General features: G+C 40.9%; 1 protein-coding gene across 1 annotated transcript; it reads right to left on the reverse strand.

Moving 5' to 3' along the window:
* Positions 1 to 14,952: 14,952 nt before the first annotated feature.
* Positions 14,953 to 40,718, reverse strand: LOC147625721 (uncharacterized). Its single transcript, XM_086817240.1, has 4 exons — positions 40,540 to 40,718; positions 39,905 to 40,167; positions 16,921 to 18,286; positions 14,953 to 16,821 (listed from the first exon to the last, which is right to left on the reverse strand). Exons 2-4 carry the CDS (start codon positions 40,137 to 40,139, stop codon positions 15,975 to 15,977), a joined length of 2,448 nt encoding a protein of 815 aa, XP_086673366.1. The 5' UTR covers positions 40,140 to 40,167; positions 40,540 to 40,718; the 3' UTR covers positions 14,953 to 15,974.
* Positions 40,719 to 72,089: the final 31,371 nt, after the last annotated feature.

The following is a 72,089-nucleotide window of genomic DNA, read 5'->3' on the forward strand; positions in this document are numbered from 1 at the left end:
TCCATAGGAAAATGGACAAAATAGTGAGCAAGAACAAAGTATTATGCATGGTTATCTCAAAAACAATAGAAGCTTCTAGGATTGACTAGAAACAAATAACTTGCATCAACATTATATGGGCGTATTGAACTACCTACAAAACTTCAATAGGGAATGACACCTTACAACTTGGTCTTTGGACTTGATGTAATTCTAGTCCCTCACATAACCCATTATCCTAGTAATAACATCATAAGACTCAAGTTGCTTTAGGGGATTCATCACCACACAAGTATGACGATCTTGATTTGTAAGTCTCTGAGTATTCCCATTGGCATGATCATTCCATCATCCATTTTAACATAATCAGATGTGTTCTTTCCAAAGGAGGTTTTCCCCATTGTTCCCAACAATTCTTGGTAGCAGTTTTGTTACACCTACACCACCATGCAGGATTATGGTGGCTTCCCAACCTTTGCTAACAACATGAAATGTGAAATTTGTGTTATCTTTCTCATAGTAATCTCCCATATTGTTCTTCAATGATGCTTGGTACTTGGACATGATTAGGTTCCTTCTTTTCTTGCTCTCAAGCCTCCTTCCAACACCTAGTCTTTATCTATCTTAGAAACCAAACCTATATAGTATGCATCCATTAAGAAATCAAGGTTCATTGGCATATAAGTAAGAAAGAAGAGGGAAGAGGAGAGCTCACAAGTAAACTATTATAAGGGAATGATTATGTGTTACTTATTGTCAAAAATGATATATCCAAATGACTAGTTTTTACACTAGGTTAAAAGGGCTTGGCTTATATTACTAGTCTTAAGCAACTATGTATATGGAGTGTGTAGAATTTTTCTATTTGACACTAAGCACATGGTAAGGCAGCTTTATATGTTTTAGTGCCGACAATAGGTTGGACAAGTGAAACCATGTTAACTAACAGAGTGTATCACTAGTCTTAAGTAACTATGTACACGGAGTGCGTAGACTTTTCCTATTTGACATTAAGCACATATGGTACTACACACATGGTAAGCCAGCTTTACATGTTTCAACATTGTCTTACGAAAGATATGTGCATGTTGGCTTTGATTTTACGAGAGGTTGGGGGTTCTTGTTGGAGAGGCCAGGGGTTCTTTTTGTCGAAGAGGGTTGGTGTAAAAAGGGAGATTTCTCTCTCTCTCTCTCTCTCTCTCTCTCTCTCTCTCTCTCTCTCTCTCTCTCTCTCTCTCCCCTTCTTCTCTTTCTACCCTTCTTCTCTTTCTACCTTCTCTCTCTTTCTACCCTCCTTCTCTTTCTACCCATCAAGAATCTTCAAACTAGCTTGACTTTTGAATATTTTTCTTATGTCACGGGACTTTTAAAGTTGTCCCACCCTCATTAGAGCCCTAAACATGGACACTTGATGTAGCAGCTAGAAAGATTTCCTGATAACCTCACTATAAGTAGAGGCATGATCAACACGGTGACAAATAGCAGTTGTTGCCCTCATCATATCTAAGACGACAACTAAGGCATTCTTATCATTTAAGCATATAAGTTCACACTCTCCACCAAACCTAAGAACCAAAGTGCTTATGTCTCCAGGTCTTGGGAGCTCAAACAATTCCATAATAAGCCTAGGATCTAGATCTAGGGATGCATTGAATGTTGGAGCTTGAGTTTGCCTTGGAAGTGGAAGTGGTGACCTTGCAAACAAACTCTGCATGGGTGGATCCCTAGAGCTTGAATTCACATGAACAGTCCAAAAACGTTTAGGTTCTATGCCAACTACATTTATAGAGTCAGATTCCATCTTTTAACTATTTGTTTGAGCACTTCTTGCTTTTCCTTTGGCAAAAAACACATGTACATGAATTGATGCATCAAGATCTCAAGTCTTTCTATGAGTACAAGTATGAATCTTGTAACCTAACTAAACTTGAGTCTAAGCTTTATCAATGTTAATCTTTCATCATTATAAGTGTACTTAGGTTGCATCCACCTTAGTTTCGTGTTTTACATTATCACATTTGTTTACAACTTCCATAGCCCACAGGTACTCATGTTTTTCAACATGGGGTCAGAGCATTCTCTCTCCTTATGAGCTTCTCCATTGCAAGCTTAGCCATTAATTTTATCATAGATTAGCCAAATATCAACTTCATTAGAGGAACTCGTGCTTTTGCATTATCACATTTGTTTACAACTTCCATAGCCCATAAGTACTCATGCTTTTCAACATGGTATCAAAGCATTCTCTCTCCTCATGAGCTTCTCCATTGCAAGCTTAACCATTACTTTTAGCATACATTAGCCAAATCTTCATTTCATTAACACTAATCACTTCATCAGCTCAATTAACTCCAAGCTCGTCCACACTTCCCTCAAGTGGCTCAAATTTGTTGAGCTTGGCATTGCATATCCCCTCGACCGTTTCTCCCAAGCCCTTTTAGAGGCATCTTAAGCACCACAAGTCATTCCTTCATTAGCTCAATTGATTCCAATCTTAACCACATGGCATTGCCTATCCTCTCCACCATTTGCCAAGCCCTTTTAGAGGCATCTTAAGCACCTCAAGGCGTTTTGCCTCCTTGGTGGAATCGGTGAAATACTTTGCCATTAGCTCACATAGTGTGTAGAAATGTAGCCACCTGGTTTTTCGAGCCATTCATCACCTATAGTTAAAATTGACCTAATCCCTCTTAGTATCATCTTGTCCATGCCCTAAGGACTCTACATATCAAATTGAATGCCATTTTATCAACCGCTTGTAGCATAATAGATTAAAAAACCAGTCGCTTGATTTTGAGCAATTATGCGTATTTTTTAAAGATTTGAGTTGAAGTTTTTGCTTGGGATCTTGCTACTCATCAAGGGAACTAAGGCCATCCAAAAATCCCCATCAATCTCTATAAGAGTGAGCTTAATTTTTCCTCCACATCATTACATTACTAATCATAATTAAGTTTACTTAATCTCTATCATTAAATTAGTAAAAGTTAGGTTAATTGGGTCTCAAAATTAAAAAGTTTGGGTCTACTTTTAGCTTATGGAACATTCATGTGCATTCTAAATCACTTATATCCTCCATCATTGCATAATCTTGCACTTTGCATTGTTTCACTAGTTTTTTAGTTAAGCTAACATATCAAGCTTAATCACTCAATAATTCAGTTATTCTTATCACAAATCCATTGTTCTTATCAGCATACATCATCATATTCATTTGTATTTGCTTCATTCACTTGGATTGGGTTCTTATTGATTGTTGACATTACAAATCACGCAAAGCCTCCCTGCATTATAAGCGACTGGACATTGCCTAAAGTGTACATTTGGGTAAGACCTTTGCAAATAGTGTCACGAATAATAAACCAAGTTAAGAGGTTCACTAGGGAAGAGTTCCACACTTGGTCTACTCAAATGAAGTACCTTTTAATGCATAAACATCTATGGAAGATCATTAAAGAAAATACACCTGCTAATCCTAATGATGAGTGGATAGAAAAGGATGAGCAAACACTTTCACTTATGAGATTATACCTAGGGCCTCACCTTATCCATCACATAGGACTCAAAGGAACATGCTAAAGATGCATGGGAAGAGTTAAACTTGGTGTTTGGAGCTAAACCAAAAAAATCAAGAAATTGAACTCAAAAATGAGTTTTATTGAACTTTAGTGAGTCACTAGCACAATTTATTAGTAAGATGAAAAGCATAATAACACAACTAGATGGCGTAGATGCCAAGACAGGAGATAAAGATGCATTATCCATTCCCTTAAAAAGCATAATGACACGACTAGATGGCATAGATGCCGAGATAGGAGATAAAGATGCATTAGTCATTCTCTTAAAAAACATAATAACATAACTAGATGGCATAGATGCCGAGATAGGAGATAAAGATGCATTAGTCATTCTCTTAAAAAACATAATAACTAAATGGCATAGATGCCAAGATAAGAGATAAAGATACATTAGCCATTCTCTTAAAAAGCATACCAAAAGAGTACAATTCATTGGTGACTACACTAAAATTTTTGCCAGAACCAACCTTTGGAGGATATGTCTCCTCTCTTCTTGAAAAACAAAAGGAGGTAAAGCAAGGAAGCATAATGCTTCCTTGAAGAATGTGTCTCTCTCTTCTTGAAAAACAAAAGGAGCTAAAGCAAGGAAGAACAATGCTTCCACAGAGGAAGGATGGGACATTACCAAAGTGAATGTAGACTTAAGCACAAGACAAAGTGTGACCATTGCAACCAAGAAGCTAGGACATAAAGAAGAGGAGTGTAGATTCAAGAACCAAGAAGCTAACTACATGGAGTATTTATCAAACAAAGAGGAGATTCGTAATAACAAATGATAGAATCGTCTAAGAGAAACATCAACAAACTTCACTAGCCAAGCCTATCTTTCAGGCTACATGTTGTAAAAGGGGTCACCATATGAGTATACACCCATGTCATCTCATTTTATCCACCACACCTTACCACCTTAAGTATCTATGTTGGCACTAAGGGGGTGTTATGACATGATGTAGCACTTCACATCCAACCACCTTTTAGTAGCCTACAAATATGGCACCAAGGGCGGGAGTTGAGAAATATGGTTCCATGGAGCACAAGGAAGGTAAGGAGTGAGTGTTAGTCTAGCAAACAACCACATGAGCAAGTATGAAATATCCCACATGAGCTAATGAAGCCAAGTTATACTCACCTCATATAAAAGGAGTCATTTTCAAATAATCAAATCAAACAAGCTCTCCAGTCTTTCTATGAGTATAAGTCTCAAACTTGTAATCTAACTAAAATTGAGTCTAATCTTTATAAGTGTTAATCTTTCGTCATTATGAGTGTACTTAGGTCTAAGCTTTATTAGTGTTAATCTTTCATCAAGTAGTATATACATACCAAGTGAGTCACTCTAACCTCCAAAAACCTGCTTGAAGCTCAAACTATCCACCTTAACTTAGTACTCATGTTTTTAAACATTTTTATCAACTTGAATTATGAAAAAATACCTGATATTTTTCATTGCTCATATTTTAAGTATTCATTGATTATATATTTTAGTTAAAAAACCAACACCTAGCATACATTTTAGAAACTAAAACCGGAAAGGTTGAGTTGTCCTTATTTAAATTGGTTGAAAAAAATGTATTTATCAAGCATTGTAGGCACCCACCATCTTGGAATGGAATACTTAAGCTATTGCTTAAGTATTTATCAAGCATTGTAGGCACCCACCATCTTGGAATGGAATACTTAAGCTATTGCTTAAGAAAGTGCAACATAAGCCTATGTTAATTGCCTCCACAAATGGCTTTGAAAATTCTTGGCACCTATACAACATGGACATGGTTAATGTTTGGCCTCAACAGCTTTGAAAATTCCAACACCTGCAATGTGGACTTGGTCAATGATTGACCTCAATGGTGGACTCGAATATAGGCTAGTCAATGTTTGACCTCGAGCACCTAGGGTGTTGGAAGATCACCATACGTGGGTTGTGTCAAGAAATAAACATTTTTATAACTGCTAAAAAAAGGATGTCGAGCGCATTACAAGCCTTCTACACACATGTAAACAATTAAAAATATGCCTCAATCATATGTACGTTGGGACTAATGAATGGGATTCATTTTATAAATTTCTCTTACCTCTCCATGGCTTCCCATTCTTGTCTTGTATCCATTCACTTTCATCATAGCCATCTAAAATATGGTTAACTTGTGGAGCGTTATGTTGTGGTGCAGTGCTTGTTCTCATGAAAGCTATCATCACAAGTTTCATGTCTGTAAAGAACCTCAAAATAAATGAAAATCACTACACATGCCAACCATACATTGCACGTATTTTTAGATGCCGCCAACCTCAAAGACATTTAAACTTACATGTGTACCGCATATTGTTCTAACCTCATTCTTGCACCTTATGGTCTGCGTGAATTGCAGCTGCCAATCCCTTTCCTTAGCAACGTTGGACAACTAAATTGCACTATATATAGTGCCTATACTAATTAGTGTCCCACTATCACACAAGACTCTGCTCATCCCTTGGAGTATTAAAATTCTAATCTTTCATCCCAGCCCTCATTCCATACACATCACCTCCAATGGGCCGTCTTGCAACGACCAAGTCGCATGCCACTGGCTACCTCTCTCCTCCCACAAGATACCTTGTTTCTAATTGGCGGAGTGACCTCAGTGCTCCTATGATACTAGGGTTCCACTATCCTCCAGTAATTTAGTGACTATGTCTATTGGATCGGCCACCACAAGCAAGACTTTGCTTAGGGCTATCAACTCTGTTCACATCATGGCTCTTTTAATTATCTCATGATTTATACAAAATCTTTCTTGTGCACCTCATATGTTGTATAAGACAAATTAACCATTACACACTACCTTTTGATTTCAGTTTCACTACCAATTTGAATTGCCCACTAGGACCACCGGCTACTCTCCTACCCTGTTAAACACAAAAATATATTACCATTCATGATACTTCTCGTAAATGGTCAATGTTACGTTTTCACTTGCTTTTGACCTAGGAATAGGGGGCTTGTCATCATCATTGCTCTCGCTAAGCTCCTCTATTCTGCTCAACATAACATTTTACATTAAACCACATTATTCTAGAGTTGTGAATCCAACAGCATCAATAAACTATACCTTATGTTTTTTGCTTCGTATTGCATGTTTTCGTTCTTCATCCATGTGAGCACTTGTAATATTCGACCACACACAACACTCCATTACTTCTACTTAGTGCTACTTGTATGGTGGAGGATTATTTGTAGTTACAATGTGCATAAAGAACACTCACTGAACTACGGTGAAGGGTGTCAGGTCTGCGGTAAGAAGAAGGATGACCTCCTAATTCATTGGAACGGAGTGATGAATCATCATTGTCACGTATAATAGTTTGCTCTTCTAGAGGACTTCTCAAATTTCTTCCTTGTGTAATAAAACCAATGGTTGTGTATTTTTACATTGAGTGGGTCTAACATCATTCATCCTTTTTTAAAACACGCTTACTTACTTTGGTAGCTTGGTTGACTATCCTCTTATTTTCTTGTAGTACAAATTCTAATTGCTCTTCTATAGGATAATTTCCACGAAGGAAGTCCACCAAGGACAAGTACAAAAAACATCCTCCTTCCAAAATTCATTGGCTTGTAAATTTGTGTACATTGTGTCATTGGAGGAGCTATCCATCCAAGACTTAATGATTGGGAGCATCGCCTTGATTTCTCGAGCTGAAGGGCATGCTCTTAGCCACCTACGACAACACAGAGTTTACTAATTGTTGGATGTGTATAGTGCATGCTCTCCCATACTAGAAGTCGGAAGCTTGGTCAATGAGAAAGTACCTAAATAAACATCTCTTGGATGCTTGTTTCAATCCGGGAGGCTTGTCAATTGTGAAGGGCTTCACTCTCTCAATTAGCTCATTGAATGTGCTATTGAAGTACGTTCTTTTCGTTTCAAGTATGGTGACAGAGAATGTGTCAGGTAATTTCATTTTGTAGGTCGTCTCTATATTTGGAATTGTGGAGGTGCTTTGTTCTAAAATCTGGCTCCACAGAACCTCTCTTTTCAAGAACCTCTTGAAATCATGCATGTCTGTAAATGTTAATCAAAATGGAAAAAGTTAGTACCACTTTTGGGCTGGCATGATTACCAAGATCGTCATCACTACTTTGGCAATTACACTTACCACGAGGCACATGATGCACGATCCTCATGTCCTTGTCTACAGCCTTCATTAGGTACATTATATGACACTTATCTGCCGGCCCTAGTGTCAAAGATACAATAGAGTACACCCTCTCTTTTGTCAAGCCTTTCAGCTTATCACCCTAATTCACATGCACTACTAGTAAACTACATAAACAATACATGTTACATGCTGCTTTTTGGTCATACAAGCCTGGTAAATAAATAAGGAGAAGATACAAACCTGAAGAAATCTTTGCTATTAATTGGATCTGCCATTGTGGCAAGCCTCCTAGTTATTTTCTGACACCTTGCATCAAATTCGTAAACCTCCTTTTATCCACTTGCTTTGAAAGGTGTTGGGATCCAAATAATCCTTTTGCTAGAGTCTCACATAGCCTAGCCTGGTAGTCATCTTACAGGTATAATGTTTCATGGCATTACATTTATATCTCGATTATAATTGATTTAAAAGCCATCAATACGCGAAGACTTTGCTCACCTAGAAAACAATTTGTGAGAGAACCAGTAAGGGACACCTGTACCAGGGTTGCTGACACCACGAAACTCTTTCTCTATATGTTTCTCCATCCACTTCCTGTTCATTGGTGAAGCCCGACAAAGCAACGCGTCTTTGTTAGCACATGCGAGTGCACGGATCATGCATATCTTATTTGTCACCGTGGAACACACATATCCATTCTCATTAATGCTGCAAGCTTCAATGCTATGTTTTAGTAATGAAGTTACATACATTTTATTTTATCGAGATATAGCTTAGACAACTCACTTGTTAAGTCAAGTGATTATCGACCACACCTCTCCTTAATCATGTGTGGAAACATCCAATAGGGTAGCCTTGACAAACGGATGTCTTGAATTGTCGTGTAAATGCTACATTGAAACTCTTTCAACAATATGCAAAGCTATACTTTACGCATGTTGCCAAGCAATTATAATAACACTATACCTCTTTTGATTTCTTCCATCCAAGCGTGTAATCGAAGGTTACCATCCTAGACATAAAACACTTTTTGAGATAATAACTTCTACTATGTCCCTTTGATTTGATCCTCAAAATCTTGATTTTTTCTCTTCCATATCTCATCCCACAAACCTTTGTCACTTTCCATTATTTCACGTGTCGGAAGTGAAGGAGTTGCGATAGAACATATGAATGTTCCTTTTGTGTGCATGTAACCATGGTTGAAAAACTCAACATAGTGTCGTGTACCATGAGTTAAGTTGACGGATGAATGGATTCGCTACCAAATGGCAAAGTGGAATCAATAGTGTAGGCGTGCTTTTTTTAATCTAAAAAGACGATAAGATTAAATACTCTTTGACTAGAGACTTTCCCATTCATATATTCATGGGAAGAGAGCATGCCTTACCGTCAGTCTATCCAAGACCTCTTGTAGCATGTCGACATGCAGTTCATTACCATAGTTGATAACAAAAGCATCTTGCTGCTTATCCTCGTCCTAATCATCCTCACTCACTTCTGTTTGACTGGCACCTTGCTGGATTTTGGTTTGCCTTCCCCCCCCCACTTGTCTTGCTTTCGCTTTTCCTCTGCCTTTTGGCTTATTATAAACTTCTCTGTGTAATCACTGTCATTGTCATCTTCATTCTTTTATCTACCTCACTTTCTAGATGGCACTCGCATTTTCACCATGTAATCCTCATCACTATCTTGCTATGCAACAAATGTACAATGGCCATTGCTAAACTAAACCAATGAAGACACATGTAAAGTTTCCAGGCATTGTGAGGAAGAGCTATTGTCAAGGTGTGCATCAACATGTAGTCCAAAAAGGAACATAAGAGTCACCATTGATAGGACTAGGGGCATTATCTGATCTATCATCCTCTGGACCTTGCAAAATTCAAATGAATATCGTGAAATGACTTGTCATGGATGCAGTGGTGAGAACACCAAGTACAATGGAAAATCAAATCGGACCAATATAGCTTGGAAGTCTGTTAGAAGAAATGAAACATCTCATCCAAGTACACATGTAAAGGCTTCTAGAATCTATATACTTCAAACTTTTTTCCATCTAATGTTAGAAGTTCTTTCCTCAAACTTAGGTTCAAGAGAATGGTTAAGGCTTTAAAGCATGGTGGTCGCCCAAGTGGTGCAAAGTCAAGCATACTAGAGATGAAAAAATAATGTGTGTATGAAATCTTCACGGGAGTAAATTCCCATAACAAGGGACAAAAGACGACAAGCGTTGATATGTATTTAATATTTTAACTATTGGACCATCATCGGGTGTCGACCTTGTGAGTATATGTAAAATATTTCTGCATCATGGAAATTGTGTAAGTTCTATCACAAAGTATACTTGGGGTCTTAAACATCTTCCACCATTGTGTTCCTCCTGTTAGCCTGCGTACATGGTCAGAGCATACCCTCGCCTGCAAGTTATCTCGCTAGTGAGGGTTTCAAGTGGACCATCTCTCTTTATAATGTGCAATGACAGACCTAGCCAATGCACTACTTCAGAGTGCAAAAAGGCATGCATTTCAACAAGGGAAGCACTTAGGATCTGGTCCAAGTATCGCAAAGTTATTAGAGAGGAGTGCTAACATAAGTGGATTATCACCGAGCCCGACCTTAATAAGTAGGTTGGTGGGAGAAACAGTTAGAGGAACTCCTGTGTTCCACGTTTCCAATGTCATGGGCGAAAATAAGACAATGCACCATAAGTAGCATCCACAAACCATAATAAATAAGGATGGAAATAGGTCCCATATGCCAGAATATGTTACAGAAAATAAACCGTGAAAGGCAAAAGGAAAAAAAACTTGACTTTTCCCCAAAATAGCTACTAAACAGAGGTGTGTAAGAGAGGAGGAGGAGGCGCAAAGAGAGGAGGAGGAGGGAATGTGAAGAGTGTGGGATGTAGGGTAACTTCTCATATTCAATTGATTATCAAAGTTAACAAGAGATTAAGACCCACATTCACTTATATACTAGGCCACCCTTTCAACACTACACTAAAAAGTGTCCATGGGCATGACCAATCCTAGTCCTAACCATTGGCTCCTTTCACATCCCCTTCATTACATGCTTTCTTAGAGCTTTCCTTAAGCCATTGAGCAAGTTTGATTAATTGGTGCATTTTTGAGCAACAAATTAGATTCTTCTCTCTAAACTTAGGCTAATCTTTCTAATCTAGGCTAATCCTAAGATAATGTAAATGTTGCTTTCTTTCATTGGTATCAGAGCTTAGTTTTGGAACCATTTTAATCTTCATTTCAAGAAAATTTGATGGACTCATGAGATTCTTGATTTTCTTGAATTCTCTTGGGTTTCATGATTTTCTTGGTCATGTTTGCAAGAAATTACATAGATTTGGTGGTGATGATAACCAATTCTTGCATATTTTTTAGTTTTAGAAACATTTGAATAAAATTTGGGTTACTTTTGGCAATTGGATCTAGATTTGAGGCAGCGGATCAAAAGTTTGGGAGAGGCAGACAAAAATAAAATAAAAAATCCAAAAATTTGATGCCTTTGCTTGCTTGGATATGAAAGTGCAACCATCCCATGCCATGGATAGTTGAAAGGAGGTAATGGAGTAAAACATGGTCCGAAACGGTGCCAAATCCACTGTTCTCCCCTTCCATGGCCTGTGTGTCTTTGCCGCCTACAGGAAACAAGTTGCCCCTCGAAACCCTAATCACCACCGGACGCAAGCCAAATCTATTATCGTAAAGTTAACGAGCTATGGCAGTCCGTTTTTCCCTCGAATAGCTATTGGAATTGTCTCGTCATCCTTCAATTAGTTGTCGTCGACCTCTTCAATGATCTTCAAACCAGGTGAATATGCTTATGGTGTTTAATCTTAAACCCTACGCATCACTCATCACCACCATTAATATGTTCTTAAGCTTACCATAATGCACATTAATCATCAAGTTGTGCTTTCAAGCCCTAATCATGAGGTTTAGCTCATTACATCTCCATTAATCTTGCTATGATGGTGTGAAAAATCCTAATCACGATTGTTATGATCATCAAGTCCTTTGATGAGTGTTCAACAAAGGGTAATTTCTGATATTCAAGTGATTATCAGAGTTAACAAGAGATCAGGGCCCATACTCACTTATATACTAGGCCACCCTTTCACACTACACTTAAAAGTACCCATGGGGATGCCCAACCCTAGTCCTAACCCATGGCTCCTTTCACATCCTCTTCATTCATTGACCTTGGGCCTAAATTGACTTAAGTCCCTTTGACTTTGTTACAATCTAGAAGAGTGCCTCTACTACGATGGGTGATGCAGCAAACTCTGCCAGGATAATATCATGTGGTACCGATGATTTGTTGCTTATCATTCATGAGAGCATCATAACCGGAGGCCTCTCTATTTTTTCCATTTGGTTGCTATAAGATCGGGTGCCCAAAAGAATGCTATCTTGATCCGCTGCTCTTGGAAATGGGCTTGGAAGCACCGTCTCTCCATCATTCTAGCCTATGTAGCATGGCTCATCGAGAAGACTAGTCTTGTAAAAGTTACTCCCAAGTACACATATGAGTGTGCACTCTCCACTAGGCTGCCCATGTAGGTGAAAATTAGTTAAGATGTGAAAAGAAGGGATGTGTTAAAGACCATAAACTTGGTTTTCCCAAGGTTTATGGTGAGATCTTGCTATATACAAAAGACATGTAATGTGTCAAGATGCCTTTAAAAATCCGCTAGAGAAGCTGTAAATAAGCAAAATTTCATCAGCATAAAGTAGTACGGGAACAAGGATGTCTGTTCCCGAGGATGGGCACGAAGCCGGCTTTTTTTAACAACCAATCTCTCTCATGTCTTCTCTCTCTTTTCCCTACTCCTAGCCCAGACTGGCCCCTCCACTTCTATTTCTTTTCCTCTCTCTTATGCTCTTTCTCTCTCTCTCATAACCTCTCTCTCCCTCTCTCTTCCTCTCTCTCATGCCCTCTCTCTCTCTCTCTATATATATATATATATATATATATATATATATCTTTATCTCGCATCTTTTGAGATGAAGACTTGTCCTTAGTCTTGTCCTTCTTCTTGGACAAATAATCCTTAGATAGATGTCCCCTCTTTCCACATGAGAAGCAATGACTCCGACCTTTCTTTTGAATTAAAGTAAGGGCTTGATGTGAACTGTTAAGAGACACCTTGATCTTACTTTGAGAAGCGAGGAACGGACTCTTCTTCCAAGAGAAGGGAGCTAAGGTCATCAAAATCAAATTGAGTGGTTGTGACCTGGAACCTCAAAGCTCGAGAAACCACATCATACTCAGGGAGAAGCCTAGTGAGGATAAGTGCAACCAACTGAGCAGAGGACAAAGCAGCACCCATCAGTAAAGTGGTCATGGATAACTTTGGCCTTCATGAGAAACAACTTCATAGAACTATGAGCAAGAAATAACAAACCTTAGAGTTGCCCTTGTAAAGTAACTACCTTCATCGACAAATCTTGAGCAAAGAGATCCTCCAATTTGGACCATACTTGATGAGCACTGGTAAGAGTTTGCATGGCTGTGCTTGATGGTATTCTCCATTCATGTAAGTTTGTACCGAAACCTCTTAAGTGGAGATAGTTTGTAACAAAGTGAAAGGGACTTAAGTCAGTTTGGGCCCAAGGCCAAGGGATGAAGGGGATGTGAAAGGAACCAACAATTAAAACTAGGGTTGGATATGCCAATGGACACTTTTAAGTATAGTGTGAAAGGGTGGCCTAGTATATAAGTGAATATGGACCCTACTCTCTTTGTTAACTATAATAATCACTTGAATATGAGAAATTACCCTTTCTTCTCTTTAAACCTAAGATAATCTTCCTAATCCAAGCTAATCCCCTAAGATAATGTAGATGTTGCTTTCTTCACAGACAATCATAATATCAATGCCATGGCCCTTGGAGACCCCCAAGGCTCACCCTACAATCCTCCCAATAGCTGAGTCATGGCATAACCGAGTATGCACCTCGTTCACAAGGCATGGACTAAAGATAGATCGCCTCCCGCCACTCCAATATGACTTAGACTCCCCATTCATCACGCGATCACAAGATGATTGGAACCAGGTGATCAGATATACTATACACACAAGACACCTGGACACAACACATGAGATGCTCTCACACAAGCTGCACTATTACACGGATACTTTCATGAGGCTTACAAAGGCTTACAAAGGGCCAAATGCATTGACGCAAATAAATTATCCAGCCTAACAAGACCTTACCTTACCATCGGATTTGCACAAGAAGCTAGAGCTCCTTGGAAGGAGGCAAGATGGCGATGAATTATGATTGGTCTAAACCTTCAACCTTGTTCAACACAGCGAATGAAGGCTGCAGTGGCGCTTTGCGATCAACAACATTAAAAAGACAAAGCAAAGGGCCGTGCGACTTGAAGGACATATACATGGCGGATTACAATGGACCAGTTTGCAGGTGTCATTGCACCGCTTGAGAAAAGAGAGAGAGTGAGCCATGCATATACCTAGTGACAAGAGGATACGCACTATATGCCAGAAGGAAGTTGCGTCAGGGGAGCACTTCATTTGCAAGTGCACTGTATATTATGAGATCCGAGGGAGGTTCCACTCTCTTTGGAGAGGGTTTGGACCCTTATCCAAGATCATGATAGTGCATAGGGCTCTTCCTACTAGAACTTCATCGCCACATAGACATCCACCCCGGCCCCAAGTGAACATCACTCAGTTCTTCCAGCCACGAAAGGACGCCACACCAGCCATGGATAACATGCCCACAGCCTCATCGAGCCACACTTTCTGGAGTGCCCGACCACCCACCAAACCCCACTCTGGTGGGACTCTAGATTGGGCCACTACACTACAACGAGCCCGGCGTCCAAGATCCCTGGACCTCGCCAGCAACATAGACATCAACCCCAACTCGAGAAGATCTTGAGGCGCAAAGCTTCTACGGGCTACCCCCATGCTTGCTATACTTGATGACCCCCTCCTACCGACGGCCAAGGGGGCCGGGGGTAGCTCCATAGGCTGTTGATGATGATGATCGCATTTTGTATCATATGGCTCAGATTTGACATTCCATCTCATAGATCTAGGCTTTGTTTTCTTTGTACCATGTTGAGCTTACATGGTCACTATTGTATCACTTTTGACCTCATACACTCATTGGGTCTTTTGGAGACGTTTAATCTCTCTCTCTCTCTCTCTCTCTCTCTCTCTCTCTCTCTCTCGCTCACTCGCTCGCATGCATTCATGCACGCACGCACGCAAACACGCACAATTATCCATCAAAAGAACATTATACAATATCCATGTCATATTAAACTACAAATCACCATAAGATAATTCGTCCACCTTATATCTGTGCTACAAAAAAGATAGTCAACTACTTACTATCATGCTTATAATGGATGAAAATGTCGCTTTTACAGCTACTATTTGATGAGTCTGACGTGGAGAAAAAGATGCCACAACGCCCTTCACCCTGAGTCTGTTCCACATGTCACACTAGCAGATTTTTGCATTCTCTGTAGACCAAGTATGGTTGTGATTTCCATCTTCATTGAGAGAACCTTTCTTATAGAATAAGGAAAATAGTGTGAAACTGCACAATCCCACTCACTAGTTTGGCACCCACAACACTTCTGCAATCCCCGAAGTTCGTGAATAAAAACAACATAACACTTCTACTGCACATACTGACAGACGCAGCTTCGCGGCCTTCACAACCATTTGTTGCGTCACCTGTTAACTGACATCCAGCACTCCTGTATATAGAAGCGATCCACTTCCTCTACAGTACATCTTTACTGACACGCCACTTGAGTCCAGTGTCATATCCCCCTTGATTGACCATTCCATTAATGAAACATAAGATAATGGCAAAAAATACATTTGCCCAATCTACCCTACCAAGTTAAAAAAGAGTACTTATCCAGATTCCATAGGCTTGACTGATGTGTAGCTCTTGTATGTGCGACCCTTTGCAGAGTCTGAATCTTCAACAGCCCTAGGCACCTTAAATATGCGTTCGCAAAGTAGTGTCTCCCTACTGGAAGACTCGGAAAGGCATTTGATGAAAAAAGACTTCAAAGCTGAACACTCTGATAGGCATTATAAATACTGAAACTGTAATGGTGCGAGAGTTTTTTACCCTTTGAATGATGCCTCAAAGGTTTCACATAGATGTGGAGACACCTGCCACCCACTATAGGTAAGAATCCCATTATTCTTAGCACCTTCGTGGACCCTTATCTCCAGCTAAATTTACATGAAATAATATCAATTTAGTGAGTTGGGACAGCCATAGATCCTGCAATCTTACTGGCACCACCTATTTTGTGACTGGCAGGATAAGCAACCCATATGCCCACTGGCGTTTTAACAATCTGGATTACATCAGGAAACTGCTTCAAAATGCCTTGAAGCTTATTAAAGTCCAAACCCTCCTTATCCAAGTCCTTCCCGCTGGCTTGGAGGAAGTCCTGGTGGATTTTGGTGATGTCATACCCATCCTGCACTACAGTCATCAGATAACTCAACCATGATTTTAGATCCCGGACAACCTGTATCTGCCTTACAGCTTTCACGTCATTTTCCTGCTTAGGCACTTTTTTCTCAACCCGATCATTACACACAACTGAATTGTTGTTAGACCCCACCACGTTCCCATCCTGCTTGATGAGACGAAGAAGCATGAGGCCAGTTTTAGTTGGCTGTACATAAGCTACATCTGAAAGCTCTCCCATTAGCTCTTGGAGACTAGCAAATCCTTGCTTTTGATGATCTAGGCGCATGCCTGTTGCAAGCTCAAAATCTTTACAAAGCAAAGAAAGATCATAACCGTTGTTGTCTTTAATGATACGAGGAAGCCAGCTCCTTAGCTTATTGAGAATGGCATCCTTATCCCACATAGTCTGTGCATTCACAATCGAGTCTCCTTTTTGGATTTTGCCTTGAGAATAACCTAGCAAAGCTTTTTGATTCACAAACAAGGGCGCCCAACCTGGCCCGTTTTTCCTCAACCATTTTCTCCAATGCATAGCTTGCTGTAAAAGATTAATGATCCTGCCTACAACAAGGTCTTTGATGTGCGTCCGGCTGGAATTTTTCAAGATTTGAGCAGCATCATACCTAAAGAAAAAGGGGGGGTCATTGTTCACAACATTCAACAACATGTATCACCTAAAACAAGAAGCGAAGATTTACTGAGCTAGACAAAGCCATACTTACCGGCTGCAAGAAGCCAAAAATACTTGCCTCCTTTCACCATTAAGCAAAAATTGTTGTAATTCAAGCCAGACATCATCAGAATAATTGCACTGCCTGTTGCCTGGATCCACACAGTTCCAAGGTACTTGGTGATCAGGAGGGAGGTACATAACCAGACCTTGCCCAAGCTGTGTCTTCGTAACCTGGTATAAATCTGCTGCCTTGATTAAGGTTTGCTTTACATCAACTTTCTCATGTTGTGGATCCCAATAATGAATACAATCATATAAGTTGCCTTCAGTCGGTGCAAGCATGTCCCCTTCAAGGGTCTTCATGGCACTGTAAACTTTATCTAGACAGGTGTCATGTGACACTTCTTCCAAGTTACTGGTTGCATGTGACGTTGGCATAAGTGGTGCAGGTCGATTCTGAGGTGGTACATTAAGTGGTGCAGGTCGATTCTGAGGTGGCACATTAAGTGGTGCAGGTCGATTTTGAGGTGGCATATTATTAGCAGCTCTGTAATCTGGAGCAATATGCTTAATAGAAGGCACATTGTTAGCAGATCTGTTATCAGAAGCAATATACTTGAGAGGTCCCCTGGCCATCATTCCCACTGGCGTATTGGGAAACTGTGGCGCCAAAGGAGATCTTGATACATCTGCATTACTGCATGGCAGACCAGATGTGATAGGCTCCTGGCTTTCTTTCATGTCTGCTGCAACTGGCATGACATAGTTATATTTACCAAAGTCCATGCTACTAGCAGCAGGATGAATTGTCCTCACAGCATGCGTCCTGCTTTGACTTGTATTAAGATTTGTTTTACTTGTGGCAGAAAAGGTATTGTTTGCTGCTTGTGCAGTTACATAATAAGAATTTTCTGTGCCATGTGACCCATTCCTGCTTTCATCTGACAATACAGTAGATGAGTAAGACCTATGATGATGCTCAAGATTCAGAGTCTTGAAATGCTCCGCCGTGTGGTTCCCTTCTGACCATGGGCCTTTTCCCTGCAGTGTATGCACAACTGAGTTTTTAAAACCACCAGATCCTGGTCTCTGCTGGAACTTATCCATTGACCCACTTGATACTGAAGGCTCTTGTGAGGTGTCAACACTCCGTTGAGCCAAGTGAGGCTCTGCCAGTTGTCCCTTTGCTAAATCTTTCCAACACCAAATCTTTTTTGCAGCCCCAGTAAGGGCAGGCTTGACAAACTGTGCTGGACAGGCCAGAAGGATACTGTAAGTTTTCCACCTCAATCGATTTAATGCATTTGCAAAGTCACCATCGCCTGATATTAGAAGAATGTTGGCGGGTGGAGGATTATCTAGAGCCCACAGAAGCATCGCCACCAGTATGGCCTTGTCAGCAGCATCCTTGTTACCTGCAGACACAGAAAGCATCTCAATCCTCAAGACATAGAAATTGCATTAAACAAATGGACATATAATTTCAGCAGCATATTGACAAGAAAGAGAGTGCACTCTTGGACTTCAAGTGAATTTATTCCAAAGCAGTGATTCATCAACTCCAATCATACCTGCCACAATATCCTTGCCCGTGTACCCAGTACCTAAGAGTAAGGTTGCCCGTGTAACACAGAGTTTTGACAGATGTCAGACAGCTCTTTGGTTTCTTGGGATAAAACATGGTCCACCAACATCAATCTCTACAAAAGCATAGTGGCACCATATAGGATAGAGAGGTGTGAGGAGATTATCCAACAGTTTGAGAACAACTTGGCACCTTGTCGATGACAAGAGATCCAAGCAAGAACTGTAAGCCCAGCCATGTGTGCTGTGACAGATTCAACCACGTGTCCAAGAGGTAATGATAGAGAGAGAGACGAGAGAAAGAAGGATATAGGGATCTTGCACAGTGCACAACACTAAGCGGGGAATAGGGCCTACCCCCTTTTAGGAATTTATTCAGGAACAATCCACGGGCTTTTCCAAGCCAGGACCAATACAATCAATGAATACAATATCAAACAAATATGTCGATGTAGAAATTTGGATCAAAGTCGTCAAGGCACAAGATCTCCGATGGCGAGCAAACTACAAGGATGACCCACAAGAGTCTCTCGCTGGGCTAGTACCAATGTCCAAAGTCTGAATCAAATCCCAAATCTGAAAGATGTCCAAGAGAACTCAATACGCAATTTGTAGGATAATCCTCAAGAAGCTTCTTGAAGAAGCAAACACCAAGACTTATGTGAGCCTAATTGCCAATCCCCCCGCTAAGGATTTGGAGAAAAACGTTGGCAATGTTGGCAACTAAAGGCGGTGGGCGACGGCTGTGCAGTGGTGGCGAGCCCCACTTTTTGCCAGAAAAGCTCTAGCCAAGCTTTTTGCTTTGCTTTTGTCTTTTTGCTTTAAAATATTACTGATCTTTTGCAAAAGTTGTTGATTTATTGCCTTCCTAGCTTCAAGGCCTTGCTTTTTGGCCTTGGAGCTACTTTTTGAAAAAGCGGCTTTTAGCTTTTTGATCCAACTCAGTCTCCTCTTTACAATGGAGTCCTTGGCTCACTGTCAATTAAGTTTGACTTTTTGCTTTTCCTTGCTTATTGACCAAAACTAGTGCTTTTTCTAGTGCCAACTTCATGAAAATTTCCATGCTTTCATCAATCTATCCATGTTTCCGGGAATGAGTTCCATCATGTGAAAAAGAGCTACGAGGACTAAATAGTTACATTCCCTCCCTCTTATATAGTAGTTGTCCTCAACTGTGCAATACAAATGTTCCATATGTTCTAGGTACTAGCCCCATCTGGTGACCTTGTGCATCTCGTCTTTCCTCATATATGTGGTGCCATCTGCTCATCGGGCAACATCTTTGTCATGTGCAAGATTTGACATGGACATTCTCTGAGGCTAGTCCTGTAGGGCAACAGAAAAGGACTTAAGAATCAGTTAGAACCAGATTTTGGAGCAAAGGAGTGCAAGACATGGACAGTGCCTTATCTTTGACCGATGTCCTTGTTCTTGATGGTACGTCTTCATGGCCTGTCACATGTGTTAGATATAATATATGCATACTTACCTTCTACAAAAACTAGACATAAGCTAGTCAACAAACAAGTATGCATCATTCGCGTCTACTCGATACTCTTAGGTACTGGCCAGGTAGTCTAGAGCCCACTGAAAGTCATCTCTTGGCTGTACCATATTACATAGTAGGGAGTGAGGGCCAGTGTTGTGGGTGTGCCCACTAGGTGTGAGTGTTTCTCCATTTTTCCCATTGTCCATATTTTTTTCCTAGTTTTCCAATCGTGGGGGTGCTGTCTTTTCCCTGTCAACCGGTAGGTTTGGCTACTCAGGTGGGGCCAGTATTTTTCTGTTGGCCGACCGGATATTATCCTAGTCGTGGGCTTTGTTGGGACTGTCAGCCTGTTTTGCAGTGGCTGACCAGAAGCCCCAGCCCATCTATAGTGTGGGCCTTGCTCCCCCACTTGTTTTGAACCGAATGTTGTGTATATAGTAGAGTTTATACGGCACTTCTCTCTCTTGCATTTTTGCGCTTCTATTCTCACAGTTGTTTGTCTCATTTCCGCTACTCATTCCAACATGGTATCAAGGCTCCAGGTGGCTTGAAGCTTTGGAGATGGTGAGAGCATTCGGGATTGTTGTGTTTGGTGCTGATTGGAGTATTTTGTGAAAATTGAAGAAGAGGCTGCACTTAAATGCAAGGTGGCTGTCCAGCAATGATGTTTCTTCTCCTTTTGCTCATTGTCTGATGTTTCTCTATCTCCTTTTGCTCTCCCTCTCTCCTATGTTTTGCTTCCACATTGTGCAACTTTATCATGCAAGAATAGCATGCGGGTTGAGTTTGATGAGCATTTTGTTGCTATCCGGAACAAAGCAACAGGTGTCACATGCACACCCAATAGGTGTACAAGTGACATGGCATCCATAAGCATTTATCAGATAGCATTCATGATAATCAAATATTAGCCAGGGCATTTACAACATATTTCACAACATGTGCAACGTGTGTATGGGACTGTTTCAGCACCAACATCAACACATGAATCATCAAGAGCATTTAGGGCTTTCAAGCATCAGGTCGAGACCTGTTATTACCAACCGACATCATTTATCAATAGCCGACAACAGTATTTGGACATTTAATGCGGTCGTGAAGGCCCAAGCATTTGGCCGACTGTTGTACAGTACCCGACCAGTAGCATAGCATTCATATAAATAGAATCGCAACATTTTAGCATCTCATATCTTCTCTTCTCAACATTTCTGGCCTGAAGACCAAGGGCATCATACGCAACATATAGTCGTAGACAGATCATTAGGCATCCTCTCAATGTTTCCTTCCTAGGGAGCAAGGGGAGTCAACAGTTCGGCATATTCAACATATTCAGAATTCAGTCATCATCTCTTGCCTCCTACATAAAGGAAAGCCAACATTCCAAGGGTGGACCTCAGCATTGGAGAAGGGAACAATCATTCATCATCAGCATTCAGCTCTCTCTCTCTTCTCGAGATAGATAATCATCTAGGAACAGCATAGATCTATTTATAGATCTTCATTATAACTCATCCATTTAATATAGCTCCATTGCATTGCATTGACACCATTGTCTATCTCTTAGGTATAATTAAGTGAAGTTTAGTTAAGCCTAAAGTTGTTTTACTACGATCAATTTCCATGTCACATTGGTATTAGAGCTTTACAAGGTAAGCAGCCTTAGTTCATGTTTATTCCAAAAGTCATCATGTTAGTTGCTTCCACTCAGATCCAGTCCTTAAGCTCTTGCAGGCTATCCTTAGGGTTTTCCCCTTACGCATGCACCAGTAATCCATCCATTTGCATTCTTGCACAACATATAGGGTTGCATAAGGCTTGCATTAGCATAGTAGTCATCCTAGTAGTCAATCTAGCATTTTGCACCTGCAAGGCATTTAGGTTTTGTAGGCATATGCTCACTTATGGTAGTGCTATGTGTGAACAGGGCTTAACCAAGGGCACTTTTTCCCATGTGGTTTTTCCCCTTGGACATCAAGTGTGAAAGGACACTCTTAACATATAATATTTTGTACTTCTATATTATATGGATGTGGCACACATGCAAGGGTTGACTTGCATTTTGTGGATACCACACTTTTGGCTCTCCCTCTCTCTCTCTCTCATTTCTGTGTGTGAGCTTCTCTACCCTTAATGTGCAGGTTTGTGTGTGTGAGTGTGTGAGTCCAACACCCAACAATTGGTATCAAAGCTGGGAGCTGGGAGCTGGGAGCTGGCCCTGAAATTCTGCTGCTGGAAGAAAACCTGCAAATTTCCGTCGCCGTCCGTCCGACAGTTCTGTCGACGCAGGTTCCGTCCGTTAATTCCGGCCGGCGGTTCCGCCGCCTTTGCCTCCGTTAGCCACCAAAAGCCGGCGGCACTACTGGGGAGCCCACCACCGCCGCTCAGCCCACTGGCGGCGCCTCCCTCTCCAGCCGACAGTGATACTGCAGCCAGATCCGCCGCCGCCCACCAGCGACCCCGCTCCGTCGCGTTCCGGCTGCCGTCTCCTAGCAACGACCCCGCTCCGGCTGCCCTCAACGTTCTGTTCCGGCCGGCCTCTCTGTTCCGCTCCGGCCGCCTTCAACATTTCATTCCGGCCGTCCATCGTCTCCCGTGCATACCCGCCAGCGACTCCAGCGCCGTGCCCAGTAACCGGCTCCCGCCCGTTCTAACTTGCCTGCGGCCTCCGACTCCGACTCAAGCGCCGTGCTCGCCATGCACCTACCACTTCTGTACGCTGTTCGCGCCCAGCGCTGCCGCCTCCTGGCCTGACCGCTCTCTGCGCTGAAGCCCCGATGGCTGCCCTACCAACCAGACCACAGACTCGCTGGCTGCTGCTGCTCGCTCGTCAACTTTGCAACTCCGGTAACTCCGTGCTGCTCAGACCCCCGGTGGCACGACACTTGCCCAACGCCCGCCTCTGACTAGCCCAACACCTGCCTCGTACCTGGCCCCGTGTGCAGCTCTGTGCTCCTCCACGACAATTGCGCCTGGCTGCTGGCCCGTCAACATCTACACGCCTGGTTGCACGCCCCTCAACTGTCCGCTCCCCGCCTAACACCTGCTTTACACGTACTGCCCCCAAAGGTATTCTTTGTGCACATTTTCTTCCAAATACAAATACAAATTTAGCAGACACTTCTGTGCAGGTCAGATTCAAAGGAAAGTTGCAGGTGCAATTTGGGGGATTTCTCAATTTAAGGCAAAATTGAAAAATTGCAATTTGGGGGTTTTCAAAATTGAGGTCAAAATCAGCAAATTGAACCTCTTTCAGTTGCAGAAATTTGGGGCTTTTGTGAAAATTGGCCAATTAGATGCACATTGAAGCGATTGGAGTGCATAAAAATTGGGGATTTTCAAATTGGAGCATGTAATTGGGCATTACAGCTGTGATTTATTGTGTGTAATTGGACAATTTGGTGTAGGTTTACGCTTGTTTTGGTTTGCAGGCATACATTTGCACAGGACATTTGGTTGCCTGGCAGTGCACATTGGTGCTTGGTTTGCTTGCAAGTATATTTTGTTGACATGGCACAGAATGCTACAAATGTATTTGGTGTGCTCATCCAAGAGGACAAGCTGGATGGATCTAACTACTCCCTCTGGAGTTTCATGATCCGTAATTTGCTGGTAGCCAAAGGGCTTTGGGGCATCGTGTATGGTGATGACACACGCCCACTTACCATACAACCAGCCACGCCTCAAAGGGGAGGTGCTCAAAGAGCTCCTGATGTAGAACCAGCTCCCACACAAGAGCAGAAGAGATGGGACTCTAGAGATGCACAGGCCATGTCATTAATAGCCCTTTCAGTGAAAAGGACTATTATTCCGCACATTCGTTCTTGCAAGACATCGAAGCTTGCATGGGACACATTGGAAGCAATGTATCAAGTACGCAACGAGGCAAGAGTTGCCTACTTGACGAGGCAATTGGATCTTCTTTCTATGGATGAGGGTGACTCCATGGCGAATCATCTCACCAAAGTGAAAGATTTGCAGGAACAATTGCTCAACATTGATGAGGTTATCCCAGACAGACAGATGGTCACCAACACTCTTCATTCTTCCTACTTGGGCTTTCACACCTCTCTCAACCTCTCAATGAGAGGAGGTGGTGATCCCGTCACTTTTGAAGAACTCCTGGGTTTACTCTTACAGGAAGAGCAAACAAGAGCAAACTTATCGAGCAACCGTGGTGGAGACAAGGCATTTACAGCCAAGGATAAGGGTAAAGCAAAGAGCTTTAGGCCTGCGGGACAATAGTCTAGCAAGGCTGGTCATGGACAGCCCTCTTCTGGTGGTGAAAAGTCTGACAAAGGGGATGCAAACAAGCCCAAAAAGAAGGGCAAATGTCACTACTGCCATAAGGCTGGACACTACATCAGTGAATGTAGGAATCGGATTGCAAAAGAGAAAAGGAAAGAAGCAGGTAATGCAGTAGCAGACTCTTCTGATGACAAAACACAGCAATCAGCTAATGTAATCCAGGAAGAGTACACTTTTTTGGTCACATGCACTAGTGACACACCAAGTGCTTCAGACATTGATATGTCTTGCATTACATCTGATAGACAGAATGCATCATGGTATTTTGATAGTGGTGCTTCGAGCCACATCACTTCATGCAAAGATGTATTTCAGCACTTGGTTTATGCTTCAAATGGCCGCACTGTATCATGTGCACATCATACCACATATCCAATAAAGGGAATTGGTAATGTCATACTTATTGCAACCAATGGTGCCAATATATGTATGAAAAATGTATTGTATGTTCCAGGGATAAAGAAAAATCTGCTCTCCGTCTCAGCCATAAACAACCAAGGTTTAAAGGTTGAATTTGAAGACGGGAAGTGTTTGGTAAAAGACCCATCAAAGGGTTATGAAATAGTCACTTCTGGAACACAATACAAAGACTTGTATAAGCTGGACAACTATGACAAGCATACTTATGATGCAAATACAGTGGCTGCCCACACTCCTGCTATGCATGATGCAGAGCTATGGCATGTTCGTTTTGGGCATGTAAATTTTCAGAGTTTGAGTACTCCACCAAATAGACCGCCGTACCGTGTTAGTGCAGCCCAACAAGAAGAAATTATGAGTCAGGTACAGGAGCTTTTGAATAAAGGGTTGATACAGCCTAGCTCATCACCCTTTTGCTCACCTGTACTCTTAGTGCAAAAGAAGGATGGTTCTTGGCGCATGTGTATTGATTACAGGGCGCTGAACAAGAATACCATCAAGAATCGATTCCCCATACCGAGGATCGATGACATTTTGGACCGCTTACAGGGCTCCACAGTCTTTAGTCGTATTGACTTGAAAAGCAGGTATCATCAGATACGTATTAGACCCGAGGATGTGCATAAGACAGCATTTCGAACCACGTTTGGATTGTATGAGTTCTTGGTTATGCCTTTTGGTTTGACAAATGCACCTGCCACATTTAACAGAATGATGGACAGGATTTTTTGGCCTCATAGAGCGTTTGTGGGCACATTCTTTGATGATATGATTGTGCATTCACAAACTGAGGAAGAGCATAGAAGGCATTTGGCCATTGTGTTTGCAGAACTCAGGAACCATAGGCTGGTTATTAATGGCAAGAAGAGTGAGTTCTTTTTGCAAGAGATACATTTCTTGGGGCATATTGTGTCTAAGCATGGAGTCCGTATGGATCCAACGAAGGTGGAAGCAATTCTTAATTGGCCAGATTTGAGGACCGTGCATGATGTACGCAGCTTTCTAGGATTGTGTTCCTATTACAGGCGGTACATACGATATTTTGCTGAAATTGCTTCGCCCCTTCATGCCTTAACAAAGAAGGCAACTCCGTTTAGATGGGCTGATCGGGAAATTACAGCCTTCAAAAAGCTCAAAGAAAAGCTTACTTCGGATCCAATTTTGGTGTTACCGGACCTCCGAAAGGCTTTTGTTGTCCAGTGTGATGCATGTGTGAAGGGAGATTTTAGTTAGGGTTTCATGTGGGAGACATACCCACACAGAAGAAGGGAGAGAGAGAGAAAGAGATATGTGGGGATAAGTCAACTCATCGTATGAGTGTGTGACTCCCCTATCACACATGTATATTTGCTCTAGTACACATAGTGCACTTAGTACATTAAAAGTACCAAGTGTACTATGTACTATACAACTTATGGGCTAGTACACACTATAAGGGTGGGCATAATGCCTTTACCCCAACAACCTCCCACTTAAAGGCAAAGTGCCCTTAAATGAAGGAAAAGAAAAAATCAGCATGTACATGATAATATACAAGGCCATATCAAGGCTGAAACTGGCCTCATCCAATGCCCGTCAAGTGTTTGCAATGAGCAAATCGCTCTGGAGGCAAACTCTTTGTCAACAGATCAGCCGGGTTGTCATCCGTATGAATCTTGACAAGCTGAATTTGCTTGTTCTCTATCACCTCTCTGATGAAGTGATACTTCACATCCACATGCTTCGTCTTTGCATGAAAGACAAGGTTCTTTGCCAACTGGATGGCACTCTGACTGTCACAATGCAACAATGGAATATCCCCTATATAACCCAAATCAACCACTAACCGAGATAGCCATAATGCCTCCTTGCAAGCCTCTGTGGCTGAAATATACTCGGCCTCTGTAGTAGATAAGGCAGTGCACTTCTGCATCCTGGATATCCATGACACAGCACCTCTTGTGAATGTAAACACATAACCGGTAGTAGACTTCCGGTTATCAGGATGACCGGCATAATCCGAATCCGTGTAACCATGCACTAATGCATCCTGTTTGCCAAAGCAAATGCACATATCCTGTGTGCCCTTCAGGTATCTCATGACACCTTTCACTGCTTCCCAATGCTTCTTGCCAGGGTTGGCCATGTATCTAGAAACCACTCCCACTGCAAATGCAATGTCCGGCCTGGTAGCAACCATGGCATACATGAGACTGCCACAAGCTGAAGCATACGGAATCTTGGCCATATCAGCCCTGCCACTATCTAACTGTGGGCTGTCCATAGCACTGAGTTTCACATATGGAGGCAAAGCAGTACTAGTCTTCTTCCCCCCTTCCATATTGAACCTCTGCAAAACTTTGCCAATGTATTCCTTTTGAGACAAATACAACACATGCTAATTTCTGTCCCGAAGTATCCGCATACCCAAAATGTGATTTGCATCACCCAAATGGCTGGTTTTGATGCTGTAATGGCTGATTTACAGCCCTTGGTTGTTGTCCATGATGTCCATCATCATCAAAGATGACTCTGCCAGGCTCCTTATACATGCATGTTTCATCAAAAATGACATCATTGTTGCATATAATCTTTTTATTCATTGGATCCCAAAGTCTATACCCCATTTCACCTCTGTCACCATATCCTAGGAATATGCATTTGTGAGACTTAGGATCAAGTTTGGTGCGTATTTCCCTGCGTATGTGCACGTACGCAACGCAACCAAACACTCTCAAGTGCTTGTAGGACGGAGGCTTCCCTGTCCATACTTCCTCTGGCACTTTCCCACCAAGCCTCGTGTTAGGTGACCTGTTTATAAGATGAACAGCTGTCATAACAGCTTCAGCCCAAAAACCATGAGGTAACGCAGCATGTGACAACATAGAACGGACCTTCTCCTGAATAGTCCTGTTCATCCTCTTTGCTGTCCCGTTTTGTGGAGGATCATAAGGAGTAGAGAGCTCCCTCTTGATGCCTTTAGCATCACAAAAGTCCTGAAACTGTTTGGACATATACTCTCCACCATTGTCGGAACGCAAAGTCTTCAGTGTTTTGCCAGTTTGATTCTCAACAAGAGCAACAAACTTCTCAAACACTGAGAATGTATCGCTCTTCAAACGAAGAGGATAAACCCACACCTTGCGTGTGGCATCATCAATAAAAGACACACAATATTTTGCCCCTCCCAAAGAAAGCTGAGGCATCTCACATACATCTGTATGCACAAGCTCTAACTGAGCATCTTTCTGTCCAAGAGCTTTCTTGTGGGGGCACTGGAGTTGCCTGCCATATATACAATGCTCACAAAACTGAAAACTTGAGAACTTTAGAGAAGGCAAGTAACCAAAACGAGACAATTGCTCTATTCCTTTGACACTCGTGTGTCCCAACCGTCTATGCCACATAGAGATTTCCGGCAGCTCGGTTGCATTTACATTAGCATGGTGACAAACACCAGCATGCATGAAGTAAAGAGTGTCCACCTTAGAGCCTCTGGCAACAACCAGTGAGCCCTTACTAATCTTCCACTTTCCACGACCAAATGTGGTAACATAATCAGCATCATCAAGCTGTCCAGTAGAAAGCAAGTTCTTCTTGATCTCAGGCACATGCCTGACATCATGGAGCATAAGCTGTGAGCCATCTGAAAACACAAGCCTCACATCACCTCTGCCAAGAATCTTGCATGCATGGTTGTCACCCAAATAAACTACTCCTTCATTGCCAGCAGTATACCTGACAAACAAGTCTCTGCAACCTGTGACATGAAAGGAGGCACCTGAATCAATGATCCATGAGTGCATACCATGACCATCTCCTGCAAGAAGTGAATGGGCATCAAGTGAAGAGCCCCTAGGCCTAAGTGGCCCCTAGGGAACTTTAATGTTTATTAAAGTTGGGGCCCTAGGACAATTTTGGAGAGAGGCCACTCCACTTTTGGAGTTGCATGCCTCTCTCATCTCTCTCTCTCTAGCTTTTTGGGAGGCGTGTAACCTATGTGCAAGCTTGAAGTGTGGAGACCAGGAGAAGCAGGTCGACTGTTTTTGCTGCTGGTTTTTGCTGCAGGCTTCCGTACAAACTGGCCGTACAGTCCACGTGTTGCAGTCCGTACAGCCCAAGTGGAGTTTGCCCGTACAAAACTGCTGCTGCAGGTACAGCCGGCTGCTGGAAGCTTAGGCGACGGTTGTGGAGCAGGTACAGACCTGAACATACTGTTGCAGGCGCAGACCTGTCCAGCAGGTACACACACGTGCAGCTTGTACTATTGCAGTACTGTCCAGACAGTTGCAGGCGCAGAACTGTCCAGCAGGTACACACACGTGCAGGGTGCACTGCTGCAGTTCTGTCCAGCTGGTACAGACAGAGCCGTACAGTATTGTACAGCTGCAGGCGGCGCCTCACTTGGTACAGTCGGCGCATTATCAGAGAGCTGCAGATACAGCACTGAGGCGGCTGCAGGAAGGAAGGTACAGACAGATACACACACGTGTTGCGCATGCAGATTTGTACAGTCAAGTGCAACGTGTGAAGCAGAGTTGTTGAAACAAGCGACTGCAAGTACAAACTGGTACAGTCAATTCCTCCGGTGCAGATCCACGTGCTGATTTGATAAGCTCTGAACTTATTCATCTATCTTTCTTTCCATTGGCTTATGTCTGCTGCAGAGTTGAGCTATCTGGCCCCCTGTGAGAGGAGGGGTATGGCAGATTGAAAGGGTGGAAACAGAGATTGGACAGTGAATGTATGTTTATGCTGAGTTGTGGAACCATGTACATGAGATATGCCAGATGTGTGCTCAAGGCTGCCCTGCTGAATGGTCTTGGCTAATCATAGGGAAACACAGAGTGTTGCTTTTGTGGGACACAGCTCTGTGTGTGAATCCTCTGTGCTAAGAGGTATTGTGGGCTGCCAAATTGGACATGCAGGTGTATTCTCCTGGCGGGTTTTGTTGTACTCAGCTTTACATCTTTTTGAAATTGAATAAAGAAATACCGAAAGGGGCGCCAAGCTTTGGGGCCAACAGGTGTCGTTCTCTTTTCAGATTTGGGGCACTCTAGCTCCAATCACATTTGTTTTTATATCTGGACTACAAGTGGAAGGGTGACTGCTAGTCTACCGCACTTTGGTTTCTACCAGAGGCCGGTTTCAAAAGATGCGAGGAAAAGCCCCGTTCTGTCCTGCCCTTTTGTCTTGCAGCCGAGAGAGAGAGTACCTCTAAGGGAAACTGCGGTCCAACCTTGTGTTACCCTCTCACAGTCCACACTTATCAGCTTACAGTTAGCTTCTTGCCAAAAGCAAAGGAGAGAAAAGAGGAAAATCCTGTAGGCGCCTGTATACTCAGCCACACAGCAGCCAACCAATCCTCCAAGAGCCAACGAGAGAGAGAGAGAGAGAGAGAGAGGTAGGCCTGTGTCTCTGCCCTGTAGCGCAGCACAGCAGCCGACTTTAATCTCCTAAAAGCATGTGTAAATAAGTACTAGGCTATGCCTCTGCACTGTGCAGCACAGCCCGCCGACTGTAGCTCTTCCAAAAAGCAACCTGTGACCAGCAGCACAGATCTCCCTCCAGCTGTTTTTCCAGGACTGAATCCAGCGCTGCCCGCCTAAAGATCTTCCAAAAGCAAGAGTAAGTGAAGCGTAGCCTGCTTGTATCTGTTTTTCTCAGAAAATCAGAACTCCACGCTGTCCCCAATTCCCTTTTTCCAAAGAGGGTGTGAGAGAGAGAGAGAGAGAGAGAGAGAGAGAGAGAGAGAGAGGGGGAGACGTGTGCTCCAAAAGTGGTGTTGGCCTCCAAAATTAGCCTAGGGGCCACCATCCTTTAAAAATGAGTTTTACAAAGGTTATAAACCTTTAAACTTAAAATCTCTTGGCAGCAAAGGTTATAAAACCTTTTAGCTTTAATTCTCTTTGTTCCCTTCACACTTGGGGTTGTCCACACATGGGTTAATAAACCTTAGCCCCAAGTATGAACCTTTAAATATTTATCATGCTCACCGACTACCATGCTCACACTTATGCTGCACCAATTTCACAGGGTCATGACATACCCCCCTCTTGAAAAATGGCAAGCGTCCTTGATTGCAATCTGGTGATACAGCAAGACATCCAAAGCGGAACCACACTGATAACAAAGGCTGCCCAATACAGTAAGATATCAGCCGTGTGATCCAACTAAAAGTGAAATGTACAATATGGCAAGATCAGCGTCCCAATCTCTCTAAGCCATGCATATGTAACAACATTCACTGCAAACCAATGGTGTAGTAATAGTCCAGGTTGTCTACCACTGTGAACCATACACAACCAATGTTCACCATGAACAACTTCACCATATGATCAACTTTGATTTTCTTACGCACGGAAATGAAATGAGCCTGCTTACTGAACCTGCATATGATAGTCCAAATGCCATCATTCCCCGTTTGTGTCCTCGGAAGATCAAATATAAAATCCATGGCAATGCTCTCCCATGACCTATCTGGAATATGTAAAGGTTGAAGTACCTTGGTGTCTTCTGACGGTCATACTTCACCTTTTGACATAGGATGCATTGCCTAACAAAAGCATCAACATCTCTTCTCAAGATCGGCCAATAAAAGAAAACGTCAACTGCCTTTACCATGGCATCAATTTCTCTATGATCTGCATACGGTGGAGCATGACTTTCAATCCGGTAGTACCAATAGGGGATCCGAAGTAAGCTTTTCTTTAAGCTTTTTAAAGGCTGCAATTTCCCAATCAGCCCATCGAAACGAAGTTCCCTTCTTTGTTATGGCAAGGGACAAAGCAATCTTAGCAAAATACCATATGTACCACCTGTAATAGAAACACAAGCCCAAAAAGCTGCGTACATCATGCACGGTCCTCAAATCTGGCCAATTGAGAATTGCTTCCACTTTCGAAGGATCCATACGGACTCCATCTTTAGTCACGATATGCCTCAAGAAGTGTATCTCTTCCAAGAAGAACTCACTCTTCTTGCCATTTATGACCAACCTATGCTTCCGGAGTTCTTCAAACACAATGGCCAACAAATGCTTCCTATGCTCCTCCTCTGAGCATGAATGCACAATCATATCATCAAAGAATGTGCCCACAAATGCTCTATGAGGACTGAAAATCATGTCCATCATTCTGTTAAAGGTGGCAGGAGCATTTATCAAGCCAAAGGGCATGACCAAGAACTCATATAGCCCAAAAGTGGTCCGAAATGCTGACTTATGCACATCCTCGGGTCTAATGCGTATCTAATGATACCCGCTTTTCAAGTCTATCCAACTAAAGACTGTGGAGCCCTGTAAGCGATCCAATATGTCATCGATCCTCGGAATAGGGAATCGATTCTTGATGGTGTTCTTGTGTAACGCCCTATAGTCTATACACATGTGCCAAGAACCATCTTTCTTTTGCACTAAGAGCACGGGTGAGCAAAAGGATGATGAGCTAGGCTGAATCAACCCCTTTTTCAACAACTCCTGTACCTGGCTCATAATTTCCTCTTGTTGGGCTGCACTAACACGGTACGACAGTCTATTTGGTGGGATACTCCCTGAAATAAGATCAATAGCATGATCTTCTAGCCTTTCCAGAGGAAGTTCTCCTGGCAATGACTCGAAAAAGCAATCCTGGTACTCACGTAGAAAATCAGTCATGTCCTTATCTAACATAGACAAATTAGATTTAGACCCATCATCTTTTGCATCCTTTACAAAAACCAAGTACGCGAAAAGATGCTTTTTCATTACTGATGAAATGGCCGAAGCTGATACAATAGAAACAAATTCCTCTTTAAGCTTTACATCCAAAATATGCTCTTTTCCCTCTATGAGTCAAAGTAATCTTCATGTTGTATGTATCCACCATCGCATGTACTCTATGACACCATGGCACACCCAACAAAACATCACACCCATCAAGTGGCATGATATAGATAATAGAACTCCTCACTGTCCACATAACCCTACACATGAAGCCTTAGCTTCCCAATAATAGGAGTAACGGGTTCTGCATACCCAAGACAAGCCATATTAGCCTCATACTAAGACCCCATCTCCTCTGCACCGATCCCCAATCTGCCAGCCAAATCTGGTGAGATAAAGTTGGCTCTAGCACCTGTGTCAAAGAAAATCAAAGCATTTTGATCTCTAACTTTGCCCCATGCCCTACACAACTCAGTCTCCTCACCACCTGGCTATTCCCCAACAAGATCAGGAACTACCCCTGCAAAAGGCTTTGCTTTCTTAGACTTGGGCTCCCCTTTAGTGTCAGAGTCCTTTTGGGACTTACACTTGGGACAATTGAAAGACATATATCCCTCCTCGGTATAGAAAAAGCATTTCTTAGCATATCAAAGTCTCTCTCCTCAGGAGTTCTCTTGGGCATTGGTAACTTCTTGTACCGCTTCTCTGTAGAAACTATTGCATCACGCGAAGCATGCCTCGACTTTTCAGTTTTCTTGCTTGTGCTTTTGCTGCCCTTAAATCCAGTTGAAACTCCAGTGAGTAACACATTTGCCATCATGGCATTCTCTATCATCTGCGACATATTTGTTACTCGAGTTTTTATGCAATAGTCACGCACTTCCTTGGGCGATCCACAACAATACTTCTCAACCTGCTCAGACAATGGCACTGCACGATAAGAAGTAACTGGGAGTAAAGCTTTCCAAAACTTCTTATTATAATCCTCAAGATTCTCACATTTCGATTCCACAAAAAAAAAGTAGCATCAAACTGCTGTAAAAAGATAAGTGCCTTGAGGTTGTCTTTGGCTCCACTGAATGTGTCAAATTTTACTGCAGCTCCCCCTTCCTTATAATCCTTCGCCTTACCCATAGGCGTTAGATTATCGTAAGGAAGTGGCCTCACAAGATTGCTACCCCCTGCATTCATGCCCATCATAGGGTCAACATTGCCAATTCCCACACCTTGCATACCATGCATTCCTACTGACCCTCCCATGTTTCCAAACATACCACTATGCTTGCATTCCAGGTTGCATGCCCCCATACATATTCCCTTGCATTCCGGACTGCATACCACCATACATATTGCCTTGCATACTATGCTGAAAATTAGCTCCAATATTCCCTTGCATTCCCATGCCTCCCTGAGGGTAACCCCCAGTCATAGATTGGAACACGGAACCACCACCAAAATAGCCTGGATGCATAGACTGCTTGCGAAATAGGTGGCTGTCCAAAAAAGAAACTCTGTGGGTTTATACCATAAGTGTTCTGCATGTTAGGAAACTGTCCAAAAGCAGGATCCTGTGGAAAGGCACTACTATTGCCCTGAGGTGGGTTCCTAGAACGCACTTTCTTCTTCTTCTTCTTCTTCTTAGGCTCAGAAGGGGCTTTCATAAATTCAGCAAACTTCTCACTTTGCGTGAGATGCATAAGCACATCCACTGCCACTGCCAAACGAGCTTTAAACTGGGCATCATCCTCCTCTTTACTTGGCATGTCTTCTGGCTGCATTACATCCTCATATCGTGCATCTTCTGCAGTCTGTTCTCCTGCAAATACATCCTCAGATTCCGTCCTCTCAGGAGTGGTCTCCTGCTCTTCCTCATCATCATAAACATAGTCATCTTCAGAGTCTAACATCTTGCTGAAATTTTCAGCAATGGCTTTCCTCGAAACAACCACGAGCTCACCCCCTTAAGAAAGTTGATGATGGTCCCGACAACAGTACCTTGAAACCGGCCTCTAGTAGAAACCAAAGTGCGGTAGACTACCAGTCACCCAATCCAATTGTAGTCTAGCCAATAAACAAATAAACAAGAGCTAGAGTGCTCCAACACAAGAAAGGGAACGACACCTGTTGGCCCCAAAGCTTGGCACCCCTTTCGGTATTTCTTTATTCAATTTCAATGGAAAAGTTTTAAATGATTACAACATGGCCATTCATGGCTCGTATGTCTGCAAGTCCAATCTGCCAATCCTCAGAACCTCTTAGCATAGAGGTTACACAGCTTTGTGTCCCAAGAACACCACAATGTTATCTCCTCTAATCTACTAAGTCAATGCATCCATGAGGCCTTGAATATGCATATGATTGAACCACACACATAGCCACAAACTCAGCCATGAAAACATTCCACAAACCCTTCCAAATCAGTCCACAATCTTGCCTTGTTTCCACCCTCCGAACTGCCAAACCCTTCCTCTCACAAAGGACCAGAGAGAACAACTCCAGAACAGTCACGAGCCAGTGAAAAGAGAGACTCCAGAAGACACCTCCTGCAATCCCACCTGCTCACAAAGAGAGAGAAACTTGCAGTCTTTGTCGCTTTTCACAAGAGAGAAAAGACGCAAGGAAAAGCCCCATTCTGTCCTGCCCTCGTCTTGCAACCGAGAGAGAAAACCTGTGAGGAAAACTACTGTCCAGCCTTGTGTTCCCCTCATGCAGTCCACACTTATCAGCTTACAGTTAGCTTCTTACCAAAAGCAAAGGAGAGAAAAGAGGAAAATCCTGTAGGCGCCTATATACTCAGCCACACAGCAGCCAACCAATCCTCCAAGAGCCAAGAGAGAGAGAGAGAGAGAGAGAGAGAGAGAGAGAGAGAGAGAGAGAGAAGTAGACCTGTGTCTCTTCCCTGTAGCGCAGCACAGCAGCCGACTTTAATCTCCTAAAAGCATGTGTAAATAAGTACTAGGCTGCGCTGCGCCTCTGCACTCTGCAGCACATCCCAACTGTAGCTCTTCCAAAAAGCAACCTGTGACCAACAGCGCGGATCTCCCTCCAGCTGTTTTTCCAAGACTCAATCCAGCGCTGCCTGCCTACAAATCTTCCAAAAGCAAGAGTAAGTGAAGCGCAGACTGCCTATATCTGTTTTTCTCATAAAATCAGAACTCCACGCTGCTCCCAGTACCCTTTTTCCAAAAAAATATGAGAGAGAGAGAGAGAGAGAGAGAGAGAGAGAGAGAGGGAGGGAGACCAAAAGCGGTGTTGGCCTCCAAAATTAGCCTAGGGACCACCATCCTTTAAAAATGAGTTTTACAAAGGTTATAAACCTTTAAACTTAAATTCTCTTGGCACCAAAGGTTATAAAACCTTTTAGCTTTAATTCTCTGTCCCCTTCACACTTGGGGTTGTTCACACATGGGTTAATAAACCTTAGCCCCAAGTATAAACCTTTAAATATTTATCCTGCTCACCGACCACCATGCTCACACTTATGCTGCACCAATTTCACAGGGTCATGACACCAAGGGAACTCAATACCCAATCTGCAGGAAAATCCTCAAGAAGCTTCCCGAAAAAGCAAACACCAAGGTGGTGGTTATGCAAGCTGCTAGGTGTGTTGTCAAGACCCAATTTTTGCACAAGTTTGTAATTAACAAAATTGTGTGAGCTGCCAAGGTCTAGAAGAATGTGGATTCTATGGCCATTCACTTCTCCATAAACTCAGAGAAGATCATGCAAGCCAAAAACTTTAGAGTTGAACAGACAATCAGAACATGAACTAGGACGAGAAAGTACAATAACTAACGTACCTGTCAAAGACAACTTGTTAGCTGCCTTTGACATGGGTCCTGCATTGGTCTTTGCATCCTTTTGCTTCGGGCACTCGTTACGCATATGTCCTTTTTCTTCACAGATGAAACAACATCCCTCCTTCTTGAGCGTCAAAGCCTTAAGGAGATGTTTTTTCTTCGTTGGATTGAAGTAGAATTCTTCGAAGATTGGTCCGAAGGCTTTAAACTCAGAGAAGATCATGCAAGCCAAAAACTTTAGAGTTAAACAGACAATCAGAACATGAACTAGAACGAGAAAGTATAGTAACTGACATACCTGTCTCAAAGACAACTAGTTACCTGCCTTAGACTTGGGTCCTGCATTGGTCTTTGCATCCTTCTGCTTCGGACACTCGTTAGGCATATGTCCTTTTTCTTCGCAGATGAAACAACGTCCCTCTTTCTTGAGCTTCAAAGCCTTAAGAAGACGTTTTTTCTTCGTTGGGTCGAAGTAGAATTCTTCGAAGATTGGTCCAAAGGCTTTCCTTCTGTCGTGCTAGCTATCGGTACAGAGAACTTCCTTTTGTGCTTGTTCCCCTCCTCGATCACGGGTTTAGATTTGGAAGAGATCATTGTATCATCATAGATAGATATAAGCGGAATGAATAGCCTCGTCCAAAGTTTTGCATTTGTTGTTTTTAACATGTAAACGGTACGAGTCAGGTAAACCGGCTACAAAGAAACCCAAAAGAGTGGTGGAATCCGTCTTCATAGCTTTCATCTGCAAGTGCCTAAATTTCTAGAGATAGACCTCATAAGTGAGATTCTAAGAGGTCATGGTCAAAGTAACAAACAAGGCAACAATATCATAGTCATCCTCTTTCTTGAGGAATTCTTTCTTGAAGACTTCTTTGAAGAGTGCCCAAGTCGTTGGTTTAGGGTTGAGTTCTTTCCACCAAAGCAAAGCTTTGCCTGAGAGGAAACCTGCTGCTAACTGGATCTTTTTGCCATCATCATATGGGTAAAATTGAAAATAGACTTACCACTTATGTAGCCTAGTGTCCACTATCTCTTTGGTACGCTGCTTTTGCTCGCCTCCAAACTGCTCCGGAATAATATTAGGACCTAAAGCAGATGCCAAAGTATCCATACCCGAAAGAGTAGATAGAGTAGTCGTCAAGAAAGAGATGGAGTTCTGATCGTCGAAAAGATCGCCATCGGTGGCTTCCGTAGCCTACAGGTCTTAACGGGTTACATCTCCGATTCTGGGATCGACATCTTGAAGAGGAAAAGATGAGAGAAAAGATTTATCTTCCACAAGTAACAGTGCTAGAGAGCTTGAGAGATGTGTGGTAAGAAGCCTCCTTAAGGAACATTTATAGGCTTCCCAAAAGCTTACTTAGCTTTTGCTTTTGTGTGTTTATATATATATATATAGCTTTTTTTTATTATAAAAAACACTTATAAAGCAAAGCATGGGTTTTTTTACAACCCCCTCTAAGGTGTGGGTTTATTAAAACCCATAAGTGCATGTTAAAAAACCGAAAGCAAAGATGATTTTTAAAAAAAAACAAAAGCTAAAAAAAACACCCAACTTTGCTCTCCGCTAATTTATGTGCATCTTCATGCCACCTACCGCCTGTGCGCGTGTACCCACCTACAATCGCTTGTCGCCTACGCACGTGGTTAGCTGCTTGTGCCTGTGCTTTCGTATACAGCCAGACTATGAGGCGTGTCTGCCTACGGACGCAAGGCCACTCGCCTGCCCGACTGCTTGGCGTTGCCGCCTACGCATCTAACTGGCCTACGCTCCACTTGACTGTATAAAAGCAGTCGCCTGCCTACGTACAGATACCAGCAAACAGCCGGCCTACGCGTAGCTACGTGTGGTGAGATTCTTCACACATAAAGCTACGCAATAACCATAAAGGCGCTACTTCTCTCTCTCTCTTACATACAGCCGACTGGCTAACTAGATGGACATACCGACCAATCTCTGTCTCGTGATGTCCCATACCGCCACGAAGCTACCCTCGCGGACCTCGAGACTGCTTCCAGCCTCGGCTCTGCATAAAGCAAGTGCACGGCTCTGCATAAAGCAAGTGCACGTCTGCACTAGATCCAAGCTTCTGACCATAGAGCTCTCACAAAGACACGCGAGATTCTATAAACTAATGACTAATCTTGGCCACCCTTTCATAGGCTCTTGGCCTGTCGTCGGACATCCACACTTGGGCGCCCGCCCATCCATACTTGGACGCCCGCCCGTTAGTCTATCCCTAACTCAGCTCGCCAATCAGCCTGCCTAGCTGTAAGCTTTCCCAAACCTCGAAGCTAGTCTTGTCTGCGTGTAGCACAGGGTAGATACACACTGTCCACACGACAAAGATACCTATAGCAAAAGATATAGTCATTGTTGTACTTCTAAAGAGTCTACCACATGAAGATTATAGCAATCTCATCACAACCCTCACAAATCTTCCTTCTCCCAAATTGGTGGACATCGAAGCCTCAATATTAGAAGAGGAGAAGAAGATAAAGAAAAGACAACCACAAGGGATCTACCACGACACTGAAGGGACTTACTACACGAAGAACTACAAGGAATCTTCATCAAAGGTCGACTTCAAAGGCAAAGGAGCATTAAAGTGTGATTTTTGTGGAAAATCAAGTCACATTGAAACGGAATGTTTTACAAGAAAAGGTTTACTTTGCAGAAGAGGACAAAGAAGAAAACCAGGAAGTACAAAAAAAGCGGCTTCTATTGAGACCAACTTTATTGGTTATGATCGGGCTTTCTAAGCCAAAGCATTAAGCCTCTACCATCGCGTCCTTACCATTTTCTACACATAAGTGAGCTTTACATAGCATTGTAAACCATCGAGGCTAGCACACATGGTCGTCATACCTGGGAAGGGTCCAACATTGTAAACCATCTTTGTCACTTGCAAACCATCATTGTCACGCCTACATGGTCATCATACCTGTTATAACTATCATCATTGTCATGAATTTTGGTTTGGGGGAACCAATCATTCATTCCCTAGCTTAGGTTCATTAGAGATAGCATCTCCACCTTCACTCCAAATTGGGGTTTGTTGGGATTCGGAGCTTCATGTGTGCGTGTCCGCCTTGTGCATAAACCCCAATTTGTATGTCCAAGTATATGTGCGTGTGAACGCTCTCTTATGGGCGTGAGTGTATGTGCATGTGTGAATAGCCTCTTAAGACTAGATATTATGTGTATGTAGTAAGCAATGACGTCATAGTCCATGCCATGTGTGACTGTGTCATTGCTGAGTGTATGTGACTTAGTCAAAAGATAAGGCTTATGCTTATAAAAGCATTGTACTTGGTGAGGATTTTGTATCAATCTAATCAAATCAATTATTGAGTCGTGCAACATTGTTTCTCTCTCTTGAGCTTTGCTCTCTGTATCTGTCCCTCCTCTCTGTGCACACACACAATCACTAGGGACAGTTTTGATCCCCCATAGCCTAGCCTTGATACCTACATATCTTAACCAATAGTTTGCATGTGTGTTATCATCATCCATGAGTTCCACACCCCCAAGCCAACAACAGACAATGCCAAGTCTTTAACATGAAGCCCTCACCTTTCAAATAAAACTTGTACTAGTTTCCTTATGTTCTATGTTATATGTTTTTGAGGCCACTATTGGCGTCTTTAACCCCCCAAGGGTATCAATCAATCTATCTATATATCTATCTCTACGATGGGTAGAAAATTTTTATGTGAAAGAGAGAGTTAGAAAAAAGTTGCAAGAAAGAACCTCGAGGAACATGATTCAATGTAATGCCCGTGTCAGAGAGTGCCTTCTGAGTGTTGTCGGGTAGAATCCTGGTATCCCCAAAGACTTGGATTTCGATGGGGCCTGTGAGGTTGGCATGACGCAGGGCAGAGATCAGGTTCTTCGCAATCAAATGGGGATCCACATCTTTAGGTACATGGCAGTTCTCAATGTCCCACCAAATGGAGATTTTGAACTTGTCAGCCTCTTCCACCATGGCTGTCTATTGCAACGGATCACGGTAGCTTCTCACAACAAAGACAACAGCATAGAATAATTTAGAGACACCCAAACCCTAATGGATAGAGCAATCTATGCTCATCTGCAGCATACAAACATTCAAGAAAGCTTTTACAACCCTGATGGAGCGCTTCTCAACAGCTTCTGCATGATAAATGAAACTTTAACCCTAACCCTGAACTGAATCCCTATGCATCAGACACTACCCTCAGAGATGAAGAAAATCAGCCTTGAGATACCCTGGTCTGCATGATACATAAAACTCTAAACCTCACATCAGACCACACCGCAATGCGGAGTATAATCAAACAACTTAATCTCCAGATGCCCTGGTGACTTCTCTCCTGCAGAACACATCAAACCCTAGCGGGACATACCTAACGAAGCGATGAAGCTCCGAGAGCCCCAACTGTACAAGGCCAGAAACAGGGCTGTGTACGCCGAGTCGTCGAACGTGGGGGTCTTAAAGGGAATTCCACAAAAAAAAAAAGGGGGGGGGTCTTAAAGGGACAATTTTGAAAACAGTGCCCACCACCGACAAGAAAAGTTATCCTTCTAAATTCCTTCCCCCCTTGGGCTATAAGGTAGGCTGTATCCCATGCCTCCGCCAAATAGTGGAATCAATGGGTTGGCATCTTTTTCTTTTTCTTTTTGTAAATAGAATCTACTTTCAATACCCACTCTTGCACCTCGAAAAAAAAGGCAAAAGGCACAAAATGTGACAGTGGCATTCTGTCATTGGTTGGAAAAGTGCAATTAGCATGTTTTTGATGTTGTCCGAGGAGGGCAGAATCCTTTCACAGGTTGAAAAGAGTACAACTAACATGTTTTTTGATGTACACGATTTGTAGGTTGTAATGTGCATAACTAAACCCTTTCAATCTTCAACCCCAGAGACCTCAAATTGAGATTTTTAAATTAGAAAAATGCTCAGATAGAAATGTGAATGCTCATATTTTTTTACTTTGATTCTGATTTAAAATAGTATTAAAAATGATTTTTGTATTTGTATCCATATATTTGGCTCTAGTATCCTAACGTACACACTTGATAGCAAGGAGAAAATTTGAAAGTGCAAAAATAATAATGCAATTGTTGCTACTACAGGGAAGAGAGAGAAGCAGCAACCCGCTTTTGAGAGAGAGAGAGAGAGAGAGAGAGAGAGAGAGAGAGAGAGAGAGCATAATTTTATAGCTAAATATAGCATAGTATGTATTTTGGTTTAATAATTATTTTAATCACTTTATATTTTTTAATTTAAATTAGATAATCTAATCTATTGATATACATGATTCAATAACCAAAAAAAAACATTAAGTAAATATTTTTATGTTCCAATAATTAGTTATATTCTATAGAGCTAATGAGAATAAGAGAAAGGACATCTCTATATTATCTTAAGGAAGAGTTTCACAAAGCTGCCACATGGCAAGAATTTGGAGGTTCGGGAAGAAGAGGAGGAGGTTTGGGTAGAATTTGATTTGGAAGCCTCAAAAGACATGCGAACCACGGGTTCTCAACTAGTATAAATAAAGAACCAAAATAAATAGAGCACACATAAATGTGGCCTATGGGACCAAAGGGTAGATCATGCGAGGCCCCATCATATAATGCCTTTTTTTAAAGAGCTAAGTACACTAGTAGGATCATGTGAGGCCTCATCATATAATGCCCTTTTTTTAAAGAGCTAGTACACAAGTATCACTTAAGGATCATGCAAGGCCTCATCATATAATGCCTTTTTTTTTTTAGTTAAGTACACAAGTATCACTTAAGGAGCACGTGGGCCTAGCCATCTGCCACCTATAACCTTCAAGTTTGGCTCCCATTTGTCAAAATTGTGTCATGTGAGTTCCTCAAGTATTTAAAGGAGGGCGGGGCCCTTTAGACTCCTAGATTATCTAAGCATTACCATTCTCTCTATCCTTATGGTGCCTAATGTGTGGATTGCTATACAAGTTATTGCGCTTGTGTCACACACACACAACCTTATTCCAAAATTATGTAATATCATTTTCATTTGAGGATGATGATGTTCAAAATTCTAATTCATAAGACCCTTTCACATCAATATAGGAAGTAAATCTATGCAATACATAATGTGCATGGGAATTGACACAAGTAAACAGCAAACATGTTGCCAATTAGGACAAGTATTGGCAAACATGGTGCCAGCAAGGACAAGTATTGGCAAACATGGTGCCAGCAGGGACAAGTATTGGTAAACATGTTACCAATGGGGACAAATGATTCCACACTATCGTGGGTGGGACGTCACCTCATAAATAATGTAGGAATTATAAAAAGATTTGCCAAAGATCTTCAAGCAAACATAGCAAAAGTTGCATTCAAGAATATGCCAACATCGTGTTTCAATCGTGGAGGCCTTAAACACTTGCCCAAAGATTAAACCTAGAGCCTTAAAGGACCTCCACAATAGAGAAATAAGAAAAGGAAGGAGAAGGCAAGAAATAAATTGAATGTATTGAATTTACAAGAAAAGGCTGACCTGGGAAAGGGATGTATGTAGTTGCTAACTCTCCTCAACTTCTTATTTTGTGACTTCTTCTTCTTCTTCTTCATTAAGATCTTGATCCGGTTCTTCCTCATGTCGTCACAACTTAGTATCACTGTTTTGAAGTTAGAGATTATCGTTCCTTCAATGACCCCTGGTCTCGACACTAAGATAATTTTGAGGTCCCTTGAGATTACACCTTCCCATAATTCTTCATCTTTAGGTTGTTCCTCTTGGACATGATCCTTTGAAGTCATACCAAAAAAACTAAAAGCTTTCCCTAGCAAGTTGTTCAATGTTATGGTGGGTGAGGTTAGAATTATTGGATTAGCATATATGTAATGCAAGTCTAAAACTATCATCACTTCAATCCATAGAATCATCACACTAAAAGTTGTGTTATATTGTTCCTAGTATCCTCGACCAACTTGCTAGGGAAACTAAAAGCTTTCCCTAGCAAGTTGTTCAATGTTATGGTGGGTGAGGTTAGAATTATTGGATTAGCATATATGTAATGCAAGTCTAAAACTATCATCACTTCAATCCATAGAATCATCACTAAAAGTTGTGTTATATTGTTCCTAGTATCCTCGACCAAGAAACACTCCCTTGTATATCATTAGAGTGATACCAGAGTGATATGAACCAAAGCTTAGTTGATATAAGGATCTAGGCTCATTTGATCCACTTTCATCCAAGTGGACATCGTAATCTAGTATTCTCCCTACTCTCAAGTGCACTAAAAGTCTATGGTTTGAGCTTTCCCACAAAAAACTCGAGGTGAAAGAACTTAGGAAGGGCTCTAAATCTCAAAAAATAAAGTTTCCCTTGCTCTCTCTCTCTCTCTCTTCCACACTAGTTAGCCCCAAGAGCTTTCTATACACTTTTGCTGGCTCTAAAATGTCATACATCAATTTGTTGTTGGCTCTCTCATGCCATGCCTTAAAGGCATGCACCTATCGAGGAGTGAAATTTTATTTCGAAAGCTCCAACTTCTTCTTGTCACCTAAAATAAACTCCCAATATCCTTTTCCCATGATGAAGTTTCTCATCATGAACTTTCATGCTTCGAAGTTGTTCTTATCTAGATTCTTGCTCACGATGTGGGATAAATTGTTAGACATACTTACTTGCAAGAACTCACCAAAGAGAACTTGAAACTTCTCCACTTACAATAAACCTTCAATCTTCGACACCTCTCACTATATTGTGGTACTATAAATGTTTTATAATGGCATTATATGTGAACCAATCACATGAACATATAGCTTGCAAATCTCAAATCCTCTACACAAAATATCTTGCAACCAAAATTTTATCGTAACTATGCATTGCACCAAAATTGACATTTTCCACACAGTGCATATGAAAAAACTTCAGGGGTCAAAATGGGGCCAAGATGGCCTTGAATCCAAAATTTGAGAACACTAAGGTCCTATAGACCTTAACCACACAATATAATGCCCCTCTTCTTTATCGCGAAGAGCAGCTCAATATGTGACAATGCACCTAACTATTGTGCCTACCTACAACCCTTGACCTACAAAGATCTGCTTCTAAATCAAAGGAAAAGAGATGGAGCTACCCTTACCTGTGTACAGCTTCTTATACTTGCTTTCCTCTCGATCTCTCTTTGTGAACCGACGCTCTAATACCATAAGAAGAATATGGGGAAGAGGGTGAGCTTGAGCTTCTCACAAGCAAAACACACAAACAAGAGTAGACAAGCACACACAAGGGAGATGGATGGTTGAATTTACTTCTCTTCTCTTCTCTTATTTACAACCATAACATAACGATAAGAGTATATACTATAGGGGAAAGTACTCTACTACTAAAACATATAAGGTTGATCTATAGTGCGAACCCAATCAGAGCTTGTGCTATAACTATGCCATAACTCTAGTGAACCAAAGGAGTTGTCTCACAGGCTATAGACTATTGGCGACATATCACCTATAATCTTACCAACCATGTCGGTGACATAAGTGACAAGCTATTATCTTGGTGTGTCATCCATATAAGGTCGATCTGTAGTGTGAACCAGATTACATCGGAATTGGTGCTATAACTATACCATAACTCTTGTGAACCAAAGTAGTTTTCTCACAGGCTATAAACTACTAGCAACATATCACCTATAATCTCACCAACCATGTCGGTGACATAAGTGAGGAGCTATCATCATGGCGTGTCATCCATATCTGCACCAGTTCAGCTAGTGGATATCTCAATAGAAGCTTCCTCTCTACCTCACACTGTTAGAGAATAAAAACACTCACAACTAAATTCTTAAGGGTCTTAGGCCTCTTCCTTGGTTGTTCCCCGTGAAAATTTTGCATCCTACTTAGTGAGCTCATACAAAGGTGTAGCTACCCTAGCAAAATTATGTACGAACCTCCTGTGTAGAAACTCAAATACCTACGAATGATCTTACATGGACTAGGTTGGTAGGGGCATACATATTCAGAATGACTTTGATTTTTCCATGGGTTGTGTAAATGCCTTATTGCGAGATAACGTGGCCCAGCAACCCCCCTGAATACACAAAACGCACAATTTGAAGGGAATTTTTCTCGGAACCTCTAGAAAATTTACCTTAAATGCCCATTGAGATGTCTTATCATTGCCAAGTAAGCTTCTAGGAAAATAGCCATGAACCTATGCTAAAAGTATGAGAAACTCTCCATCATGCACCTTTGCAAAGTGCAGGAACATAACAAATCCCAAAAGGCATCACCTTGTATATATAAGCTCCCCATTTGGTAATGAAGGCAGTTACCTTCTCTATCCTTGGGTGTTATGGATAGTTTATAATACCCACTATACCTATCCATCAAACTATGCATTTCATGGTGTGCTACCTCATTTAGCATGGTATCTGTGAATGGTAGGGGAAAAGGGTCTTTGATTCCTATAGTATACACAAACCCTTAGCTTCCCATTCTTTTTAGGTACTACCACTATAGGAAACTTTGCAGATACTTTCGAGATAAATCTAGTCTTTAGTAAATTGTCAATTTTTCCTTCACTCTCTTGGCATATCCAAGGCTTATCCTACCTTTAGTAAATTAGAAATTTCTTCTTTCACTCTCTTGGTATATTTGGGGTTCATCCTATACCGATGCATCCTAATAGAATGAGCATCGAGTTTTACGAGAATCCTATGATGGCACAACTTGGGATTAACTCCTTTCATATGAGTGTGCTCCCATGCAAATATATCTTTGTACTCAGAACAACTTTTCCATTTCTTCTTCAATCTCCTTGGGTAAGTTCTTAATGTCCAAGCTTCTTCTTATGTTTCAGTGATAAATTCTTGAGTCTCTTGATCCTTGGGGATTGCCCAGCTTGTGTCTCTTGAGCTTCTCTTTCACTTACTTCTCTCTTCCCTTCTTTTGACTCTTAAAAGTGGTCTAAATACATTTTCCTTGGGGTTTGCTCGTCCTATGTCTCTTGAGCTTCTCTTTGACTTACTCCTCTCTCCCCTTCTTAAAGTGCTCCAAATACATTTTCCTTTTCTCTTCTTGGCAGATATATAATAATACCCAAACGTTTGGATTTAAGTACAATTTCAAGAATTATCGATAAAAAAATCATAAATGCTACACTTGAATTAGTCCTCTCTCTCTTAGACCAAATGAATCGTTTATCCAACATTGTCATATCTAGAACTATTGAAAATCATAAATACTACACTTAAATTGGTCCTCTCTCTTTGACCAAAGGAATGGTCTATCCAACATTGTTAAATCTAGAAGTATTGAGAGGTGAAACCTTTTTACTAGAAAATGACCCCTTGGCATTCACTTTGATTCCCTTGGCATAGAAAAGCACTTTGGGAATAAGCCCATGATGTGATTAACAAACACTATCACTACATCAATGTCCCCTTACAATACATGCGAATTAGCCCCACCACATGTGTAATCAAGTGATCCCCTATTCTAGTTTCATTTAAACTCAGGTAACCACTCAATCACTGCATGACTTGATCATTAAAGACCACCTATTAATGTGCACCACAAAAATGAAAGTCTACATTTAAAAATAAAAGTCTACATTCAAATCTTAATCCATCTCTTAGTCCCTTTTCTCCTTTACTTCTTAATAAATTTTTTTGTTGCCACTCAAGTGATAAAATCCATTTGGTCTTCCCTTTGCTTGTAAAAAAATCCTCTTTACTAGGCAAATCTTCCCTCGAAAGTAGTTGGAGCTCGAGGAGAGAGAGCAATATTGCACCTGAGTTAGATGCAACGCAGGGGTAGTCAAACGGTAAATCCTTAGAAGTGCCAAGTAACATCACCCATGACTAGACACCCAATTAACAAAACATTAAACTACAACCCAATGAGACGACCCTTTGTTGGTAAGAACATCAATAGAGATTTCTAACACGGGTATAAAGACCCTTGCCAAAGGAAAAAAGGTAGCTACCTATCTCACAATTGACACTCTAGTTGTACTAGATTCATTGGATATGACTCGTGATACCATGGCGAGATTGGAGATTGTTACACAAGATGGGTGAAATGTTTGCTTCATTCACTACTTACTCTCAAAAGCGTAGGTTATAGAAACAACAAATTTAAGGAGAAAGGTCACAACATGAGTAAGGGTGGCTCTAATAATGATAAAGACAAGAGCCATGGAATACATACTTTGGTATTCCATCCCTATGTTCCAAGAACCACAATAGGGTTTAGACTATCAGTGACTATTCTAGTGTGAGCAAGGATGGCACTACTTATGTAATCCTAGGAGAAAGTGTTTCTCCTAATATATCAACCCTACTAACCCCTCTAGTTGTAACCCTAGTTGTAGCATATATTTTGAGATTAGCTAAGCAAATAGGAAGGGGGTAAGAAAGAGAACCTGGAAGAGACACAAACATGTCAGGCTAAACCATCTCAATTAGTGAATGGATGCCCAAATTTCATGGGAACAATGATCCTAGATAGCACTTAGAGTTTAGGGTTTAGGAGTAAGGTCATAAATCAAGTGCTATCTAGGATCATTACTCCTACTTAAAGGTTGACTTATGACCTTACTCCTAATAACTATGTACAGACTTTTCCTATTTGAAATTAAGCACATGGTAAGGTTGCATTATATGTTTCAGCGCTGTTTTACAAAAGATAAGTGCCCATTTGAGCATGTAAGATGGCAAAGTGCCTAACAAGTTAGGTAGGTGAAACCATGTTAACCAATGCAATGGTTGCGTTATATGTTTCAGCGCTGTTTTACAAAAGATAAGTGCCCATTTGAGCATGTAAGATGGCAAAGTGCCTAACAAGTTAGGTAGGTGAAACCATGTTACCCAATGCAGTGGTTAACAAAATGACTCAAATTCAATGTGCTCATTAAATTTAATGACTCATATTCAATGTGCTTATTGAATTTGATGACTCCTATCAATGTGATCATTGATAGGTGATTAAGATAAATCCATCTCATATGGAGATGCCAACCCTCCTTCATTGAACATTGAGGTAAATCTATCTCATTTAGAGATGCCAATACTTATTCATTAAACATTGAGGTAAATTCATCTCATCTAGAGATGCCAACCATCCTTTATTAAACATTGAGTTAAATTCATCTCATCTGGAGATGCCAACTCTCCTTCTTTCAAGATTAAGGTGAATCTATCTCATCTTAAGCTAAATCCATCTCATTTGGAGATGCCAACCCTACTTCATTAATCATTTTGGTTAGGAGGTCAAGCTTTCCTCCCAACTACTCTTCAAGATGTTTAATTATTTGCTAATCAAATATATTTAATGTCTTGGGTTATGTCAACAACATGTTAGAATGTATTGCTTCAATGCTCTTGCTATTATTCCATCGTTCTTCATGTTGTTCTTGGCACTCCCTTACCAAGGTTGTTACTTTCTCCAATACTTAACATTGTACCAAACCATTATTATAGCCTTAAAGACTTGTAAGGACATACCTACTCATGTCTTTTAAGGGTTTTCTTATCATATTATATATACTAGCTAGAATTTCTAAGGAAAATTCTTATCTTTTATAATTACTGGGGTATTAAAGTATAATTATTATTAAATAATTACACACCAACCTTGTCATAGGCCTACTACATAAAAGTTCATGCCCCATGTAGGTCTATTTCATTAAAATAAAGTACGTAAGCAAAGTTCATACAAAAAAGGCGTTAGTTTGTAAATATGAGCTGCATATGTGAGCCTACAGAAGTGAGACTGGACATGTGCTTATAGACATGAGCCTGGATACGTGAATCTAGAGGCATGAGCCTAGCAAAAAAAGGGTTTAAAAACCAAAAAACTTTAAAAAACCTTTTTTTGGTAGCTTGAGCAAAATAGATGTGTTTAAAATCTATTTCAGACTTGCTTCAGGAAGCATTAGAGAACATTTTATTCTTTCTTAAACCCACCCAGCCTTCAATTTCAACAAATACTAGCACTCAATAAAGTGCTTTTTCTATTAAGAAGGCAAAACTCTTTCGCATCCACCTCCAACGAGAAGCGTTGGGACAAAATGAGCTAACTAAACACAAACATGAGTGAAGGAACATCAAAACACTTAGAAATAGGAGGCACCACGATCCTTTGAGCCTTAAATTTAGAACAACTGGCTCAGTTTACAATGCCATAAACTTCATGAAAAGGGCACTAAATCACCCTATCTTTACACGAAGCTCTAGGGAAGGATTGGGAGAAGTTTTAGGAACCTCAAGGTTCGCTCCCTCAAGAAGCGGTCAAACCATATGTTGCGGCCATATTGTTTTAAACACTTGGTGTTGATCTTAAATTGACATTATCCTAAGCTAACCATGATTACCAAGCAGCTCAATAACCACAATTTACGATAATTAGGACATGTCTCCTTTACTATACCATTGGGGACAAGTTTGCTAAACACACAAGAGCAAATAGACACAGTGCAAGTAAGAGACCCACTTTCCTATAAGAGCTCATTATAAAAGCGTCTTCACCATGGAACCAAGTTCTAGTTCTTGTTTGTTCGGACGAGGAACAAAAAATGCGGGAAAGGGTAAAGAGCCAATTTTTAGAACCACCTCAACATAAAGAGATCCACAAGAGCATTTTGATAACATGTCCTTATTGTAGCCTCAAAGATCCTGGCCACCACAAAATGGAGGTTAAGTGACATGGAAAACTGCATAGCCCAACCCCATGGGGCAAGAGATCCTAAACCCTAAAAACATAGGGTTTTTTGCAACCACTCCCCTACATTCATCACTATATATATATGCAAAAGACATGCTTAGGGTGGGATTTGGGATGCCATACCTAGAGGCTTAGAGTCGGGGAAAAAAAGCCAATCCACATCTTAAAGATGGTGACCATCTAGAGAAGTTTGATCAAATTTGTGAGGCCATGGGAAGGAGGATTGTGATTATCCCACCAAGATCTGTTTATTATTTGACTTTGCCTTGCAAAGCAGGCCCATAGTTTAGGTCTCTAAACCCACATGAAAAGGCCAGCTACTATGAGATCTTGAGACACATATTCATTATGGGGTTTTAGCCTAGTGGAGCTAGATGGAGCCCATCACACAAATCTATAACCTCAAGCAAGATGAGGGTGAAATAATGCAAGGGTATATTACTAGAACCAAGTATCTCCACATGAGATGTAGCCCCCATGAGAGACTCGATGACTTATAACTTCATGGATTGATTTATGATCAGTCTTAAGGAAAAGAGGCTTCATGACTATATCTACAAGCATAGATACTACATCTTTGATAAGTGTTGCTACACGCGAGATAATAGACCTAGTAGAAAATCTATAAGACAAGGATATAGAAGTCGTCCACACCCAAACCAAGAGATAGGGGATGCATCATCCAAAGCGACCAAGGTTGCCCAACCAGTAGAGCAGCTAGAGTCCTAGTTAAGGACATGAGCATGGATGAGCTGGAAAAAAATATACTTAACCATTTAGGCCAGCAGTGGCAAGGCCAGCACAACAAAAACCCCAAGGCTAGCTCCCAACCAATGAGAGCTTGTAAGGTTCCCCCCTTCTAAAATAGGGGAAACACTTAAGATAGTCCACTAAGTCTTAACTTGGAGAAAATCTCCTATTCATCGACACCTTGACCATGTAGAGATTCAAGGATACGATTCATAGGTAAGACCTAGTCCTATCCCACAGGGGGAGCGTGATCTTCTAAAAATCAAATCACCCATAGGGTAATTGATCATAAATTGGGCAACTACTAGACTTGATTTCTAGAGGCAATGCTTTTTTCCTCATCCATGCAAGGCACAGCCACTGGCCTAGTCTTCTAGAATAGAGTTGCCCAAGAACCTATTTATCTAGCGTAGGGCTTTCACTTAATCTGTTGGAAAGCTACCCGACTTAGCAGCTCCTCAAGCAAGAAACCTACATTTATTTCCATAGAGAGATATGGTTTGGTATTGCCATCGAAACCATACAAGCACATAGTGTCTACTACTAGAGGACTAGGCAAAAATAGTATTGTGCTCATTTCTAGCACCATGGGAACCATGATATAACCCATTTTTGGTATTAGAGGGAAATACGACACCATAGCCTATGCTTTAGATTCTAAAGTAACCACTAGCCCTACCCCTCATACCAAATGCTTCTCAATCGGCACATAATCCAGTGGTCATTTTTCAAAACCCTATATCGAAAGGTACGTGTATAGACCATCAACCAATGTCATATCCACCTCCAGTATCACCACCCTAACTAGTTCCTTGTAGAAATGCACTAATACAACAGTACTCAATGACTTTTGTAGTGGACTCAAGAGTCCAAAACAAGAGAGCTACGAATTATATGAGTTGTTTGATTCATATGGATACCTAAAACAAATCTCATCCATTGACTATATCTCCTTGTTCAAAGTTATAGTGCAGGTAAGAGACTTCAATAACATGTCATATAAGCCACCTCTTCAATGTTTCCATTACAAGTGCCTACACCATGTTACTGAGTGGTGTTAATCCTTGCCGAAGACCTCTATGTTGTCGATGCCAGCAACCTTATCATCTTTAACAATTTTGGCCGAAACGCTCATTGGAATGTATTTATAGTGTATTATTTTGTGTATGTGATCACTGTTGTCATTAAAAGGCATACCACAGGATCTTAGGGGGAGAGTACTATTTATGGATTAAGTGTTTGCACAACCTAGATGTTAATTCATTCCTAGGGTCAACAAGAGCTACTACCATTATCTTATATCAAGGAGTCAAGGTAGATACACCAAAAGGTCATACATTCAAGATATGAAGCAATGGTGTCCAAATCTACAACTTGGACGGTGCCCATAATGGTCCTATATGGAATACTTATGGTGATTTCCACTTCAAGAGCGTGTGGTAATAAGTTAGGATGAATTCCCAAGTGATGTACTTCATGGACATATTATGAGAGTAGTCATTGTAATAGCATTATGCCTCTTATGAGCCTAAAGTGCCCGATCGGCCACAGTTTGAGTGTGAACACTTATGGTTATGTATATAAGTGAATATCTCGCATAATACATAGAACTCTCCCATTGTGTAATAGAGTCTTGCTCTTGTTAATCCTCTTGCTAATCTCTCTCTCTAATGCATGCTAGTGAGTATGTGTGAGTGAAGTGAGGTGAGAGGAGAGACAAGTACACGTACTGCAACGCAGTGGTGTGACAACGCTCGTGGGAGATTGCTTCTCAAGGAGTTGTAGAGCTTGGAGATCTCAAGGGTTATGAGCTCGGCCATTGGAAAGATCCACATGACAGTTGCGGTTTACCAGGTAATCTCTTGTTAGATGTGTTTCAAGGGGAGTTTGGGTGAGCCATGACATTTTTGGCGCCGCTGCCGAGGGAATCATCCCTTTGCTTTTTCTATCGTTTTTCTTTAATCTACGTATTACCCATTACCCATTATCTTGATTAATGGTTTCCTATGAAAAAAGATGTGGTTTTGATGGTGATTTGTGTGTGATTTTGTGAGAAATAGCTCTCTTTTTTGTTTTGTAAAGAAAGCCTTTTTACGTAATTTTTAGCTTAAAACATTATTTTTATTGTGTTAATGTGGGTTTTTATGTTCCTAGGGCTTGCACATAGAATGTACTAGGTTTTGTTTGCTTCCATTGTATCAAAAAATGCAATAGAATGTAATTTTTAGTGACTTTTAGCTCTCTTTCAGTTAAACATAGAGCTAGAATCATTAATTTTTGTTTGGTTTGTGTGTTTTTGTTTGATTTGTATACATTACAGTGTTAGCAAGCACTAGGAGTAGCTTAATTATCTAAAAAATTTCTCAAAAATATTAAAAAACTCTTGAAATCGACTAATCTTTCTTAATTGACTAGTTTTTGTCATTAAGGGTGATTAATCCAATTCGAGACAAAAAGATTAGAAAATGTATTTTTTGGGGTCAAATTTGATCATGTAAAAAGTCAAAATTAGTGTTTTTGACTGTTTTGAGAGCATTTAGATGCATTATAATACCTAATTACATCAATTGGAGGAATTTTTCTCTCTTTTGCTTAATTTTGCATAAAGAGAAGAGGCTAGAATTAAGAGAGTAATTAATCTCTAATTATAAATTAATTTACACATAAGGTAATGCACATAGCTTAGCAATTTCATGCTCTATCCAATGATGTGCTCAATAGTGTGAATTAATTAGGTTAATTAGAGCCTTTGATTAGTACAAAAAGGGGAAAGATTAATCTTTGGTTAATTCTTAAGCACCTTTTTTCATAACTCATTAAGGCTAATGAGCATTGAATGAAAAGATGCCAATAAGTTGTCAAATTGTCTATTTTGGGGTTCATTTATAAAGGGTGTAAGGGGGTGTCATAAAAGGTTAACTTTTTAAATTCTCACTTGCCTTTTTGGGAAAATGCCTATATCTCATCATTTTAAAATTCAAAAAACATTTCCTCTACACAAGGAAATTCGAATTTCCCACTAGACTAAAAAATAAAAATTAAAAAAATCTAACATTTTACAGGTTAAGGGTTCATGGCATGAAACCCTGTTGTTTCATGGCGTGAAACAATCTGCAACAAAAATAAATAAATAAAATCCAACGTTTCACGGCATGAAACCCTACTATTTCATGGCATGAAACAACCTCCGTGGGTGGTAAAAAAAAGAAAATCATGAAAATCTAGTTCACAGACTAAGCGGTTCACGGACTAAGCGGTTTACACCCAAAAATTTTATTTTAAAAATCGACGTCTCACGCATTAGCGGTTCACGGACTAAGCGTTTCACACCAAAAAAAAAAATCCATGAATTCCGTTTCACATCGTGAAAGAGAGTCCATCGACCAAAAAAAGGTATGGAAAACAGCCTTGTTTGGAGACTCATACCTCCTAAAGTGTGAATCCGATGAACGCGCCTTAGTGCTCATCGGAAAGCTGAAATTAAGCTCTTTGAAATTGGTCTCTCGAGAGTCCGAGTGCAAAGTCCATCATTTTGGCTTCTGACCAGCAACCTTAGAATTCGACCTGAAAATCGAGGCATAAAACGACCCTTAAAGCATAAAATCGCCTGAAAATTGCGAACCATATTTGGGCTACTTTTGAGTGCCTAACCAACAAAATCACGAAAAATTCAAAGAGACAAAGTTGTAGTACTCCAAAAATACTATAAATCTCTCATTCAATTTTTTTTCAAATTCTTTTTGGAACACATTCAAAATAGGAAAAATCTTTTTGGAAAAAAATTCATCTTGAGATAGTGATGGAAAATAGATTTTGAGACCTCCTCTTTCATCTGGGATTCTCCTGGCATGCACTTTATTTGGAAAAATATCTCTAAGGTCGTTCATGTACGTGTAGTGCCTAAGCTTATTAGGGAAAACAAACACTCATTTGACCCAATGAAGAGTACGCCAAGTCTTCTGAGGCTGTAATAGGCTATAAGAAAACCTAAAAAGCAAACAAAACAAAAAACTGTACTTGCTTATTAAAGGAGAAACGATAGAGGGATTACGTGGGCTCACACCTAGATTGAACCCAATGGCTGATATCTTCGAGCCATTGAAGTCCATGCCCCGAATGTATCTCCCAATACCATTTGCCATGCCTACAACAAGCATGTCATTGGGTTTTACACCCCCTACCACATCAATCCCTCCAGGATTTGGCCCCTTGCCTAGCATTATGACAAGTCCTAAGCCTTTAGACATGTTAGGTACCAACCCTTTGCAACCCCTAGATATCCACACCTTGGACGTATTGATTAATATAGGAAGGGGGGTTTCCCAAGGACTAAGTGAGTCACTACGCACATTAGCACTCACACGTGGCCTCAGTGACTCATACAAAAACACGGCCATACAGATTTCCAAAATCATGGGCAAATACAATGGAATGGCTGATCCTGTTCAATTCATACAAATGTTTGAACAAAGATGCAAAGCCTTTGGAAATCCAAACTGCCCCACTATGGTACATGTATTAAACCTTTACTTAATGGGAAAGACTAGTCGATGGTTTATCACATTGATGTCGACGATCAAGATGAACTCCAGGACCTTGAAAATAGCCTTTATCCATGACTTTTCAAGATAAGGTGATCGGTGGAGTGCATCAAAATAACTCTATTCAATTGACCATAAACAAAACGAAACCATTAGAGATTTTATTATTCAGATAAAAATCTTAAACTCACGATGTGAGCCATGGGAGAAACAAAACGATGCTCAAGAGATGTTTCATGATGGGCTTAAAGAATAATAGCTTACACAACTTGATCATTGTATCCAATCTGGAAACATTTGATCAATGCTGTAAAGAAGCAATACGTTTAGATGATAACATAATGGAGGATGATCACAATACGAGATGTTCCTCATCTAAACCAAGTAAAGCAATGGCTAAAGAAAAAATTATCTTGGAATTGTCATTCCCTAAATTCTATGCAACCTTGCTTAAAAGGCTTGAACCAGAATCTCTAAGAGAGGATGAGCTTTCTTACCAACCATCCTTAATGTCTCTCTAAATGATGGGTAAAATGCCTTGTGTTCATTGCAATCACTACGTCTATTCCAATCCCCATTGTGCATATAAGGCACCTATTTTTATGTACTACATATATTGCAAAACCTTTGGTTTACGACACACCCAAATGTCCCAATTCACCTACAATTAACTCAAAACCTCCATCTCCTATGCCCCAAACAGAACCAGTCCAAAGGGTAGAAATTGCTCAGGAAGTAGTTACAAAAACAGTTCAATGTTTCTATTGTTATGGACCACACAAGGTGGCAGTATGCACAGTTTGGAATACTTCCATGCCCTCAATTGCAGTCACCTTGCAACCCATATGTGAACGATGTGGCATTGATCATATATTCCAAGATTGCCCAAGTTGAGTTAATTCATTGCAATCTATCTCACACAGAATACAATTCTTAACATCATGAGTGTACAAAGTGGGCAATTGTCCATAGTACCCTTGAATGTGCTTACACGCTTATAAGTCAAGGCGCGAGAAACAATAAAAAAGAATGCAAAAGAAAACACTTCGAAATGGGTAGAAGAGCATGTTTTAAAGAAGAAACCAAAAGAGGAAACAAAACCTTCCAAACCCAAGAAAAACAAGGGTAACCAAACTGTCAAAACTAAAGTTGAAATAAAGAAGAGGGGAAAGGAGCTTGTAGAGGACCTAATCCCAATAGAGCCAAAAGCTACACATGATGCAAAAGCATCCACCTCAAAGGCTACCGCTCAAACCACAAAACCCACAGGTAAGACAAATCACAAAAATCACAAAAGAAAGTTTGTTCTCGTTGCGTGGGCAAACCTAATGAAAACTTCACCAAGGCCATGCCACCTTGGCTGTTTCCACAATTTTTAGCCTGGCAAGAGCCATTTTGCTCCTCTCATTGTAACTGGTGACATCAAAATATTCCTCCATTTCTTCAACCCATTTCTCTATAGCTTCACCCAAGTTCTCCCCTTCACCTTTGAAGGGTCCTGGCTGAGTTGTGTGAAGAGCCTTGCGAACGTCAGGGTCAAGCTCTTCTTCATCAATGAGAGGGTTTGGGGGCTGACGGCCACAGTTCCCTCGCCTTATGATTCTACCAAAAATGATAATATTATTAAATTTTTATTTTGATATCGTCCATGAGATCCTAAGGCTTAAGAGGTTCGAAAAATAATTTCTTAAACAAGATAAATGATCTTATTGGAGATCTATGACATATGTCCCGTAACAGATTTTGCTTTATCAATTCGTCAATAAACAATCACTTATACAATAGGGAATTTTTTCACAAAACATTTCTTTATTTATATAAAGTTGCAATATGTACATAAAGCAGATCGGCTCCAGAAGTCAAATTCTCCTTGGGAGACGCATAAGACGGAGATACTGGGCTATAGACATGCCATGATACAAATGTTCCCTTACTGCCAAGATATCTACTATCTTCTCCTTAGGAACAAAGCGACTAAGAAGTCTGTAGATTTGGTAGGAAAGTCTGAAATTCGAGGCGTTGAGTGATATAAAATAACACCATGTATCACTTTCAGCTTCATCAGAATCATGGTCAATGAGAGATTCTGCCTCAGCATCGCACACTGGTCGCAAGAGGTGTGGACATACTGCCCTGCAAACCACTTGTCCTACCGTCTCTCTGCTGGGTCAAGAAAATATAGATCCTCAAAATGGCCTGCGAGTCTGGCTCGGCTCGTTCGAGTTGTAGCGGAAGAGATGAGATGCTCGAAGGCGAACGCAATCATGTCGTGTGACTAGGTGAGGTCAGGAACACTAGATAAGTGTAGAACTTCCATCTATAAAATGAAATTCTTTGATTAAAAATCTTCATATTAATGAAGCTTACGGAATGAAAATACAATATGTAAATGCTCTTTCTGAGTTTTTATTACAAATTTCTGATAAGAATTCATTTGTCCTTATTAGCTTTCAACAAAGCTCTGATACCAGCTGTGAGACCCCCGCCCCCTCTGCGGTGCCCCCTTCAAGGGCACTGGCGGGCAGAAGCAGCGTCAGCCTCTCGCACGGGACAGGGATCCACACTCGGGGCCTCGCCAGCGGATGTCCAGACAAGAGACTAGTCCAGCGGTTCCTCCTCCAAAACCGAGCCCGGAAAACTTCCCTCGCCCGAAAGGCACGGGCGATTCTGCCATTGAAATCTTCGAACGAGTCAAAGTCTTAGTTATTCAAACTGATCCGACCAAACCTGAAGTCACATGGTTAAGCTCTCCACAATTGTAACATGTGGGTATAAATCTACGTCCCTTGCCATATCCACAGCCTCCACCACCACCATTTCTTGCTTGGCCTTCACCATTGGCTTGGTAAAAACCTCTTCCCCGTCCTCGTCCACCACATGTATTACTCATTAGATTCAGGCTAAGATTTTTTATTAGATCAACCATTTGCTGCATGTCTTGCCTTAGCCCATCATCTATGGTAGTAGCTACTGATAATGCAGGCATCATTTGAGGCATGGTGTGGACAATTGGTGAATCAATGGTGTGGACTATTTCCATGGGTACCCTAGCTGGAAGCAGTTCAACTCGCTTCACTTCTGGCCTTATAATAGATGAATCCATCCCCAACTGGTTCATTTGTTGTAGCTTCCAATCCTTACTCTTTGCAACCTCCATAGCATCTTCAAAAGACTTAGGCTTTTTTAGTTCCACCCTCTAGTGTATGGTGCCCTTAAGGCCAATAACAAATCTATCCTTCTTCATCATGTCAAGGGGTGGCTACTCAGGTCCCAAAGCTTTGCATAAAATTTCCCAAAGCAAGGAGAACTTCTTGATGTAAGCATCAATTAGTCCCAATATCATGGGAATTAATCCCACCATTTCAAACATCACCTACACTTGCTTTCTCAGATACACACATCAAGATGGAGGAGATTGGAAACACCTCCACACACATATTTAGCCTGCTCCTCACAGCTATAGGGGAGTGATTCACAGTTTCCTAATATCCACCAAAAATGACACCACAGTATACCAAATATAAATTTGAACTCAACAAAGAGTATTTGTCACCTTACACCATCAAGGTTGAGATGCCCTCTGTTTGTGTTTTGTAGATTAGTCTTAGAGGAGGCTTCTAGTAGCATTCCACCTTTTGTCTCAGGCTGCGACAGCTTCTTCACACCCCATGATCACACCAAAACCTCAGCACAGACTATCACAAGTAGCACTAGCACCACAAAGAGGCTACGTAGATTGAACATCAAATAGTTGACAGCGTATAGAAAAACATAAAGAGCAACTAAGCCTGATGAAAAGAAGGATTTCCACCACCAGTGCCAATCCTCCACACAGATTCGAACCCTCTTTGAAACTCAGCGCACACACCCCTTTTTATTTGTCACATGGTTTCCTCAAGGGGGTTAATGCCTCGTACTATAGCATGCATGCCTGGTGGTTCCTCCCTTCTCATATCCCATAGAATCACGACTTATGAAGAGCTATCTGCTCATCTAAGTGGAAACCGGATAGGCATGAGCACCACCTTTTCCTTATAGATTCATAAGGGTGTTCCCAACCAATGCACTTGAGTTTGAGCTCTTCATCATCTGGGCATCAACCTGCAGTGCTTGGCCGATTTCACAAGCCATCCCTTTGGTCAATTGCCATTCATCTACCGTGTCCTCATTGTCCTCTATAAGTGCACAGCATGCTTGAATGACAATCACAAGTGTTAACTCACATGGACTAATGCCTTCACCTTATATATGCTTATACAACTATAAAGCCTTCTCTCCTTAACCATGTTCTAAATACACTGACACGATTCCATCCCATGACACGATATTGCAAAGATGTGACCAAACAAAAATATTCTCTGCTTCAGCAATACTCCCACACTTCCCATACACATCATGCTTGAATGACAATCACAAGTGTTAACTCACATGGACTAATGCCTTCAAAATACACTGACATGATTCCATCCCATGACACGATATTGCAAAGATGTGACCAAACAAAAATATTCTCTGCTTCAGCAATACTCCCACACTTCCCATACATGGTCATTAGGCTGTTACATAATACAAAAGAATCTGAATCAAAGCCCATCTTGCAAGCATCTGCATGTAATGCCTGTCCAATTTCGAAAGAGACCACTTTGATTGAACATCCCTCCACAACCACATCATCTTCCTTCTCTGCAACAACTTGCATGCCACATGCCTGGAGAGCAGACATGAGGGTTTGCTGGTCTAGACTCACAACATCCAAGTGTGTCATCCCATAGAATTGCAATGCCCTTTGTCCTTAGCCCTGCTCAGCATAAGTTGAGAACATCACATTCCATGACATAATATTGCGGTCAAACAATCTTCAAAACACACTCTCTGCTTCCACAAGACACCCACACTACCATACATGCTCACAAGTGTGGTACCAATGAAAACATTTGAAGCAAAGCCCTTCCTTTGAGCATCAGCATCATGCAGAGCCTGAACTATTTCCAAAGACGTTAGAATTTTTGGTCGCCCATCCTTTACATGATTAGCTTTTTCTTTCTCAGCAAGGATGCTAGATGCTTGGAGGGCCATGACAAATGTATGATGATTGGGAGTCACACCTTCATCGTGCATCTGTCTGTACAAATGTAAAGCTTTTTCTTCATGACCTTGCTTAACATAAATTGAAAGCATGGCACTCCATGACACGACATCATGGTGCCGAACGACCCATCAAAAACATCTTTTGCATCCACGATGACTGCACATTTTCCATATATACTTACAAGGATAGTACTTACATAGATATCTGAAACCAAGCCCTTTGTTCGAGCATCTGCATATGTAACGCTTGGCAAATTTCCAAATATGCCATACCAACATTACTACTCAGATCTTCCTTATCTGCAAGGGTGCCACATACTTTCAAAACGCCAATGTAAATCACTGTGTCACGTAACAGACCTTGTTCTTGCATTTGAGCATACAGTATGAGAGCTTTCTCACTTCCCCCTTGCTCTGCAAAGCCACAAATTGTAGCATTCCATGAGACTAGATTAGGAGAGACTCCCTCTAGCGCCATTTGTTCTAAACAGGTTAGTGCTTCATTACCAGCCCATGTTCTGTATAGCCTGCTGGGATGTACACAATCTTCTCGCATATTTTGAAGCACATCAAACGCATGATAGGCATCCCCAAAATCAATATAACCATCCATAAGAGAAGTCCAAGAATACACATTGCACTGAACCAACATGTGGAAGTCTTGCTAGGCATCCTGCATGCTTACACCATCAACAACATTGAGATGAGAAAATTACCTAGCCCTTTGTGACCTTCCAGGCGCTTATTACACAGGTGCAAATGCAGATGATGGCCATGCACAAGGTTTGATACCTGTACTTCTTCATGATGCAAATGAAGTTCTCTAATGAGGGCACATCAGCTGTGTGTAACAAGAAGATTAGTGCATCCTCTATACTCAACATTTCAAAAAAAGCATCATCAAAATTCTGAGATTTTTTCAACTCTGCCTTCAAAATCAAGTTTCCATTAAAACTAGAAATAAACCTGCCTTTTTAAAAGTTGGCTGGGAGAACCTCATCTCCCAGGATGCCTTTTATCTATGTACAAAAGTGATTCTAGCCAACCATAATGAGTGGGGTATTGGGCATTCAAGTGCTATATGAACATGCATCCATATGTATATATGCCAGAAAACCAAACTCAAAAGAACTCCTAACAACGGGTAGTTGGTCCTGTCAAGCTTATCCTTAGCATGGATAACATGTGAAATACATCACAGTCTACCATTTTTGATAATACCCAAGTAAGAAATCATGCAACCTGCAACAAGTGCTAAGTGATCCTTTGATGTAACCAAGGTGGCCACTAATAAGGCCACTGACAATGGAGACTTGCATGGTGTATGAAAGAAATGTAGGGTAAAGTGAGTAGAGATTTTACTCGTAAGATGTAGAGATCAATGTTTCTCTAAAGTGTAGCTCATAGACAAGATTCGTTGTGGTAAGTTTTTGATGATGCTTTCACGTGTATTTGCACATCCGTCTATAATAGTAGTAGATCTGACAATACTACTACTTGAGAATCTAATGAAGAATAGTGCAAATCTCGTTCCTAAAGATATCAACGAAAACCTGTAAACCGCCCGAACAACCCCCAAAACATGCCCAGAATAAGAATCTGAGAGCGAAACATCAAAATACACTATGTAGTCTTCTTTTTTTCCTATAAGGGCTCCTTGATTCGATTCAAGAAGATAGGCGACTTAAGTTGAAGGGTAAGCAGTAGTAAAACAGGGGCGAGGACCTTATGCTCTGATACCAAATGTTAGAAATAGGGTTGCAGGAATACACACAAACACTTAGTGGAGAAGAAGATATGGGGAGAACACAATGAGATGATAGATAAATAATAAATGTTTGATGTACAAAGATGATATAAGTATACCCTAAGATGGGTTTATACTATCACAGGGAAAAACCTCCTAAAGAGGGAAAAAGTGCCTCACTTGGTCCTAGTGTGTTCACACGCATCACTACCAAATATGGCTACAACACTTTATGCCAAGTGGAGAAAGAGAATGTTCAAGCTTACATTGATCAACTATGGGATATTCTATTTTAGGTTTAAGTGATCGAGAAGATAAAAAAAAGAGAGCAAAGAAGGATTTTATTACCAGTTTCAAGCCAACTATCAGGGCAGATGTAAACATGTTTCATCCTCGTAATCTCAGTTTTTCTATGGATCTTGCTATGAATTCTGAACACAAAAATTTCTACTCCTAGAGATTCTAGAATGTAGGATAATACTTATGCAAAGTTTTCTAAATCTTCTTTTTCTTCAAGCTTTTTTGGAAAATCTAGGATGTATAGGGGTAAAAATGTGGCCAAAGGAGATATTCAAAAAGATAATAACAATAAATACTCAAACGGCAAACCAAAGAATCATCCCATCAAGTGTTTTAGATGTCACATGAAGGGGCACATTGCACCAGAATGCCTAGAGAATAAAAAGAACTCCAAACTTGTGGCTCGTGTTAACATGGTTAAAGATGACGATAATAATTTACTCAAGCAAGAGGGTAACTCCGATATTGACTCGTACTCAAGCTAAAAGAGCTCTAAGAAAGAAGGAGAAGACATATTTTATTCTTCTCAAAACCAGCTTAGTGCTCAAGCTGACTGTAAACCAAACGTGTCTCATGATCCTTTTATTTCTAAGTTCTCTGATTGTTTTATAGATGACCTACCTCCTAGTCTACCTAAATCCTATCCAAAAGATCATAAAATTGACATAATATATGGAAGCTCTCCGCCATGTAAAGTTCCTTATATTGAGTTAACATGCTTGAGTAGAAAGAGATTTTGAAACAAGTAGAAGAATTATTAGAGAAATTATTGATTAGATCCAGTAGTTTTCCATTTGGTACTCCAATTCTTTACATCAAAAAGAATAATGGAACATATTGAATGTATATCGAGATTATCATGCTTTAAATAAATTTCTATGAAGAATTAATATCGATACCATGAGTGGATGACTTGCTAGACATGCTCAAGGGAGCACGTCTTTAGCAAAATTGACCGCAAGTACAGTTACCATTAGATTCATATGGATGGAGAAGATATTTTTAAGACTGCTTTTAGAACCCAATGTAGCATTATATGGTAGTGATGTGTGTGAACACACTTAGGACCGTCGAGGCACTTTTTCCCTCACTAGGAGGTTTTTTCCCCATGCATATGTACACCCTCTTATCTACTCATTTTGGGGTGTGTACTTATCTTTTGTATTTGGCACACATTTGTTCATTTTCTAATCTAGTGAGTTTGTGTGCTCTCAAGCTTCTCTATCTTGTGTGTGTGCATTTTTGCATCCCTAACCCTAATTCCAACAATTGGTATCAGAGCTAGGTTCCTTGACACTTGATATAGTAGTCGGCCTCCCTTTTCACGGCCCTATTTTTCTGTCTCCGATTGAGATACCCTCTTAGGAGAAGAAGCTATATATTGTAGTGTAATGTATACAAAGTATACAGCTCCGTATACAGCATTTTTGGGATCTGTGGTGCGAATCGAGCACGTTTCAGGTGTGTTTTGGGCACTGCAAGGTTTCTGCAGACGTTTTGGAGAGGCGTCATTTTGGATTGGTTTTGCTCGATTTTGGGGATTTGGGCTGTGTAGCGGCAAAGATTTGGTGTGCAACAGCATCTACAGTGTCTTCAACAACATCGACCATCATACTTTTGCCACAGTAACACTCTATTCTCTACTCTATGTTATTTTTCATACTCTTTGTAGTGATTCAGTCAATTGGCAGCCATCCAAGGTTGCATTCGCTCGGGGTACTTGTAGTGTGTTGAAAGAATTTGCATTTGGTAGAAAGTCATGGCTGGTAGTAGTGATGTATTTAACATGTTGTCTGTTGAGAACAAACTTGATGGGACTAACTACCCATTGTGGTCCTATATGATGAGGCATGTATTGGTTGCTAAAGTCCTTTGGAATGTGGTCAGTGGTAGTGAAACTCGTCCTGTTTTACAACTACCAGTGTAACCAAGTGCTACAAGTACATCTGAAGTAGAATCTGATACAAATGTGGCTCCTCCACATGCACCACCAGTACCTCCCAGTGCTGCTTAAACGAGATGGGATGGAAGAGATGCAGATGCACATGCATTGCTTGCAATTTTTGTGAAGCGAAGCATTATTCCTCATATTCGGTCATGTAAGACTTCAAAACAGGCATGGGATGCACTTGCTGCACTGTACCAGGTGCGCAATGAAGCATGTGTTGCATATCTATGCAAACAGTTGGAGTCTGAGCACATGAATGAGGGAGACTCAATGGACAACTTCTTGACCAAGATCAAAGATTTTAAGGAGTAGCTTGCTAGTGTGGATGAGATATATCCTGATAGTACATTGGTGCCCATAGTTCTCAATGCATTGCCGAATTCTTATCGAAATTTTACCTCTACCATTAGACTCATGAGTGATGAAGGGAAATCCAAATGCCCTTACATTTGATGAGCTGGTTTCAGTACTCTTACAAGCAAAGAAGAGCAGTCTATGCAAAACAGATCTAATATGCAAGCTGGTGACCAAGCTTTTGTTGCCAATCAGAAAGGCAAAGGTAAAGCTTCTTCGCATCGTGGGCTACAAGCCAAAATCAGAATCCTCAGGTAAGGATGCAGAGAAAGAAGGTGATAAGCCTAAAAAGAAGGGCAAGTGTCACTATTGCAGGAAACTAGGGCACTACATACATGAGTGCAAGAAAAGGCTAGAGAAGGAGAAAAAGAAAGAATCGGGCATGGGTGGCTGATGCATCTACACCAAGTGCATAGAAGAAGGAATCTATAAGTTTTTCTCAAGATGATTGGGTGTGAACTGTACATTGCAGTTATGACTCTTCTGTTCATGATGTATGCATGTCAGTGGTGGCAGAATCGGATGCTTGGTACTTTGATAGTGGTGCTAGTAAGCACATTACTTCACAGAAAGGTTTGTTCTCATCTTTGGGATCTATCCCAAGTGTAGCAACCATCACATGTGCAAATGGTTCCTCATATCCTGTCTCAAAGGAGTTGGTAGAGTTGTGCTCACTACTGCAAATGGGGGCGCATTTACTCTTTCGAAAGTTTTATATGTGCCAGACATTAAGAAGAACTTGCTGTCAATTTTAGCCTTAGCCTTGTCAAGCTTGATGGTGAAATTTATGGATGACAGATGTACATTTTAAGATAGAAATGATGGTTATTCTATCATTACCTCTCAGGTACCTTGTTTCATGGCCTATACAAGATGGATGTATTTGAGAAGTTGCAACATGATGCTTGCTCAGTCTCTACGACTCGTGCTATGAGTGATGCAGAATTATGGAATGCACGATTTGGCCATCTGAATTATGGTAGTTTGTTACATCTTCAAAGGCATGATATTGTGTCTAAGTTGCTAACTCTTGAGACCCCTACTAGTATGTGGGGGTGTATTCTTGGTAAAAGGCATCAGGCATCATTTTCAAAGGATAGATCTGTGAGAGCTGTTAAGAAATTACAACTTATACATAGTGATATATGTGGTCCTATGAGGACACCATCTATTGGGGGATATCTCTACTTCGTCGCTTTTGTTGTGATTATTCCAGATATAGCTGGGTGTATCCATTAAAGTAGAAGTCAGAGGTTTTTATGTGCTTTAGGCACTTTGTATCCATGGCTGAAAATGCATGTGAATGTAAAGTTGGCACCCTTCGTTCAAATTGAGGGGGGGAGTATATGTCCATGGAATTTCATGCATATATGGCTGGAAAAGGTATGAGGCATCAATGTATAGTGCCATACACCCCTTAACAAAATGGTGTGGGGCTAAGAGGAAGAACAGGTCTCTCATGGAGATGGCATGATGTATGGTGAAAGCCCAAGATTTACCTCATGGTTTTTGGTTAGAGGCAACTATGTGTTGAAAAAATGCCCTATCAAGGGCTTGCAGTCTAAAACTCCTGTGAAGCTTGGCATGACAGGAAGCCTTCTATGGCTCATTTATGTGTTTTTGGTTGTCTTGCTTATGCTCTTGTTTCCTGAGCAACAATGCAATAAGCTTGATGATAAGGCAATTAAATGCATATTTGTGGGATACAGTTCAGAAAGCAAGGGATATAGATCTACCATCCGACCTCAAAGCGGATTTTGGTAAGTAGAGATGTTGTTTTTGTCAAAAACTCAGTTCAACCCATGCTTTCATGCAAAAAACAGCAGAATGTATGCTCACAGGACATGTTTGATTCGCTCCTACCCTTGTTTAATGGAGGGAAGCCATATGTAGAGCAATTGAATGCTCAACCAAGTGCTAAAATTCAGCCTTTGCAGGTGCAAAATCAGCCTGCAAATCAGCCTTTTGATGAGGCAATTATTGAGGATGTAGTGGATGAGGAGAGAGAAGCCATAGAAGAATCTAGGCGTATGCCAAAATGGCTTGTGCAGACATTGAGTGATAGCAAGTTGGTAGCTCCTTTACCTAGCAGAACTCGTGCAAGTTCTCATCATGCAGATTATTCTCATGTGGATCATGTTATCATTTCTACTTTATGTAATGAAGAGGAGGAACCTGTTTCCTTTGAGGAAGCACAGGATGATGATCATTGGATACATGCTATGCAGGATGAGTATAACTCTATACTAAAGAATGACACCTGCTATTTGACAGATCTACCTCATGGCAAGAAGGCCATTGTTACTAAGTGGGTTTACAAGTTAAAACGCAAAGCAGATGGTAGCATTGATCGCTATACAAGGCCATACTTGTTGCAAAGGGGTATGCCCAGCAAAAGGGCATTGATTATGATGAGACCTTTGCACCCACATCTCGTATGACTAACATCAGGTGTCTCATTGCTTTGGTAGCACATTATAGGTGGAATGTACATCAGTTGGACATTAAGACTGCATTCTTGAATGGTGATTTACATGAGGAGGTGTATGTATCGCAGCCTCCTGGTTTTGATGTGAAAGGATAAGAGTCTAAAGTATGCAGGTTGAAAAAGGCTCTTTATGGGCCTTAAGCAGGCTCCTAGAGCATGGTATGAGAAGATTCATGCATACTTGGTTGCAAATGATTTTTGCAATAGTCTAACAGAGAGTACCCTCTATGTGAAGAGGAGTGAGGACACATTTTTGGTCATCATTCTATACGTTGATGACATGCTGCTCATGGGACCCGATATAGATCATATTTTAGCCTTTAAGGCTGATTTGCAGTCATCATTTTGAGATGTTAGATTTGGGGCCCTTTTATTATTATTTGGGGATTTAGTGTATACAGTGCAATGATGGCATTGTTATGCTGCAGTCTAAATATATATAGAAGCTATTGAAGAGGTTTAATCTTGAAGATTGTAAACTTGTGGCTACACCTATGGAGATAGGTACTCGATTTAGTCTTCAAGATATAGGAGATTCTTTTGATGCTAGTTTGTATATCAGCAGGCTATTGGATCCCTTCTTTATGTATGCAACATAAGGCCAAATATATAGTATGCGGTTTCACAGTTGAGCAGATTTATGCATAGCCCAGGCACGAAGCATTGGCACGCTGTCAAGTGGGTTTTTTGCTATTTCTAGGGCACTCAGTATTTTGGATTGTTTTATCCAAAGGGGGATGAGTCTCACAGCTGCATGCTTTTAGTGATTCAGATTGGGCGGGATGTTATGACACACGAGTGTCCACTAGTGGGTTTTTCTTTCACCTTGGTGATTCATGTATATCATGGCTTAGCAAGAAGCAGCCTACAATGGCCACTTCCAGACAGTTGTGAAGCTTAGTACAAGGTAGCTTTTACAGCAGCTACAGTTGAGTGTGTGTGGCTTAAACGTCTTATGGTTGATTTGGGTGTTGGACAGTCGTCCACCAGCACTACAATTTTCACTAACAGCCAGAGTGCATTAGCAGTTGAGGAACCCAATGTTTCATGCTTGCACTAAGCACATTGAGGTGAATTACCACTTCGTTAGGGAAAGACTCTCTGCAGAGTAGAGATCAACTTGGTCTATGTGCCTACACATGACAACATGGTAGATTTATTCATGAAGGCTCTTCCTCCTGAAAAGTTTGAAGCTTTTCGTAAAGCTTTGGACTTACTAACTTTTCAAGATTGATCGGCCATACCTTGTACATGTTCACATTATCACTCTAGGCGAGATTTGTAGCATTATATGGTAGTGATGTGTGTGAACACACTTAGGACTGCCGGGGTACTTTTTCCCTCACTAGGAGGTTTTTTCCCTCGTGCGTATGTACACCCTCTTATCTACTCATTTTGGGGTGTGTACTTATCTTTTGTATCCGGCACACATTTGTTCATTCTAATCTAGTTAGTTTGTGTGCTCTCAAGCTTCTCTATCTTGTGTGTGTGCATTGTTGCAACCCTAATCCTAATTCCAACACCCAAATCGATCACTATGAGTTTTTAATTATGTTCTTTGGTTTAACTAATGCTATAGCTACTTTCAATAGAATTATGAATAGAATATTCTTGAAACATCAAAATTTTATTATAGTGTTTTTTGATGATATATTAGTTTGTAGTAAGAATCATCAAGAGCACGAACATCATTTAGATAAAGTGTTTGCACACCTTCAAGAGATTCAGCTCTATGTCAATTTTGAAAAGAGCAGTTTCTTTCAAGAGAAAATTGAATACTTAGGACATATTGTATCTCTTGATGGTATTTGAGTAGACCCTAAAAAAATTGAAAGGATTGTTAACTGGCCCAAACCGCATGATGTTCATGACTTTCGATCTTTTCTTGGCTTATGTAGCTACTATAGGAAGTTCGTTAGAAATTTTTCATATATTGCACATCCTTTAATCGAACTTCTTAAGAAAGCTAGACACTTTGAGATTGGGACTAGTAGACAGGAGGGAGATAGGACCATTCCTTTTCGAAGCTTAAGAAAGCTTTGACTTATGCACTAGTTCTTAAACTACGAGATTTTCAACGACCATTCTTTGTAGTAGTTTCACTGATGCAAGTGGGCAAGGTTTTGGTGTTATTCTCATGCAAGATGGACATCCCATTACCTATGAGAATTGTAAGCTTAAACCAATAGAAAGAAATTATATTACATATGACAAAGAATTAGCTATTGTTGTTTATTCTTTGTTTATTCTTTTTTAAGAGTTTGGAAACATTATTTAATGGGATTTGAATTTTTGATCAAAACTGACCAACATAACATTTTTCATTTGTTGACCCAACCTTTGATTTTTAGCTGTCATATAAAATGGGCTTCATTTATCTAGAGTTTTCAACCCATGATCCAATATTAACCAAGGAAGAAAAATGTTATGATAGATGCTTTAAGTAGACATCCTAATGTTCACAACATCTTTATAATTGAAACTAAACCCTTGAGTCCTATGAGAGAGTCTTATGAGCATGACCCTAATTTCCTTGAAGTTTAGATCAAGCTTAGAGATAATAATTAGAACCCTATTGGTGATTAATCATGTCATGATGGTTACCTCTTCTTTTAGAAGAGATTGTGTTACATAACCTTTCAAAAATAGTTTATATTAGAGGAAATGCATCCACCATACATGGGTCATTGAGGTGTTTCTGCTACTTTACAATTAGGAGCGACAGAGATGCAAAGTTTGCTTCTTGATTTTGGACGCCATTCTTGGAGTAGTTGGGACTTCTCTTGATCTTAGCATAGCTTATCATCTAGAGACAAATGGTCAAACTGAAAGGGTTAATCAAGTTATTGAAGACGCCCTTAGAGCTTTTTCTGTGGACGTGAGCCAAAAAAAGTTGTTTAAATTACCCACATCTAGTAGAATTTACTTATAATGATTCTTTTTATTGAAGTATTTGTATATGAGTCCTTTCAAAGCTTTGTATGGTCAAGAATGCCTTACACCTTTGACCCCTCTGATTAATGTAGAAGTTTTGAGATAAATGCTTAATGAAATGAACAACCATATGCAGTCCATAAAAAAAGATATCAAAGCTACTTAAGACAGATAGAAGTCTTATGCAAATTCAAAGAGGTTGAGTCATGGGTTTGAAGACATGGTTTTTCTTTGCGTATGACCCAAGGGGAGTTCTTTATCCTTGGGAAATTACAAGAAGTTATTGTTAAGATATTGTGGGCCTTATCACAAGGAGGATTGGAGATTAGGCTCATGAGTTGCTTCTTCCTCCATATTTTAAGGTTCACAATATCTTTCATGTTAGCCTGCTAAAGAAGTATCCAGACCACCCTGAGCACATCTTACAGGATGATCATATCATCATGCCAGGACAAGGACATATTAGCCTGCTAAAGAAGTATCCAGACCACCCTCAGCACATCTTACAGGATGATCATATCATCATGCCAGGACAAGGACATATGGAGTTGGTGCGAAATAGGATTTTGAGAGAATGCTTGGTTAAGTGGAAGTTTTTCCCTACTAAAGATGCAACTTGGGAAAAAGAGAAGGATCTAGAAAAATATTATCCCTATTTCATGAGATGAGGACATCTTGATGCTAAAGTGGGGAAGAATGTAAGATCCCTCCTATCCGTGCAAACAAAAATTATTAAACGAAAGATTTTTTGGTCCAAAAATGATAAATTTATGTACTTTTGAAGAAACCTAAAATGTGAATGAAATGAGCACATGGGAAAATTGCTCAAAGAAGGGTAAAAGTCCTTGGAAAAAATTAATATTTAGGTGGGAACCTTGAATTTTGCCCTAAATGCTAAGGTTCACATGCCCTAGGAAGTTATTGATAAAATGTGTGTACACTTGTGCATGTGTGTACAATTGTGCATGTGTGTACACGTGTGTGTGTGTGTGTGTGTGTGTGCACATGTGTGAAAGCACCTAGATCCCAAAAGAATTTGAAAAATATGAGTCCATAATTAAATACAAAATGTGAGGTTTACTCTAGGGCCTAGGGCATGGGCAAAAATATTATGAGAACATTGAGAAAATAAAATGAAATTGGTTTAACCTAAGTGTGTGTACCCTTGGGTAATTTAATTAAATAATCTAAGATTCTAAAAAATAAATTTTGTTTAACTTAAGTGTGTGTACCCTTGGGTAATTCAATTAAATAGTCTAAAGTTTTAAGGCTTGGGTAAAAACCATGGTTTAATGAAACCAGGTGGATTTGAGATGAGTGGTAAGTGGATTGGCCACACATGGTTTTTGCTGAGGTTTTGGGATAGACCATGGGTTTTGGCTAGTGGTTTAATGCATGGGTGGTGTTGGGCTCCTTCAACTTAAGTCATATTAGTGCATGATGGGCTCATAATTTATTAAGGCTTAGTTCAGTCCCTTTTTTATGGAGTTAACTAAGTAATGTGGAGTGCATGGTGGAACTCATACATACCATCTTTGGTGGATCTCATGCATGTGAGGGAGCCAACATCTATATAAGAAGGGTCCCTTTCTCATTTTTCCTCCATGCCTAGTAAATGCTCTTCATTTGCCTTTGAGTTTACTCCCTTTCACCCTACAACAATACGTGTATAACACCCTTGTCGCATCTAGTGTGTGAGTGAACTGTTTTTCATTAATGAGCTAGGAATATCAATTATGGGTGTGTGAGTTCATACCAGTTCCATAGGCCTAGTGGTAGGGTCTAGGTTGTGCCTATACATCTAGTCAAAGTAGAAATTAGATACACCATTGAAAAGCGGGTGGCATGTGGAGCTGAATAACTAAGTACTTTTCAAATGAAACCAAAATTCTATTCGAAAAACTTAGAAAAATGGGTGAACTGGGAAAATAGACACTAGAAAATGATGGAGTTAGTCCAAGGCAAGGGATTGTGATTTTTGAGGGAGCTTGGAGGGAGCTTTGCTAACAAATCTTATCTCTTAAAAATGTGGACAATCTCTCTCTAGTCCCTCCACCACCACCTCCACCACCATCTCTCAGCCTAGC

The sequence above is a fragment of the Cibotium barometz genome, chromosome 23 (assembly GCF_041138505.1).
Source record: "Cibotium barometz isolate CiBa-2024 chromosome 23, ASM4113850v1, whole genome shotgun sequence".
NCBI classification, from domain to species: domain Eukaryota; kingdom Viridiplantae; phylum Streptophyta; class Polypodiopsida; order Cyatheales; family Cibotiaceae; genus Cibotium; species Cibotium barometz.

Coding starts and splice junctions, on each gene's coding strand:
- LOC147625721 (XM_086817240.1), bottom strand. CDS start 40,139: ATGGTGGAAGAGGCTGACAAGTTCAAAATCTCCATTTGGTGGGACATT. Junction 18,287..39,904: donor ATTGAATCATGTTCCTCGAG/GTTCTTTCTTGC, acceptor CTGTGTCTGCAG/GTAACAAGGATGCTGCTGAC. Junction 16,822..16,920: donor TTTTTGGCTTCTTGCAGCCG/GTAAGTATGGCT, acceptor CTTTTTCTTTAG/GTATGATGCTGCTCAAATCT.